This window comes from Citrus clementina, unplaced genomic scaffold (genome assembly GCF_000493195.1).
Source record: "Citrus clementina cultivar Clemenules unplaced genomic scaffold, Citrus_clementina_v1.0 scaffold_9, whole genome shotgun sequence".
Classification (NCBI taxonomy): Eukaryota; Viridiplantae; Streptophyta; class Magnoliopsida; order Sapindales; family Rutaceae; genus Citrus; species Citrus x clementina.
In genome coordinates, this window is record NW_006261964.1 from 11,198,340 (window position 1) to 11,269,396 (window position 71,057).

Genomic DNA, 71,057 nt, shown 5'->3' on the forward strand with positions numbered 1-71,057 from the left:
TACAGCTTTCGGTTTCTGCAGGGTTTGATCCACATCCATCCATCAGGACTGATGCTGCAGCCCTTGTTATGTTCGAGAAAATGATTCAGAATGACACAAATGGAGTCTTATCATCAAGTTGGCTTCCCATTAAAAACAACAATCCATGCACCTGGTATGGAGTCACATGCTCTTTAGGAAGAGTCACTCAACTTGATCTTAGTAATTGTAATCTTGTAGGTGCCATCTCTTTTCATCCTTTGGCCTCTCTAGATATGTTGTCTGTTCTTAAATTGTCTTCCAATTTATTTACTCTCAATTCAACTTCTTTGCTTCAACTTCCATTTGGTTTGAAACAGCTTGAGTTATCTTCAGCTGGTCTTGTAGGCCTGGTCCCTGACAATCTTTTCTCAAAACTTCCAAATCTTGTCTACCTAAATGCTTCTTACAACAACTTGACAGGGTTTCTACCAGAGACCCTTTTATCAAATTCTGATAAACTTGAGCTTCTTGACTTGTCTTACAACAACTTAACAGGATCCATTTCCGGTTTCAGTTTGAATGAGAATTCTTGCAATTCCTTGTTGCATCTAGACTTGTCACAAAATCATATAATGGATGTTATCCCTTCCTCTCTTTCAAATTGCACAAAACTCAAAATTTTGAATTTATCATTCAATTTGCTCGCAGGGGAGATCCCAAGAACATTTGGTCAGCTGAGTAGTTTACAAAGATTGGATCTCTCTAATAATCATATCACTGGTTGGATCCCTTCTGAGTTGGGAAATGCATGTGATTCTCTTCTTGAGCTTAAGCTCCCTCACAACAACATAACCGGCTCTTTTCCAGTCACCTTGTCTTCATGCTCCTGGTTGCAATTACTTGATTTGTCTAATAACAATATCTCAGGTCCCTTTCCAGACTCCGTCCTGGAAAATCTTGGATCATTGGAGAGCTTGATTTTGAGTAACAACATGATCTCTGGATCATTTCCTGATTCCATTTCATCATGCAAGACTCTACGGATTGTTGATTTCAGTTCCAACAGGGTTTCAGGAATCATCCCACCAGACATATGTCCAGGAGTTTCATCACTCGAGGAGCTGAGGTTACCGGATAATCTCATAACAGGAGTAATTCCAGGTCAGCTTTCAGAATGTACACAGCTAAAGGTGATTGATCTTAGCTTGAACTATCTCAATGGATCTATTCCCCAGGAGCTTGGGAAGCTCGAGCATCTTGAGCAGTTTATAGCATGGTTCAACGGCTTGGAAGGGAAAATTCCACCAGAATTGGGCAAATGCAAGAATCTGAAGGATCTTATTCTCAACAATAATAAACTTAGTGGTGAGATTCCTGCTGAGTTATTCAGCTGCAGTAATCTTGAATGGATATCTCTCACAGGCAATGAACTGACGGGTCAAATCCCCCCAGAGTTTAGCCGCTTGACAAGGCTAGCTGTTTTGCAGCTTGGAAATAATCGTTTTAAGGGTGAGATTCCAGGGGAGCTTGGAAATTGCAGCAGTTTGGTTTGGTTAGACTTGAACAGCAACAACCTCACCGGGGATATCCCACCTAGACTAGGCCGGCAGCTGGGGGCAAAACCATTGGGTGGATTCCTCTCCAGCAACACTTTGGTGTTTGTACGAAATGTGGGAAACTCTTGTAAAGGAGTGGGAGGCTTGTTGGAATTTGCAGGAATCCGCCCTGAGAGACTCTTGCAGATACCAACACTCAAGAGTTGCGATTTTGCGAGGATGTATTCTGGGCCAGTCCTGAGCCTGTTCACTCAGTACCAAACTTTGGAGTATCTTGATCTTTCTTACAACCAGTTTCGAGGAAAGATCCCCGATGAGATAGGGGATATGATTGCTTTGCAAGTTCTTGAACTGGCTCATAATCAGCTGTCTGGGGAGATTCCCTCATCACTTGGTCGGCTCAGGAATTTAGGTGTATTTGATGCATCACATAACAGGTTGCAAGGTCAAATTCCTGAGTCCTTTTCAAACTTATCTTTCCTGGTGCAGATTGATCTATCCAACAATGAGTTAACGGGGCCAATTCCACAAAGGGGACAGCTTAGTACACTTCCAGCAAGTCAATATGCAAATAATCCTGGACTCTGTGGGGTTCCACTACCTGAATGCCGAAATGGCAACAATCAACCAGCTTTAAATCCAAGTGTCGATGCAGCCAGACATGGCCATAGGGTGGCAGCTGCAGCATGGGCTAATAGCATTGTCATGGGAGTCCTCATTTCTATTGCTTCCATATGCATTTTAATTGTGTGGGCAATTGCAATGCGCGCAAGGCGTAAGGAAGCAGAGGAGGTCAAGATGCTCAACAGTTTGCAAGCATCCCATGCAGCCACAACATGGAAGATTGACAAGGAGAAAGAACCATTAAGCATCAACGTGGCAACATTCCAAAGGCAGCTACGAAAACTCAAGTTCTCTCAACTCATTGAGGCAACAAATGGTTTCTCTGCGGAAAGCCTTATTGGGTGTGGTGGATTTGGAGAAGTGTTCAAGGCCACACTGAAGGATGGATCAAGTGTTGCAATTAAAAAACTCATCCGATTGAGCTGCCAGGGAGATCGAGAATTCATGGCCGAGATGGAAACTCTAGGGAAAATAAAGCACAGGAATCTTGTGCCACTGTTGGGTTACTGCAAAATAGGTGAGGAGAGGCTCCTTGTATACGAGTTCATGAAGTTCGGAAGCCTTGAAGAGGTTCTCCACGGAAGAGCAAAAGCACGAGACCAACGGATTCTTACTTGGGATGCGAGAAAGAAGATTGCAAGAGGTGCTGCCAAAGGACTATGTTTCCTACACCACAATTGCATCCCACACATTATACACAGAGACATGAAGTCAAGCAATGTGTTACTGGACCATGAAATGGAAGCAAGAGTCTCCGATTTTGGAATGGCAAGGCTCATAAGTGCACTGGACACTCATCTCAGTGTAAGTACACTAGCAGGAACACCAGGTTATGTCCCTCCAGAGTATTACCAAAGCTTCCGGTGCACTGCAAAAGGCGACGTCTACTCCTTTGGGGTTGTCCTACTGGAACTGCTGACTGGAAAACGCCCCACGGATAAGGATGATTTTGGGGACACTAACTTGGTGGGGTGGGTGAAAATGAAGGTAAGAGAAGGGAAACAAATGGAAGTCATAGACCCTGAATTGCTTTTGGTCACTAAAGGAACTGATGAAGCTGAAGCTGAAGAAGTTAAAGAAATGGTCAGGTACTTGGAGATAACATTGCAGTGTGTTGATGATTTTCCTTCCAAAAGGCCAAATATGCTGCAGGTTGTGGCCATGTTAAGGGAGTTGATGCCTGGATCAGCCACTGGAAGCAGTAATAGTGGTTGAAATTTTAAACAATATTATTGTTTACTTATTAGTGTAAGTGAGATTATTATAAGGGTCGTTAAGATTTGTTGTTCACTTACTTGTACAAGAGTTTATTGTATCTACTTGGCAAGTTTTTTGTTTTTATTTTATTTTTCACTTCTTTTTCCTCCGATCTTTGCCCCCCTAACAGTGAAAATCTTTTATAAGCATTTTGAAGTAAATTTTTATTTAAATTCAGAAATGGGGTTTGCAAAGGACTTTGGAAGGGTGTTCATGGCGCCACTCTAATATGAATGTTGCAAGAATTCAAGGGCTTGTAATTATATACGAGAAGGCCTTTTGACACCCCCTTAAAGCTCCTTAAAAAATCTCTTTTTAATTAAAATTACTTAAATAACTTCACACGAATTAATTCATTTCATATTTTGAATGAATTAAACACTTTAATAAATTATTCTTTTAACAAATATTTTACATCCACGGTCCACCCCCCTTGATAATTTACATTTATATTTTAAAGTTTTAATTAAAAAATATCTTTTTGAGAAAATTATTAGAGTTTAGAGTTATGTAAATAAAAATTATATAATAAGGAAAAAATTAAGATAAATTTAATATTTTAGAATTTATATGTTATTTAGGAAGAAATATATACATTGTTGGAAAAAAAAATTTATGGGTAGTTGATTAATTTTAACGTGTGGATGTGTGTTTTATCAAATAAAGGTTTTTTAAGGAATAATATTTAAAAGGGGTGGTAAAAGATTTTACAGGGGTGTTAAAAGAATATCTCGTTTAATATTGGCCCATTTAAAAACATAGAGCCCATTTTAGATGTCCCCATGTGGAAGACCAAAGGAAGCAACTAAAGGGTTTTGACTTTTGACTTCCAATTCAAGGCGAATGGCCTGGCATATTTCGTCGTTTTACATTACTTAAATTTTATTTAATACTGGTATTTAGGGCAAATACAAATGTACCATATAATATTTTACACTTTATTGAAAATATACATTTTTAAAAAAAAATTTTTTGGCTATGCACTTGAAATTTATAACATGTATCATTATTCCACTTTTCTCTTTATGCCATGTGAATATTTAACTAAATATTACTAAGACAACTATTTTATCCGTGATCTTAAAACGACTATCTTACCTTAGTTAAATAACAAAAAGTTTCATATTTCATTTCATCTACTGTATCATCAATCAAAGCACAACAATTTATAGAAACTCATCTGTTGTTTACAAAATGTATCATTACTTTACTGTCGTTTTAACTCTGTTACAAATTTAATGTTGTCATAAAGATAAATTGTAACTTCATGTTTTTGTTTCCTTTCTTTTGAAACAAAATATTTTTATTGTTTTATTTTTTTTCTTTACCAAATCCTAGACTCCTCCATCCTTAATATGATCTCTTTTCTCTTTAGCAAACTCTACCCTCCTTAGTCCTTAATCTCTTTCAATTTAGCAAACCCTAGCCAACCTACCACCATATTCTTGCTTAGCCTCGCACAACCGAAGGTTGTTTCTTGCTTGGCTATGGACGGCCCATGGAGAATTTGGTTTAAGTTGTCTCACTAACAAAAGGTCAAGATTGATCTAATGGAAATGAGTGGTTGGCATTAGATAGATCTGATCTTATGCCATCAGAGAAATGCCTACTAATAGAGGCATAAGACTGATTGAAAGGGGGATTCTCTATAGCATTCTAAAGTGAGAACTCATAGTAACACATTTTTCCTGAGACCTCGAATATCTTTGAGCTACTCTTGTAAGTAGGGATGGCAAGATAACCCGAACCTGGCTCAGACCTAGATGAACCCGAATGATCTTGTCCGAGTTGAACCCGCACCAGATGTATATTCTATGCAGAATCCGGATTTGTTTTCTTAAACCCAGACTTATCAGGGTCCGATTTCAAGTTCACCTGAATCTAGATTTTCGAAACCCAGACCCGAATTATTTTGTTTTAAATATTATTTAATATCTTTTTTTAAATTGTTATTTATAAGTTAAAAGTAAAAAAAAATGATAAACAAAACAAACCCTACATTTCCTCTAGTTTATAGCCGCTGCTTCCTTACTTTTGTTCATTTCCCAAAATTCAGCAAATGAATTCAAAATCATCATCGCCTCGATTCATCATCATCCATCAATCATCAGCATCACAACAACGCCACCGTGGCCGCACTTCTAGACAAGTTTCAATTTCTAACTTATGTGTTAAAATTAGATTTATACTGAGATTTGGGCTCGTGGAATCATGTGGCTTTCTTTCTGGTTTATTTAATTTCCCAACTTCCTCATCCTCCACTATCTTCGCAAGATCGCATGACTTTGTTCTATTTGTTTCCGCAACTACCAAAGAGCCGAAAGTAGCATGCTTGAATTTTTTTTTTTAATTTCAGGCCTTCAACATGTATATTTGGGTTTAAAACTCGTAATCTGGAAACCCACATTTTTCCGGGTTTAACCCAGACCAAACCCGGAGCTAAAATATCTGGGTTTATATCTAGATCCGGTATTTAAAATTGTCATCTGAGTTCAGAACCGGAAAGACTAAACTCGGACTTGGACCCGAATTTTGCCATCTTTACTTGTAAGAGAGACAAATAAGATTAATAGATATTTATGAGTGTGTAATGAATTATTTGGTTAATGGTGCAAAAAGCTAAATGTAAGATAAATTTTTAAAGTATTTTAGCCCAAAATTTTGTTATTTGAGAAATTCAAAAAATTAATTATATCATATTCACGTTATGTAATTATGTCATGTCCCATATGACTACCTTTAAACGAAAGTACCATATAGCAAATAGGGGTGGGCAAAATATTTGACCTGATCCGATCCAAAAAATTTCGGGTTCAGATCAGGTCGGATCGAGTTGTTAATGAAACCCAATTGGATGAATTCTTCTAAACCTAATCAGGTTGTGATCTACTCGATCCGATCCAAAAACCCGATTAGGTTGCTTTAAAAAAAAAAAACTAAACCTAAACAGTAAACACAAGCACGCCACACACACAAGTACACAACATATCAAATTATATTGTACAATACACAACACAAAACGCACACAACGCTCAGTCACTCACAGTCTCAGTCACAGCCTCACACTTACAGCACACTGTTGACGGCCACAACCTTCTCCCTCCCTCAACTTCTCATCTATAGAAGACAAGAACACTCTTCACTCCCCTTACAGTCATGGTTTCACGCATATGGTACATGTTGTGCAAATTTTATTGAATTTGCAAGTGCACGAATTTATTGTAGAATAGATCAATAGTGACGAGTGTCGATCCCACGAGAAGGTGAATTTTTATTATGTGTAGAGTTAATTTTCTAAGTGGGTGATTGGATTTGTAGAATTTATTGTAGAATAGATCAATAGACGAATTTATTGTAGAATAGATCAATAGTGACGAGTGTCGATCCCACAAGGAGGTGGATTTTAATTATGTGTAGAGTTAATTTTCTAAGTGGGTGATTGGATTTGTGGTGGAAGTGATTTAGATTATCCTAAAATTTAAATTAAAATGGTGGGAATAAATTGAAGTAAAATCTATTAAAATGAAGCATTTGAGTATCTGGATCTGCATCAACATGCACCATGGGCTTAATATTCCTTATTAGTGCCAATTAAATCATGAGGATGGTTTCCACTCCTCATGAACCACACTCTAATCAATATGATGCTAAAATAGAAATTTATTAAAATACGTATAAAATACAAGATGAAAAAGGAATTACAGAAAATGGAGTTAAAAAATGAATTCAAGGATGTCAAATTAGGGGGGAAAGCCCCCATTTTTATAGATATAATGAGTAAATCATGGCTATTAGATTAAAACAATTTGGATGCTTAGGATTACGCCACGTGGCAAGTTCTGATTGGATATAACACATCATCAGGGCTGTTATTACGTGTATATGCATGTATCATAAGCATATTTTTTGATCCATTAACATATTGTCACGTCATCGGTCAACACCACATTAATATTTTAGTCCAATAGGATCGTGACACATCATCGGTCAACATTAACTCATCAATCAACGCCACATAAGCAGTCAATATTACATCATTCATCCAATTGAATGTTGCCACGTTATCGGTCAATGCCACATCATCGGACCGTATATGTGAGCAGTGTTGTTAACAGTACCATGTATAGTACTGTATATATGAACAGAATCGCACATGTGAATAGTGTCGTTTACCCTTTTATACTCTTCCTAAGGTTTTCGATTGTTCTGAATCTAAAATTACTGCCCATTTTGCTCTCTGATCTTTCGTTCATTGTGAAATGACTATGATGCCCCTAAAATATATAAAATACTTAATTAAAATAAAATACACATAATTAAATCACAATGGACTTAAATATATAAAAGTAGAGATGTTAGTGAGACTTGAAGTGTAAAATAACGATTTTCTCCTTTATAAATATACACTTTCTAACACTCAACAGTACACACACATCTCAAGAAGTCAAGAACTCTCTTCACGGATTACGGTCACGGTCACCACCATACACTATGTTGTTGTCCGGAGATTTGTAACTAGTCGATCTGCTACCATCGATCTACTGCTTCAACTCGGATAAATTGAAATTCAATTCATTTTTGGTAATCTTTGCAAACATAAACAAGTGCACACAATATATATTGAGCTTTAATTTATTAATCATCAAAGATAAAATCTTCATTGAGCTATCATTTGTATATCCACTCTAAAAAAGAGTTGTTTGTTTTAATTTTCATTTCTCATCAAATTGTGAGTGTACAAGTGTGAGAAACACTTATGGTGAAAAGATTGAGGAGATAATCTCTTGATTGTAAAGGCCCATTGACACCTTAGAATTCAATTGTAAAGATCTTGAAGTCTTGGGAGGCTTGGATAGTGAAATCCTCAAGCCGGGTGAGCTTAGAGGCGTGGACGTAGGCGGGGATTGCCGAACCACGTAAAAATCATAGTGTTTGTTTTCTCTTCCCTTACTCTCTTATTATTGCACTTTATTGAATTTATTGTTTTAGATTCCATTAAGACATTAGATTAAATTGTTATGTGGTTTGCTTAGCTTAAATTTTAAAATCTCAATTCACCCCCTTCTTGGGTTGCATAGTTAGTATTTCAAAAAACACATCATTTACTATCTAAGTATTACTTATTTAAGTCTAAAAATGTCATGATAATTTTCATTTCATAAAGTTAATAATATGTACTAAAAATTGGTTGTAATCTAAACTTTTTGCCAATCTCGTCTTCAACCGTCAAGAAAATATTAAGAAGTAAATGTCTCATATGGAGGTACAAGTAGGTAACATTTTTATCATACATAATATATTTAAAATGTATTATAATTTTATATATAACATCTACATGTACTTAAGTTTCTTACTAATTTTTTTTTATTTTAAAGAGTTTATAAGATCACAAGCTTTAACAGTGGAAACGGTGAGCACTGACATTAGTGTTATGGATATTTAAAAGGTAAATTTTAATATATATTATTATTTATAATTTGATATTATACTTTTAAGTTGTAATTTAAACTTTAATTATAGTTGTTATAGTTTTAAACTTTTAAGTCTAATTGTAACATTGTAAATTTGTAATTGTTTTAGTTAGATAAGTTGAAGTTGATAGAATAGTGTTGTCTAGGATTATTATTAACTAGACTTGGTGATGAATGCCATAAAATAAGCATGATTGACATAAATTTTATAGATATATATTTTGAAGAATTTGCTAAACATGTTATATTTATTTGTAATTATAATGATATAACATAAATTATAAAGATTGTAATAGCCTTTTATCTCAATTAAAGATATGAATTTGATTTATTTATTTGTGTTTGTGTTTGATGTGCAAAGATATGAAATTGGTTTATTTGCTCAATTAAAGATATGATGTGCAAACTGCAAAGATATCTTTATTTGTTCAATTAAATATATAAATTGAATTTATTTATTTGCAACGTGGTTTAAAGGAAGTAGTTATTATACATTATTTCTTCAATCCTTCTCTAGGAGATCGATGCTTCAATTTAGAGTACAAGAATTTGAATTTAGAACTTGTCGAAGTGCTTGCGTGGGGCGGTGGAGGAAGCTTATTTAATATTTATGTTTGAACTTTGTTGTGTTTTGAACTTTGTGATTTGTGTTTTGGAAACAATTTAATTATGTTTAAAATTTGTGATTTTATGTTTTAAAGACCAATATTTAAAGATTGTGCTTTGAATGGAGACTAATAAACTATTAAGTTTGGACTTTGTAAATTTGTATTAATTTTAATTTTTATTAAGTTTGAATTTTATGTTAATTTTAATTTTTATTCATTTAATAGCACAGGCATTATGTCTCTCTATATTGCACCCTCAAGCAGTCCCTAAATCTTAGTCCCTTTCTATATTGCATTCATAGCACTAACTCCATTTTTAGTAAGAAAAATAATAAATGCTTTGAATGGGTATACAGCGGTGGCAAAAATAACGATAAATCGATTTTTTTTTTTCAATTAATTTGTAGTTGATTTTAACGTGTTCTTTGATTTTTTTTTTCAATTAACAATAACCTAAACGGATTTAACATTGATTAGTTTGTGATTCTTGAAATATTTCTACTTAAATGTCAGTGCTCTTATGGTAATTATTTGACAAAAAGCACTTATTTAAAGCAACAAGTGGTAGTTGAATAAAAAAATTTGCAATTATTATTATTTATTTTGACGAGGATGAAAAATTTGCTATTAAATAAAATAAAGAATAAAAGGCAAAGCGTCATGGGTGGTGATCATATTTAATTGCTTCAACAACAATTGCAAATTGTGGTTAAAAAGTAAAGGCGGCCCGGCGTTGTAACGTTAAGTACAATGAATGTCCATTGACTTGTTGCCACTGCCACTTTTAACCTGCTCTAGCCGGTGCCTGCATCGAATTTTGGCCTACAAAGTCAGCATTCAATCTTCTTTACCATTCTACTAACTATTTCAGCTCTGGCTTCTTCGGCTTGGCCAACGACCATGAATCAAGTTGATTTCGTTCTCTTCTTTTACGAGTTAAAAACAGAAAAGTGTTGAAGTCAAAGCTTATAGCCACCTCCTTCTTATCGGACAGCTCTGTCTTAATTTCTCTTCTTTTCTTTACCTTTGGCTTACTTGCTGATAAGGGTTTTGTTGTTTCTTGATTCTACAATCCATGAACATACTACTGTTTATCTTTTTCTCTTAATCTTTCTCTTGGGCTGAGCTGATATGGGTGTACAAGATTTGTGCCTGTTCATAATCCTTGCTGGGTTCTGCTTCCAAGCTCAGCTGCTTCATTCACAGCGGCAGGACCTCACTTGCAACCCAAATGATTTGGCAGCATTGGAAGATTTCATGAAGAATTTTGAATCAGGGATTGATGGCTGGGGAACCAATGCATCGTCATCTGATTGCTGCAACTGGGTAGGCATCACTTGCAATTCTTCATCTTCACTTGGATTGAATGATAGCATAGGTTCTGGTAGAGTAACTGGGCTGTTTCTTTATAAAAGAAGATTAAAAGGCAAATTATCTGAATCTTTAGGCAATTTGGTTCAACTTAGATTCCTTAATCTTTCTCACAATTTGCTTAAAGGCACGGTGCCTGTGTCATTGGTCAATTTGCCTAATTTGAAGGTCCTAGACTTGAGCTCCAATGACTTATCAGGCCCTCTTCCACAAACCATCAATCTTCCTTCAATCCAAGTTCTTGACATTTCTTCCAATTCATTGAATGGTTCAGTTCCCACTAGCATTTGCAAGAATTCTTCCCGCATTCGTGTTATTAATTTGTCAGTTAATTATTTCTCTGGTACTCTTTCACCCGGATTAGGCAATTGTGCTTCATTAGAACACTTGTGTCTTGGCATGAATGACCTCACTGGTGGCATAGCTGATGACATATTTCAGCTTCAAAAGTTGAGGCTTTTAGGTTTGCAAGACAACCAACTTTCTGGCAAGCTCAGTCCTTCTATTGCTGATCTCTCTAATCTTGTTCGTTTAGATGTATCTTCCAATAATTTTTCAGGCAACATACCTGATGTTTTTGCTGGGTTAGGTGAGTTTCAATATCTTGTAGCCCATTCCAATAGATTCACTGGTAGGATACCTCGTTCACTGTCAAATTCACCCACCCTTAATTTGCTTAACTTGAGGAATAACTCTTTGGATGGTTCTTTGCTTCTCAATTGTCCTGCTTTGACTAATTTGACATCTCTTGATTTAGGCACAAATAAGTTTAATGGTCCTCTGCCCACAAATCTTCCCCGATGTAGAAAATTGAAAAACATCAATCTTGCCCGAAACAATTTCAGTGGTCAAATACCAGAAACCTACAAGAATTTTGAGAGTCTTTCTTACCTTTCCCTCTCAAATTCCAGCATCTATAATCTTTCATCTGCTCTCCAGGTCTTACAGCAGTGTAGGAACCTTACAACTCTGGTCCTTACCTTGAATTTCCGTAATGAAAAATTGCCTACTGATCCCAGATTGCATTTTGCAAATTTAAAAGTTCTTGTTATTGCAAGTTGTGGGCTTAGGGGTTCAATACCCCAGTGGTTGAGGAGTTGCTCCAAATTGCAGTTGGTTGATTTATCTTGGAATCAGTTGAGTGGAACAATTCCAGTCTGGTTTGGTGATTTTCAGGATCTCTTCTACTTGGACTTATCAAACAACACCTTTACAGGAGAGATTCCAAAAAATCTAACTGGATTACCAAGCCTCATCAGTAGGAATATCTCTTTGGAGGAGCCTTCCCCAGATTTCCCCTTTTTCATGAGAAGGAATGTTAGTGCAAGAGGGCTGCAGTATAATCAAATTTGGAGCTTTCCTCCAACTATTGACCTTAGCCTTAACCGTCTTGATGGGTCAATTTGGCCGGAGTTTGGGAATCTGAAGAAGCTCCATGTGTTTGATTTGAAGCATAATAATTTATCTGGACCAATTCCTAGTGAATTGTCTGGGATGACAAGCTTGGAGACGCTGGATTTGTCCAATAACAATCTATCAGGTGCTATACCTATTTCATTGGAAAAGCTCAGCTTTCTTTCTAAGTTTAGTGTTGCCAATAATCATCTCACTGGGAGGATCCCGTCGGGAGGCCAGTTTCAGACTTTTCCAAATTCAAGCTTTGACGGAAATAATCTTTGTGGTGAGCATCGGTACTCTTGTACAATTGATAGGGAAAGTGGCCAGGTCAAGTCAGCAAAAAAATCTAGGAGAAACAAATACACCATTGTGGGAATGGCTATTGGGATCACATTTGGGTCAGCTTTTCTTCTTATCCTGATCTTCATGATTTTGCTACGGGCACATAGCCGGGGAGAGGTTGATCCTGAAAAGGAGGAAGCTAACACAAATGATAAAGATCTAGAAGAACTTGGTTCAAAGTTAGTAGTTTTGTTTCATAATAAGGAGAAAGAGATCTCTATCGATGATATTTTGGAATCCACCAACAATTTCGACCAAGCAAATATCATAGGCTGTGGGGGTTTTGGTCTGGTTTACAAAGCCACCCTTCCCGATGGTAGGAACGTTGCTATCAAGCGGCTCTCTGGTGACTGTGGGCAGATGGAGAGAGAATTCCGTGCTGAAGTTGAAGCCCTTTCGAGAGCCCAGCATCCGAACCTTGTCCATCTTCAAGGATACTGTATGCATAAAAATGACAGACTCTTAATATATTCGTTCATGGAAAATGGTAGCTTGGATTATTGGTTACATGAGAAACTTGATGGACCATCCTCGCTTGATTGGGATTCAAGGCTTCATATTGCCCAAGGGGCAGCAAGAGGACTTGCTTATTTGCACCAATCATGTGAGCCTCATATCCTTCACCGAGACATTAAGTCGAGTAATATCCTTCTAGATGGGAATTTTGGAGCCCACTTAGCTGATTTTGGTCTTGCTAGGCTCATACTTAGTCCATATGATACACACGTGACTACTGATCTAGTTGGGACACTAGGCTACATCCCTCCTGAATATGGCCAAGCTTCTGTTGCTACTTATAAAGGGGACGTGTATAGTTTTGGGGTTGTGCTTTTGGAGCTTCTCACTGGGAAACGGCCGATGGATATGTGTAAGCCGAAGGGATCTAGGGATCTGATATCATGGGTGATACGGATGAGACAAGAAAATCGGGAAAGTGAGGTGTTAGATCCTTTCATTTATGACAAGCAGCATGATAAGGAAATGTTGCGAGTTCTTGATATTGCATGCCTGTGCTTAAGTGAATCCCCTAAAGTGCGGCCTACAACTCAGCAGTTAGTTTCTTGGCTTGACAGCATTATCTAGCTTTCTTCTGTGACTTGGGAAGCTTGAGTTGCACAGTTGGAGATGTTTCTCATTAAAGGTTGCCGTTGGCTTCTCTGTAAAGTGATGCTTTTTCTCTATAAACACTGATTCTGTTGTAAATATTCACTCACGTATCTGATTCTCAAAGTTTGCTGCTCCCACATGGAGGAGAGAGGAATCTAACTGAAGAAACAAAATGGGTTATACTGAATGTTGTAAGTCTTATAATTCAAATTTGTTTTGTCTTACATTTTAAAGAAGATATTGGCCCTCAAACTTGTATAAATTAAAAGTTCAATTTTTCTTTTCGACATTACGGCAGTTCATATTTGATAATATAAGGAGCATTTGAGATCAAATTTGAGAAAATTTTCTTATCTCTATTTTCTTGCATGTCATTTCTGTGAAATGATGCAGTTTCAGTTGTGCACGCATGTTAATTTGAAATGATTTTGTTTCAATTGATGTAGTTTGGCCATGCCTTTGCGCATTAGATATTGATGATCAGAAATGAAGCCAGAAACGTGGGGAAATATGTTGTTATCCTGGTCTCCATACTATGCTTTAGGACTATAAAGTTCTTCCTAAATAAGCACCCATCTCTTGAAAATGCTGCATAGATTTTTTTTTGTGAAAGCACTACCGAGCTGTAGAGGCTTAGAAAAATGATACTGACACTTTTGTATGCGACTTTGAATCCAATTTTGTAATGAATACACTGGATCATTCTACCAGTTTTTTTCTAAGTTATCTGAACATCTCTAGCTTTATTTTTGCACGATAAATTTCCGTAGCAATTATGCATACAAACGAAAGAAGCAGAAAACTTTGAAATTTCTGCATACAACAATAAGATGTGGTGATTCTATCCGATTCTAGCTAGATGAAGTCAAATGAGTTGGCTTTCTGGATTCAAGACTCTCAATCTCCCATTTCTAAGTCAATACTTCTATTGTATGCCAACCTTTGTCAAATGAGCAGATAAATGTTGATTAGAATTTCATAATTATGAATTGTTTTGACTTGTTTGTATTTATTTGTTCATTGTTTCATTTGATGGTACATAGAAGTGATTTGAAGGTTCTCAAATAAGCTATAAGTTTCTTCATTATGAGTCCATTGACTTATTTATTTATTTTTCCCTTTTTTAAGAAAGTTCCTTCTTACAGCTATGCAAAGAAATTTTTAAGTGTGCAACTATGAATGGATGGATGACTTGGCCGACCTAACTTTGACAAACCTCAAAGGGAATAAGTTTACAAGAGTTAGAATATTCTTGTGGTTAATGAATGTGAAATGTGAACGTGTTGTGTGTATGCAAAGCTTGAAGCACTCTATGCCAATTTAGAGTGAGGTCATGAAGCTAATTCCTGGTCAATATAGCAAAATCTTGGTAGACATTTTGGGTTTGTTTATGCAGCAATGGCTAATAGTCATCCAAGACTAAAGATTTAAGACCAACTTGTGGGTAATTTATTTTCGTTTGTAAGCAAATGTCAGCTTTTAAACTGAATTTCTTGAATAATTTTGCTGAAGTGGTGGGTCAACTCAGGCAACTGGGTATGGAAGTGGGTGCCATTCCACCCTCTTCCTCTATTCAATTTATTAAATATATATATATATATATATATATATATATATATATATATATATATATATATATGTAGGTATGTATGTATGTATATTCCATTTGTTTGCCTCTTTGCATAAATTCCAATTCTTTGTTAATTTATCTGAAAAAGACAAAATGTCAAATGAGTTGATAACCAATTTAGAATTATTGGCATGTTGTAAGTGCCATTTGTTTTTCGCAAACTGCACATCACATCACACGTGTCTTCCACCACTAATGCCTTTCATTTTAATTATTTCATTAATGACTCATTAATTTTGTGTCCTCATCTCACGGCCCAATGTCTCTCCACAAGAAACTTCCATTGTAAGTTAGATAAGCATTTTTTTCTTTTAATTCTGAATTTTTTTATATTAATATTAACTAGTGATATTTATTCTACTTATATTTTATAAAAGAAAAAAAAATTATCTCTACTCAATTAAAAAAAGAAATTAAATCCTTATATTATAATATAAGGATTCAAATATGAGAGTAACTACTTGGGCAAGGGTGAGTGGCTTTTTTAATCTTGAAAGTTAAAAGGTCGATAAGCTTAGTTTTAATTGTTTTTCTCTATTTATATTTTGCTCCACTAAGTGGTCTTGTAACTTTAGCTGCTTGAGTGGCTAACCATGTGACATTTAACATGACCAAAATCATATAATGTAGTGGTTTAAATTTAAAAAAGTAAAAATATGCAGACAAAATTAAAAGATAAGAAAATTACGCACTCTTTAATGTATTGAATTTATAATTTTAAAATGGGATATTATCATTTTTTCCACCAAAGTTATTCTGACACATCATGTCAGTACCACAGTTTGGTAAAAATATCATTTTACCACCAAATGTTTAAATTGTTAACATTTTCTCACTATTCCATTAAAACTCAGTTAATATTTAATGGAAAATGCATAAAAAGTCAAATTTACCCCTGAAGTATAAAAGACGATTTTACCCTTTAAAAATGAAGAACAACAAAAGACGATTTAATTACAAAATTACTCCCAAAAGACGACAATGCTGCGAGAGTGAGAGAGATATGGGTCAGTGATAGTGAGCGAGAGAGGGTGGAGATGGAACAAGAAACGAGAGAGGGGGGTTGATTTCGATTTCTAGTGCTTCCATGTCCAAATTGCTTTTTTTTTTTTACAATTGCAAAAACAACATTTTGGATTAGCGTGAGATGTTCAAAATGCCCTTATGATGTCAGCATAATTTTTATTTAGTTAACGGAATGATGGAAAAATGCTAACAGTTTAAACGTTTGATGGTAAAATGATATTTTTACCAAACCGTGGTACTGACATGATGTGTCAGAATAACTTTGGTGGGAAAAATGATAATATCCCTTTTAAAATTAAAATATAAAAAAATTACGCACTCTTTAATGTATTAAATTTATAATTTTAACCTTTTAACTCTGAATGAAGATTAAAATAATACGGATATCCACACAACTGCATCATTTAAATCTTGGAAAATCATTTTATGGATTTAACGAATATTTTTCTTCATCACAAGGGAAGGATGGATAACAAAATACAACACTTGAGTGGCCTGCATTAGTTTGTGGTGGAGAGAGCATCTTGAAAAAAGTTTCCCACTAAAAACTGTTCTTCAGTAGGAGCAGATAATAGTGCAAAAGCCACAACGAAAAACAGCAACCGGGTTGCTTAAATTAGGCTTCTAAATGATTGATGGCATTGGCACCATAACTTATAATATTAATCATACATCACCAAACCACTCGATGCCTCCACCCACCCACCAATTCTAAAATACATATTGCAATAATTACAACTAGATTTGTTTATGCTGTGTTAGTGTTACCCCAATTCTGTCTCTGTAGCTTTAAGCTAAAATTCTTTGGTACATCAAAATATAAAAACTGCGAAATCAACAAAAATTAGACTAAATAGCAGGATTAAATGATGAAGAAACAGTGTACATGTATATATATATATATATATATCCATGGAAGTTGCACAGGTGATTCAAGGAACAAGCGGTAATTTGTTGAAGATAGGACTAGCAAGCTAGGAACAAACATATGCCAATTCAATCAATAACCCATCTTTGACCATTCTATTCAGCATCCACAGAACCAAATCTTACAACAATGGGTATTTGACAAACTGTAATTTGATGACATCTTTGGGGGAGAAAAAAAAAAAGAAGACACATTATCTCAAGAAAAAAATCAGGCATTGGACTCCACATCATCTTCCATCTCCCGCACAGATTGAAGGGGACCGCTACCAAATGTGAAGCCACTGTCTGAGGCTGACAGCTTATTCAAAGGCTCGTTTCCAAATAAACATACCTGCGGTTCAATCTGGTTCAAGCGGTTCCACTCATCGTCTGACAGAGACCAACTGAAAATGTCTATGTTTTTCCTTATCCGATCAGGCTTCAAGCTGCAAGGTAGGACACTTGTACCCCTTTGCAGTCCCCAGCGTAGAATAACCTGTGTTTAAAAATATCAAAACACAAGGCGAACAGAAACATACACAAAAGGCTGTTCAGTTCCTATTTGTTGTCCACTAACTCAAAGCACAGAGGATTTGTTTTTGTTTCTGTTTTTAATTTTTCTCAAACCAGCTGGTAATTTCAACATAAACCATGACAAAGCAGTCACCCCTAAACCTGAAGTTGTACGTTCCCAAATATCATCCAACCTATAATCTCATGAAGGGGATTCCCCCTTTAAAAGCTAGAACCCATTAGTGATTTCATTACATGGCTTGGCCATAGCAAACACAAAATTGCAAAGCAGAAAATATGAAAACTTTGGAACTATCAAATTCCCCTTTTATTTCTATTACTAACGTACAAGAAATAAGACCAGAAATTTTGGACAGAGAAAATAGATTTTTTTCCCCCTAAAATCAATAGAAGCTAGTATATGAAGTTCATCTAATTTTGTAGTTCAGAAGACCATAAAAATAAATGAAATACATATATACTGGCCTACAGAGTAACCTTAAGACCAAACTAAAAGAAATTTGACAATAATTTATATAGCTGAACCCTGGAAGAATTAAAAGGGGCAAAGATGAGCTGCTGCATTTACAATTCAAAAAAAACATTCACACTGACCTCTGTAAAAAACTACGAAAATGTTTTAGCATCACCAGACACAACACAGAAGTGAAGAGGAACTCACTGGAAAATCATTGAATCTCACACTCCCATGGACATGCAGCCTATAAACTTATCAACAAGAAGTTCCAAAAAGGCTCCAAACCTACTAACTGGGGTCAAAAAGTTCCTTTTTTTGAACTCAGATTCAGATTGATTTGATAAAACTTAGCAAATGAGCTTTACTGCAGATAGCCAGTATTTACTTTCACATTTCCATTGGGCAATTACATAAAAACCAGCTCAAAAACAGCGAGAACCTCTTCATAAGGAGGTTTACTAATTCAATCAGCAATATTTTGTTTGAGTCAGTTTCTTATGTGTGCATGTTGGTGAAAAGGAGCCTTGGTGGTTCTAAAGAAAATGCGGAACTAGAAAACAAAAGATGTATCTCCAAACTGCAGGGACAAAGATACCGGGAATTTTTCAGACCAAAGGCAGATTAATTCTGTGCATCAGCTATAACAAATACTGATCTTTTCATCACTACAGCAATGTCCATGAAAATCCAGCTTATCAATTATGGTATCAGGCAACAGCTTCTGTTTTCTTCAATGGCTTTAATGAGGACAATAGCTTGGAAGCTATAAATGCTATTCTAACAAGGAAGCCATTTTATATCCATGGTCATTGGACATTCAGTTGGGGCCCTACTTTCACTTAACGCTTCTTCACAAATGATATCTTTAAAAAATAAAATATCTTACAAAATGGAATTCTAGAAAATGAAGAATAAGTTTATGATTGCAATTGGAAGAACACTAATTGCAAAATGTGGCACTAAGGGAGATGAGAAAGAGGCTGAAGTTGCCCAGGCACACCAATAAGGTCATAAACAAGGATGGCCAGGTCCTGGAGTGTTGTTCTTTTACCCCCGGCTAGTAAATGTATTGCAAGTTCTTGCCAATCAATTATAGGAGCTTTAGTATTTCAGTTAATCTCTGTTTTGCAGGCAACGAGCTAGTACATATTAGTACTATGATTGGTTTATTCCATTTTCCTAATAGTCAATTCTTAGAATTGAGAGCAATGGAACTGGAAACACATTGAATCATTTCTAAAAGCAACAGGGAGAATGCAATTTTTTGAAAGTGTTATCCAAGATAAAAGATGACACACTTAGCTGCAATTTTGCAAATGCTAGTATTCATGTTGATAAGTTTCAACCTAAAGCCGTACTGGCCTTACAATTTCATTATTACTTAAATGCTTTTAACTTGCATAGAAGTTTCAATTTGTGGGGTATCTTTGATCTAGTTTTAATGTAAACACTCCCCAATGAGGATATCCACAGCACTCAAAAGTTCCTCTCCCTCTTTCTCTCTGTGAATGCAGATGCCACTCATTCACTCCTAGGAGAGCACAGAGGGAAGGAATTATTTCAAGCAAGGATATTAAGATCTCAAACCTGAGAATGATTCATTTAAATACTACATGAGGTAGAAAGTTACGAAAAAAACAAGTGCAGCATGAAATTGTAAAACCCAAAGAAGATGCATGTTATACGATATAGCCCTCGTCTGTAGTCCAACTACTCATCAAACTAGCTTCAAATTTGAGGGAAGAATCGGAGAACAAGATAGCTTTCTCTCACTTATAAAACAAGGATAATGCAGCATTATGCTTGGCGAGGGGTTGTGAGATTTGAGGGGATGGGAGAAAATGATAGCTTTCTGACATTTATATGCATGAGGATAATGCTGCAATAAGCTTTTGCTATCATTGAAGGAGAATAAAACACTCACTTCATTGGGACTTGCAAATATTCACTTAAATCAAAAGATATTTAATGAACGGACAAGAATGTGCCAGTGTGTGCGCGTGTGTAGGCCACACCATATCAAATGGCAGACAATTGGAATTCATAAATGTGGTCAACATAACATATCTAGTAAGACAGATGCCACATGAGATAAAAGCTAAGATACCTGCTCAGGTGTTTTCTTGTGCTTATCTGCTATCTCTGAAACGACCGATAATTTCAGCATTGGCCCATGCACCGATCTTGACCTTCTAAATGATATGCGTGGAGTTCCAGTTTCATCTTCCCCGCCTGATCCACTGTCAGATGTTCCAGGACTTGAAGTAGGTACACCTAAAGGTGTGTGAGCAGATACATGGATACCTTTAGATTGACAGAATTTTACTAGTTCATCCTGCCTCCAAAAAGGATGCAACTCCACCTATGAAAAGCTCATCATAAATCAATTTTAAACCTCAAAATTTATGGACAAGTTCTGATGAATTAAATCGTATAGATTGATGAAAGCAAAAACTATCAACTATAGACCAATCCTTAAATAAGAGTAAAAAGAAAACTACAGATATAACAATGACAAAGTTAGAAGCAGCAAGAGGTTCAATTGTTGAAATATGAAATGATTTTATTAAAATAATTTTAAACCTATAGTTAATGATATTTAAGTTAAATTAAAAAAAAAAAGGAAATACCTATCAGAGGAAAAAATTCAGTAAATCTGGAAGCTTAAGCCTCAAAATAATCATTATTATTTCCTCTGATAGGTATTTCCTTTTTTTTTTTAATGGTATGCAACAAGTAATTTAACTATACCAACCTTTTACAATCATTATTATTTACGGTGATAGATAGGACAATATTTTATTTAGCATATGGCCAGGCAACTTCACTATCAACTGCAGAACTACTGCTTACAGATGATAGATTCAATTGTGAATACTATTATTTTTACCCGATGGCTAGGGTGAAACAGAATAGTGACAGATCATTACAGCAAACAAGTAACAACACAATTGGTTAGATCAAGGCATGGAGCCTGGCACTTGCATGTCAGCAATTTGATACTTTGGCATATTCATTTGAGGAATTCTCAGATATCACTCGTTTTTTTCAATGTGTTGAATTAGATATATCCTCTTTTAAGTATGCTTTTGTGCCATTTTACGAACCATTAAATTGATTTTAGGAATGTTGAAACACTAGATGTTTCTTCTCTGCTACTTTTCTTCTATCTCATCTTTGTTATTTTCTTGCTCCCTCTTTGCTCTCCTTTTTCTCTCTTCCATCCACTTTTGATTTGGTTCCTTCTATCTATGTGCTCTCACTTCCTTTGGTTATGGGTTTCTAATTCTATCATTCTTCGGTACCCATCTATGTATCATTCTCTTGACTCCTATAACTTATCTTTCAATTCTGCTGAAGTTCCCCTTTCCTCTTTTTCCATTCATATTTTTCTATCTATATTCTTTTACTCCTTCCAGAACCTTTTTATATCAAATCTGTGCCAAAATTTGAAATATGCACTTCATAGCTTCAATATAGAATGCCACAGAGATTGTTGCATCTAAACTTCATATGCCTGGTAAAGAGCAAAAGATCGTACAAAATCAAAAGTAAAAGGATATGTGATGATGCTTTTATTTTATAGGGAAAAGTCAAAGAATAAGACTTATTTCAATGATTAAAAACCCCGTACCTAAAAGAACCAGCTGCCCACTGGACTACGAAGACAACAATGTGAGCAGATACAACTCCTATAAAACTTTCGTTTATAAATCTGAAGATGACAAAAGGAAAAACTCTAGATTCAAGTTGATCCAAAAAAAAAAAGAGAATAGATGCAGATTCACTTCCAAGTGATTGAGCTTTCGACGCTATCACACTCTAACGACTTTGAAATTGCTTTATCAGTCCAGAAAAGGATAGATCTCATGCACTGAAGCAGAAAGAAGATTGTATTCACGAAATTTTCATGTTAAATATTCCTATATTAAGCAGCCAAAAGGTTTTCAATATCTAGCCTGAAGATGACCAATATACAAAATAAATCCATCTAATAATGTAAAACTAGATTAGATCCCTACGCCATGATTAAGAATTGAAAAACTAGGAAACTGAATGAGAATGAGTAATATAGAAGCTAACCTGATTCACCGCAGGCATAATTTTGGCAAATTTAAGCAACTCTTTGATCTGTGAAACCCCAAAATTACTGACACCAATAGCTCTGACCAATCCCGAGTCCACGAGACCTTCCATGGCTTTCCATGCTTTCTTCAAGCGATTTAAAAACTGCCTACGCTCACTCCCGGACTTAGAAGGAGGATCAGTAGCATCCCCAAAACCAGAAGCAGAGCACTCAGGCCAATGCATTAAATAGAGATCCAAATATGAAACTCCAAGATTCTTAAGAGACACTCTGACGTAATTTTCAATCTTATTGATTGAATTCATACTACAATAGAGAGTTGAGGTCAGGAACACATCCTCTCTCTTGAGAGATCCTTTGAAAGCTTCATCAAGTGCTTCCCCAACTTCAATCTCATTCCCATAAAGATGAGCACAATCTATATTACGGTAACCCACTGACAATGCTGTTTTCACAGCCTCAACACAAAGCTCTCCCCCAGTTTGCCATGTTCCCAATCCAATGGCTGGAATTTTAGCTCCTGTGTTCAACACAAAGTAACTACTCCCTGGACTAGCAAATCTCCCTTTCATTTCCCAAATGAACAAAAAGAAAAAAAGATCAAAAACACAGATACCAAATCAAACCAAAAATCACAAAACCCAGACGAGAGTTTGCATTTTTTTTTTCACTTCAAAGCTTTTGACAGTATTAAAAAGTGCAGGCCAAGTGTTTGTCAACTTGACTCAATGAACTCCAGCAGACAAATGAAGATTCAATCATCTTCCCGACTTAAAACCCACAGACGCATTAGTCCCACACGAAACTGAAAAACAACAAAAATAGAATTAAAAAAATATTTTTTTGACTAAACCCAACCAACCAATCAAAGAATTACTTTTCACGTTTTGTATGTAATTTGTATGCAAAGAGAGAAAATGCAGGGGTCGCAGTCAACAGAGGCAACTCTCTCGTCAGCAGACAAAACTAAAGCTTTTACGCTGAGCTGTACCATCAAAATTTCAATCTTGTTTCATTCCCAAATTGCCAAATTCGTCAATTTAATTAATTAATTAATTATACACAATCAATCTTTTTGTTTATTATTTGTTTAATGATATCCTTTATTTATTTATTTATTTATTTATTTATTTGTTCCTCTTCGCCAGCCAGCGACATTGTAACGGTCGTTCAACTTTATAACGCGTTAATTTAAATGGTTTAGTTTTAACAAATAAGGTGGCGTTTATTTTGATTTAAAAACCAAAAAAAAAAAAAAACAAAAAGACTTATTCATTTTGTAAGGGTAATTCTGTCTTTTTAATGAATTATTAATGTAAATTACGTACGTTGATTGTAAAATTGAACAAATTTAAGATTGTGTAACAGTTTTTATGACTGGGTAACTTTTTTGGTGGATGGTTGATCATTTCTTTAAAAAAATTAATAACAATAATGACAATAAGATGACATTTGAGATATAACAAATATAACTATTTTTGTCGTATTTGAATTCGACTCAATTTGTAAAAAAAGGCGGTTGAGAAAAGAATTTTTTCAGTTAGAAAAAAAGACGTACAAATATATTTTATCAATAACTATGCTTAAGGGGGCTGATCATCACTTTCTTGGTTGAGTTATAAATAATTTTTCGTGTGATTTAGGGATCACGATTTTTCTTCTGATCTGATAATGTACTCAACAAATAATTTAATGGATGATTAATAATTAATAAATAAAAAATAAGAAGAAGATAAATCTTATTCATACACTATTATTAAAATACACATGATAAATATTTTTAAAAGTCAAATCATAAAAGAATCTTATTCCCTCATTCATGAGGTTTTGGATTACACTTTGAAAATTCAAAATAAGAGATTTGGATAGACTTCGGAGCATAAATATCAACGTATTGTGTAGAGTTAGATTATTGATAGTTAAATTTGTTTTGTGTCTAAAAGATTGTCAAACTATTAAGCAAACATTTATTTCGATTTCGTTGAAGTTTCAAGCGTGGAATTTGCAACAAACACATAATTCTGAATATTAAAAAAAAAAATTGTATTATTTTAGATGTCTTTATGCTTTTCCTTTAAGACAACAACCACCAAAGAAAAAATATTAATAATACATAATTGATTCTACAATAAAGCAATAAAAGAAAATTATTAAAGCATCATTTGATTACAAAAATGAACCATACCCCATCCTTTAACTCCAAAAATTAGACAGAAAAATATTTATCATCTTACAAATATATTTATAACAATTCTATTAAATTCAGCTAACAATATATACTAAATAATTACTAATCACATAAAAACTTGATATTTGACAATGCTTGCACAACAAAACTAATTTTAGTGAAAATTAGTTGGAAAGTGTTGTTGAAAATTTGTCATTGTAATCTACAATTTATTACAATTTAAGGTACTTGAAATCAATATGCTTGTATTATAGCGTAGAAGTTAACTATGTAGCTCAAGAATTTAACTCTCTTTAACGTCATGAAGATATTTTAAGAAGATATTTTAAGGATGGTAGAAATTTCCACGAGAACGAGTCCTGAGGATTTTATCTATTCAAGGAGAGTTTAAGGATAAATTTATAACTAATTTTTTATTCGATGAAGGAATTTTTTTATCTAATTTTTTGTTTGGCGAAGAGACGGGGGTGAGGTGGAATTCCTATCCCTTCCCCATATTTGCATTCTAGAATTATTAGTAAATACATAATAAAATTTAAATTGTAAAATATTAAATATTGATGCAAATAACAATTATCAAAATATTTATACAAATAATATAAATATTAGTTAATATAGAGACTTTGATTAATTTAGACTTAGCCATAGCCTCAGTCCCACAACCTCACAAGCGCGCAATTCACAAATTAGACCCTAAATTACTCTCTCACAATCTCATTTGTCTTTTCCTCATCTCGCCATAACCTAGTACCATCTCGTGTCCTCATCTCATTTATTTATCTATATCAATTTCATTTTATTTCATTATTGATATAAAAGTATTTTTTTTCTTTTTGTTATAGGATAATTATTCTAATGATTTGTATTTTGTAGTGTGACTTTTGTAATATATTAATGTTAATATAAGATATATTGCTAAATTTTATTTATTTTTTCTTTCATATGATTAAATCAAGTGTGGAAACTAAAAACGTATCAATTATTTGAGGATTAGGGACCTTGAGGAATCCTCTATCATTATTTGGAAATCTTCATCTCCTCCTCTCAAGTAATTTTGATAGGGACAAAGAAAAAATGTGGACATATGTAAAATATCAGAGATAGATATGAGGATGTCAATCCTCTCCCTTCTCTGTTGCTATCCCTAAGATATATGTCTTCATTTAATATAGTTTTATTAGTTTTTTTGTCCAATTTGGTCCCCAATTATTTTTCATTTAATACTTTTAAAAAACAATTAAAAAAATCTCAATAGAGGTTACAACCAATGCCCCCAATAATTTAGGGGCAATGGCCCACAATATGCCGGGGTCGTGAGTTTTGATCTCTAAATCTGTTGCATGTTCTTTGTATATTTAATTGAGTGCAAATCTCTATCATGCCAGAACAGCACATCAGTCCAGTAAGTACAACAATTTTTCATTTTTCAAGTTGATCCAATTTTGTTTCAAAGTCAGTAATTTTATCATTTTAAGCATTTACTTAAAATTTGATGCTTTTATGTCAACCACTCGGAGATAAAATTCTCCAAACTCCAAAGTAACTACTAGAGATTCTCTGATGAAGATCCATCCGGGCCAATAACATGCTTGTGGGGACAGAGGCAGGATCCACCCATGCAACTCTCAAAATTCGTTGGCTTTAAGCATCATTGTTTGTATTCTGTACGAGTATAAAATTGTCTAAACAAAACATGGACCACTAAAGTAGTAAAGTAACTGGACTTCTGAAATCTCTATTTCAAGTGAAGTCACATTCCATCCAAGTGTCTGATAAATTTTTGAATACATCATAGTTAATTATACAGTAACTAAATGATAACACAATATTTTTAAATAAATAAAAATTAGATTAAATTTATTTACACGTTATATATTCATTAATTGATTGTATTATCTCTAATGTATTATATAATTTCTCATGACATTACATCCATTTCAAAATTTTGAAAATTCTATTCAAAGTGATGTGACGCTCCCTCCACTGACATGCTGTCAAATTGACATAAATGAGATACTCATCTTTTTTATGTATCAAGTTCAATGGAGCTAAGTGTTGAAAAAATAGCATATTAGTATGTTATTTTAAGGACACATTTTGAGGGGGATCTGTTAACCTATATGGGTATAAATATTGATTTTGATGATAACAAACCACATGTATTTTAAAAGCTTTGATAATGTTTTTAAAGTTTCGGATTTGGACTTATTTGAAATTATTTAAATGGTTTTGGGGTCATTATATAATTTCACAAAGTTTGGGCAAAGTCATAATTTCAGAAAGTTTGGGGTTAACGAAGAATTATTTAGAAATTCTGAAATTGGACTTATTTACAAAGTTTCATAACGTTTTGGGCTATACTACAGTTTTATAAAGTTTTGGGGTCAAATTATAAATTTTAGGAAATGTTTTACTGTAGCAGTTACTGTAGCAAGCGGCTTACCGGATACTGATAAACGGCAACCCGGATACGGGGCAGTAAGCACCAGAACGAAAGCGGCTTACCGGATATGGTTAAACGGCAAGCCAATTACGACAAAAAATGTGCATAACGGCTAGTAACGGCTAGTTTTTGAGTTCAAACTATATAAACTCAAAACCAATTCATTTTTGGTAACTCAAGCAAGCATAAACAAGTGCACACAACTTATATTGAGCTTCAAATTCGAAAATCTCCATAGATTAAATCTTCATTGAGTTATCATTTGTAAATCCACTCTTAAAGAAAGTTTTTGTTGTAATTTTCATTTCTCATCAAATTGTGAGAGTACAAGTGTGAGAAACACTTGGAGTGAAGAGATTGGAGAGATAATCTCTTGTTGTAAAGGTTCATTGACACCTTGAAGTCAATTGTAAACGTTTGAAGCCTTGGAAAGGCTTGGATAGTGAAATCCTCAAGCCCGGTGTGCTTGGAGGCGTGGACGTAGGCGGGGATTGCCGAACCACGTAAAAATCCTTGAGTTTGCTTTCTCTTCCCTTGCTATTTAATTATTGTGCTTTGATTGAACTTATTGCTTTCAATTTTTATTAAGACATTAGATTGCTTGTTGTGTGGATTTGTTAGTATAATTTTTAAAATTCCAATTCACCCCCCCTCTTGGGTTGCACACTCATATTTCAGGATCCACTTAGAGAAAGTGAAAATTTTTTAGAGGTTTGAATTCTACTCCGTGAATACTTCGAAATAGTATATTTGTATACTCAAAATAACATAAATGAGATACTCATCTTTTTTTATTTATCAAGTTCAATAGAACTAAGTGTTGAAAAAATAACATATTAGTATGCTATTTTAAGGACACTTTTTGAGTGGGACCCACTTAACGAAAGTAAAAAATCTTGAGAGGTTCGAATTTTACTCCGTAAATACTTCGAAATTATATATTTTTATGCTCAAAATGATGCTTGGGTGAATGAGAAATTAACTCTCAAAGTGCACCCTTGAAGTTCGAAATTTAAAAGGAAATGGAACTTATCCCACAAGGGAAAAATAAGCAAAATGATTTGTGTTTATGCATAGATACTCATTCACACATGAGCAAGAATTTTAAAGATAGAGGCTCTCTTTATACGCGCGTGCGCATGGGGGTGCAAATCCAAGCCTGCTTTGTTTGAACTCGTGTACGTCATACGTACAAGTCACCCAGGCCCGCATGGCCACGTTTTTTACTTCTTTTCCTTTTAAATTTTGTAACAGTTTTCACAATTAAAAGCAATTTTAATTTGTGAATAAATTTTAAGCTATTACAAAATTGAATATTTTGAATTAAATGGGCTGTTATAGAAGCAAATTAAATCAAATATTCAATTTTTATTCAGCAGTTACATATCCTCATGTATATCAAAGGCAATCTTCCTCTTTTATTTTAGATACAACAAACACATAGAGCACTTAAAAACATTTTCCTCCTCTGCCGTTCTGTTTTGATCGAGATTCTACGCTGTTGTTATTTGTCGAAATTATTTATCTGTGCTTGACAAATAATTCGTTCCCGTTGTATCCTGAGAAATAGATACCAACGAACCTAAAATATTGTAGTGTATGGTAAATCTACTTTAAGGAGATTGTTGTTTAACTGGCCTTGGGTTTTTTCTTTTTCTTTTCTTTTTGTTTTTCATTTTCTTTTCCGTTGCTTATTTTGTTACTACTCCAACGATTTACTGCAACCTTGTTTACTAACTTTCACTTGTTGTTTATTTATATGAATTTACGTTTTGTTGCAATTTGATCAATATACTTTCAATTGTTGACTCACTATAATTTTTCAATAATCTTTAAACAAATTTAAAGTTGAGATGGCAATTGAAAGCACTGATGCAATATCAGTTGTGACTGAGACTACCCTTATTTTAACATCTGTTGATGGGCCCTCTATTGTGAAAGAACCAGCCTCTGTGGCTATTCTTTTAAATCATGCAGAAAGGCTAGAGAAATTCACTGGACAAAATTTTAAACATTGGCAGCAAAAAATGTTCTTTTATCTGACCACGTTAAATCTTGTGAGGTTCTTGACGGAGAATGCTCCTAAACCCAAAGAGGGTGAAACTAGAGATGGCAGAAAAGCCCGCCCGGACCGGACCTGGTACATTCGGTCCGAGTTTGCATGAAAAAAGCGGAGCCGGGCATTGATTTTCAATGCCCGGCTGTTTCCGGGCACGGGTCCGGTCACAACACCAAGAACCCGGAACTCGGACCCGTGCCCGCTTTTTTATTAAGTAAAAAAAAAAGAAAATATAAAAACGAAAATTCCATTTTCCTTTGCCCAAATTCCCCCAAACCCAACCAGCCAACCCTAAATCGCGAATTCGCGACAAGTCTCAGAATCGGCACCTCCTCCCTCCGTCTCTCCACCAACAGCCACCACCCATCCTTCACCGATGGCGATGCAGTATTGACAGTTGACCGCGCCTCTCCCTCTACGAACCGCAAAGCACAGTCGTCACTCGTCAGTCCGTCAAAGAGCTCTTCACTGTTTGGTCAGCTTCTCAGCAGCAGCCACCGTGTGACGGCGTCCGCCACCATAGCTGGTCTCACACTCTCACTCCATTGTTTTGTCACCATATCAGCTGCAAGTGATTTGCGTTTTAATTTTTGTGTGTTGTGAGAAAGGACGGTTTTTGCAAGTTGGGTTTGCAAGTGGGATTTTGATTTTGAGAGCTTGGAGGAGATTGATTTGGTTAAGCACAGACTCAGAGCAAGTGCCGTGTTTCTCCCATTCATGGGACCAAAATGTTATGCCATTCCCGCTTGGGCAAGCCAGTGTTGGCCAGTTCTTTTGCATGCTGCTTCGCAGGTCTGATATCTATATACCATAATTGAAATATATATATATATATATAACAAATAAAAAAACATATAACAAATATAAATTAGTTAACGGAATCTACTTTTACACAAGTAACAGGGAGGTAGCTAGTGTGATGATAACAATAAAAAGGGGAGGTTAGAGAGTGAAGGGACCTGGGATTGATTGAAAGGGGCATTGGGGTCACAGTTGAAACAATTTTTCTGATTCTGTCATCATCACTCAAATCCGGGTAGAGAAAACCCGAAAAAAAACCCGTGCCCGGATAGTGCTGGGCATGTGCCCGGCCCGCATAGAAAAATTCCGGGCACGGTGCGGGTCCGGGTAGCTACGTTTGACATCCGGGTCGGTCCCGGGCATCCCCAAACCCGGACCCGACCCAGACTTTTGCCATCTCTAGGTGAAACCGATGTTCAAGTTTTCAGTACAATTGATACATGCCATCATTCAGATTTCTTATGTCAGAATTGTGTCATGAATGGGCTCAGTGATACCTTGTATAATGTATACATTGGAAAAAGAACAGCCAAAGAACTATAAGAGTCTTTAGACTGAAAATATAATATTGAGGATGCTGGTACCAAAAAGTTTGTTGTTGGCTGCTTCATAGACTATAAAATGGTGGACTTTAAAACTGTGATGAGTCAAGTATAAGAGCTTTAGATCATACTTTCAGAAATCCTTACTGAAAGGATAATGCTAAGTAAAACTTTTCAAGTGGCTGCTATTATTTAAAAATTGCCTCTTGCTTGGAAAGATTTCAAGAGTTATTTGAAGCACAAACGCAAGGAGATGAACATTGAAGGGTTGGTTGTGAAGCATCGAATTAAGGAAGACAATAGAATTGCATTAAAAAAAAGGGTTGTTTCTGTGGTTAAGGAAAATGTTATTGAACATGAACATAAAAGTAAGAAAAATAAAAAGCTGAGTCCGAAGGAGGAGTCTTCAAGAAGCAAGCAAAATTTCAAGGAAAGTGCTTCAACTATGACAAGATGGGTCATAAGGCTTTGGATTGCAGATTGCCTAAGAAGAACCGAGAGACAAATGTCGTGGAAAACATCACTCAAAATGTTTCAAACATTAACCTCTCAATAGTGGTTTTTGAAGTGAATCTGGTCGGTTTTAATCCGAAAGAATGGTGGATTGACACAGGAGCAATTAGACATGTATGCTCACAGAGAGTTGTTCATTTCATTTGAAGCTGTTAGCAATGGAGAGAAGTTGTTTATGGGGGATTCAACTATGTCTGAGATCCAGGGTCAAGGGAAGGTGATTCTGAAGATGACTTCTAGGAAAGAGCTAACTCTGAACAATGTGTTTTATATGCTAGAGATTTGGAAGAACTTAGTGTCTAGATCGCTGTTGAAGAAACATGGCTTCTAGATGGTGTTTGAGTCAGATAAGGTAGTTTTGTTTAAGAATGGAATGTATGTGGGAAAGGGTTATATCAATGATGGGCAGTTTAAGCTTAATGTAATGACTGTGAAACAAAAATTTAATAATAAAGTTAGTTCTTCTGCTTATTTACTTAAGTCTTCTAATCTTTTGGCATGGTAGATTAGGACATGTTAATTTTAATTCTTTTTGTAAATTAATTAACATGAAGCATATTCCCAATTTCCAAATTGATTTAAAACATAAGTGTGAAACTTGTGTCGAGATAAAATTAACAAGGTCATCTTTTCAAACAATTAAAAGAAATATTGAACCACTTGATTTAATACATACTGATATATGTGATTTTAAATTCATTCAAACAAGAGGTAGTAATAAATATTTTATTATCTTTATTGCCGACTACACAAAATATTGCTATATATACTTGTTGAAAAGTAAAAATGAAGCTTTAAAAAATTTTGTTCTCTAGAAAAATGAAGTTGAGAATCAACTTAATAGGAAAATCAAAGAATAAAGGAGTGACCGTGGTGGTGAGTATGTTGTTCCGTTTGGGATATTATGTGAATAAAGTGGAATCATACATTAAGTCACAACTCCTTATTCACCTCAATCTAATGGGATTGCAGAATGAAAAAAATCGAACCTTAAAGGAAATGATGAATGCAACGTTGATAAGTTCTGTGTTATCTTAGAATATGTGGGGAAAAGTTGTCTTATCAACTAATTAAATAAGAAGATAAAACCTGAAAGTTGTTAAATAAGATACCCTAAAAGTAAGAAGATAAAACCTCGTATTAGTTGTGGAAAGGTAGAGCACATTCTTACAAGTTCTTACGAGTATGGGGGTGTCTTGCTAAAGTAGTGGTTCCTTCACGTAAGAAAGTAAAAATAGGACAAAAAACTATTGATTACATTTTCATCAGTTAGGCACATAACAATAATGCTTATCAATTTCTTGTGCATGAATATAAAGTTCCAGATGTCTATAAAAATACAATAATAGAATCAAGAAATGCATCATTTTTCGAACATGTGTTTCCTTGTAATTCTGGAGAGGAATCGAGAGAACTACAACAATTTCATGAAACTACCATTAAAGGCAGTCAAAATGAAGGAAATTGTGAAGCTCAAGAAGAAGAAGTTCAAAAAGAAGAACAAGAAGTTGAGGTCAGATGTAGCAAAAAAGTTAGAATAGAAAAGTCTTTTGGTCTAGACTTTCTGACGTTTTTGTTAAAAAGTGAACCTCAAAGCTTTAAGGAAGCTGTAACTTCACTTGAAAGCGCTTTGTGGAAAGAAGCCATTAGTAATGAGGTTGAATCCATTTTACAAAAATATACTTAGGAGCTAGTAGATCTTCCTCCAGGATGTAAACTGTTAAGGTATAAATGGATTTTCAAAATGAAAATGAAAGCCGATGGATCAATCAATAAGTGCAAGGCTAGGCTTGTAGTTAAAGGTTATAAGCAATGAGAAGACCTTGATTACTTTGATACTTATTCTCTTGTTATGAGAATAAATTCCATTCGGGTGATAATAGCGACTACAGCTTTGCTCAATCTCGAAATACATCAAATGGATGTAAAGAAAACTTTTATAAATGGAGATTTAGATGGAGAAATCTACATGGAGTAGCCTGAAGGTCTTATAGCTTCGAGACAAGAAAAGAAAGTCTGTAAATTGGTGAAGTCATTATATGGCTTGAAACAAGCACCAAAACAATGGCATATATGAAAAATTTGATCATACAATGATCACAAATGGCTTTAAGATCAACGAATGTGACAAATGTGTTTATGTCAAAAAAATAAAAAATGACTGTCATTTTATGTTTATATATTAATGACATGCTCATTGTTGGGAGTGATGATGACATGATTAAATCTATTAAGAGTATGTTGAAGTCTAAGTTTGACATGAAAGACATGGGTCTTGCAGATGTCATTATGGGGATTAAAATCTCAAGGGCTTCTAATGGACTTATTCTAAATCAAACTTATTGCATACAAGTCACTCAGCTCCGCATGGCCACCTTTTTTTTTCCTTTCCTTTTAAATTTCGTAACAGTTTTCACAATTAAAAGTAGTTTTGATTTGTGAATAAATTTTGAACTGTTACATAATTGAATATTTTGAATTCATTGGGCTGTTACATTGGTTATAAATTTTGAGTTGTTACAGAATTGACTATTTTGAATTCAATGGGTTGTTCCATAAGTAAATTAAATCAAAAATTGAATTCAAATATTCAATTTTTGTTCAACAGTTACATACCCTCATGTATATAAAAGGCAGTCTTCGTCTTTTGTTTTAAACATAACAAACACTATTTCTGTTCGTCAGAATTATTTGTCTGTACTTGATGAATAATTCGTTCCCGTTGTATCCTGGGAAATAGATACCAACAAACCTAAAGCATCGTAGTGGGTGATAAATCTGTTTTAAAGAGACTGTTGTTTAACAGGCCTCAGATTTTTTCTTTTTTCTTTTCTTTATGTTTTTCATTTTCTTTTCTGTTGCTTATTTTATTACTACTCTAACGATTTACTGCAACCTTGTTTACTAACTTTGACTTGTTATTTACTTATATGAATTTACGTTTTGTTGCAATTTGATCAGTATACTTTCAATTATTGACTCACTACAATTTTTCAATACTAAGTAGAGGTGTTAATAGGATTTGGGAGTTGGATGCAGTATTTTCCATTATTGATTCGAGTGTTTGGTAACTGAGAAAATTCGAAAGATTGTCTCTAGAGAAAAAGAAAGATTCCGTTTGAAAAGAAATCACTTGATAGATTACATTACAAACTTATTGAAGTAGAAACGAAGTTATTAAGTAACCCAGTCAGCATGTCTAATCCAACCCTGCCCCAAAATAGAGATAGTCATCTATGCAATATTGCTTGCTGCATTCTGTTGAACATCAAGCTGTTTTCGAGCCCCAAATTTCACCATCTCAGCTTTTCCGGAAAGTACTGCAACGGAGTAGTTTAAATTTTCTCATAAGAAATTGGAAAAGTAACAATGGAAGATACATTTTTGGTTGTAATATTTGTGTTCAGCTAAGGCTGCTGTTTTAACTGAGTACCTTTTCAATGAGACTGAGATAATATGGCTTGACTTTCTCGACATCAACTCGAACTTTGCTCTTGCTGTAGAGGTCATACTTGCTGCAAAATTAAGAGCATAGCATGAGAAAAATCATGATATGTAACGACAGTCTTCCCTCGTTACAAAGTTATTAACAGGTTAATTAATGGGTGTTCTTACTTGAATATTTTAAGCCACTTCAGATTCTCAATATCTTCCTCATTCATCAAGTGCTTATATGCATCTGCCCGGTGTAAGGCTGCAAGATCAACAAACAGTTCAATAAAAACATTAAGTTTGTAACTACAACATTAATAAATTCCTTTATTTATTTTTTTTCCAGTTTCTCACCATAGAAAGAATGGTATCTGATTATGAAAAGGCCGGCTGACGGCAGAGTGGTCTTATTCTCCTTAGCTACCTGAATATAAGGAACCCCGATAATGATGTCATTGAAATAAGTAGAAGAAACAGAGCTTGATTTTCCAATAGAAGGTTTTGCAAAATTTTACCAAGTACATGTAGTCATCATGGCCCCATGACATCAACACATTGTCTAATCCACGGCCTTCTGAATAAGCTCCATATTTGGTGTTAAAAGCAGGATTGTTGTAGTCTGGATTCTCCTTAAAATACTGTACCACCATGAAAAAATTATAAATGCAAGCTTTCAGAAACCAAAATGGAAAAAAAAAATTATAAAATAAAAAGATTCGGCAATGAAATTTGTCGAAAGTAAGACCTTGTGGTGAACAATTGATTCATCAAAGGCACAACCAACGGGGAATGTGTCACCTGTAATTATGTTCCTGATCAGTAGATAAAGCAAAATATAGAACAATCATCAAAATAGAAGACATTTTACTCACCAACAACAGCCCACTGAGGAAGTTCCCCAAAATCAGGATGAAGAAGAACCTTTCCAAGATCTGAGATCCATCAAGAAACAAAATTAATTCATTTCTTCTGAAGCAAAACATTTAAAATTACTCCTTTTTTTTTCCTGGTTAAGATCATGACAATCATATATATTTTCAGTTAAATTTTCAGATACTAAGAGCCAGATGATTGATTTACCATGGATGAGACCGGTCAAATGTAGCCAATCCTCATTAGGATAGTCCTTCCTAATGGCCTCGGCTGTCTGCAGCAAGTGCTCAATTTGAGGCTCATCAAGGTCGGGATCACTCTCATCAACAAATTCATTTAGTAGCTCACAGCATTCCCATATACTCATTTCCACCCTATTCAGTTTTCCATACTCTTCTCTCATCCTTTTCACCTATATATATGGAAACATTCAGGTTAACTTGATTTAAACAAGAAAAATACTACGAACTGAAAACAAGACGATCATTTTATTCGTAAATGAACTATGTCGAGTATCTCCATGACAGATAATTTCCGAAATAGAATTATATGATTAGTGTTGGAAAGAAATGATGATGACCCGAAGGCAGCTTGCTTACAAAGTCACAGGTCTGATTAATATGTTGAGTTCTATAGAATTCCTCCACGCCCTTTTGCCGCTCACTTTCAACACCATAATCCCTATTTTACATGGCAGGTTAACTTAATTGTTAGCGGAAAATAGATTAAAGGCAAGTAAGAGAATAAACACAAGGACAGAAATCTAGAAATTATTACGGATTCTAAGTTTGACAATGTAGGTAGCATTATAAAGCCTATACCCTATCCATTTCTAAGAACAAAGTAATCAATCTTTACGTTTTGTGTTAGGCCTTAAGCTTACATCTGACTTGCAACAATATGTTATATGTAAAAGTTACAATTATTATTATTATTCAACAACAAAACAGAGCAAAGAACTAAGAAGGCTTTGGGGGTAACAACAATCATGATTAATCAAATATTATTGAGTTACTGTACAAACATTATATGTTGATGGGGGAGAAAATTTTAATCTCCCACTAATTCTTTCATCATTATGCCTTAAAATCAATCCATCATTGCCATTATAAACTAATATAATCCACCGTTGCCACTATAAATTTTATTTTTGTTCCTACTGCTCTTAGTTAAATTAAAAAAAAAGGGGGGTATCAGCAAGCAAACCTGAAAGTTTGACCAAACGAATTAGTCTCAGGCACCGTGAATCCTTCTCCTCCATCCTGCAGCTGCTCCAATTCGTTGTCATTTGAATCAGCGAGAACAGCCATCCTGTGCCAATTGCAGAGCCTGGTGATTCTCCTTCTCCTTCTTGTTGTTGCATTTTCTTGGCGTTGAGTGATTTATCTATTTATAGGCAGCCGGAAAAGTCCTTCCCTGAGAATTCTGAGGATTCAAGCCCTCAGCACGTAAATTTTTCTTGCCAAGGACTCGAAGAAAAACAGAAGCCCTTCTCCTCAAATTCAGAAACTTTTCCATGCAAAATCTCTTTGCGTGTTCGTGTATTAACTCTTGGGCCCCGCGAAGCTGTCGGCTGCCTAGAGTCTTGACGGTTTCGATAAGCCCCACATGACGTGGCATCCAGTCAAGGACAGCTACTTTCCTCCTAATATGAATCTTTTAATCCGATAAATTTCAAACTATACTACCTTTAAATCATTCATCTTATTTTTTTAAAAAAATTCAATTATCTTTATATTTAATCAAAAAAATAAAAATAAGGACGGATTAATTTTTTTTAGCTTTTTCAAAAAATAAAAGATAAAATTAAGATTTTTAAAAATAAAAGAGACCATTTAAAAATATTTAATTTACGAGGAGTAATCCGAAATTAATCCATATCAGTTTCCATTTTTGAGTTGTTTTGTTTTCGTGGGATTCTTTTGTTGTTAGGACTCAATTTGGTAATGCCACGCCACGATCTTGTGTCTATCCTGTCCTTTGCTCCACCAAATATTACAAAATTTATGATAATTTTCTATTTGTTCTGTCCGTTATTATTTTCGTTAATAGTCGTGCAACTCCATTTTTGACATAATAATTAGTTTATTATTCTAAATCGTTCGAAGTTTAATTGCCAGATATTTTCCCTTTTACAGATTTTCGTTTTTTCCAAAATAAAATACAAAATCATTTTTTTCTTCTTATTCATGAGTCACAATTACTACTACTTCCTATTATGCTTGTACATTCACGATTTGAATGCTGATTCAGCTACTGCATTGACCAAACTTAAACCTTACATTAAATATTAGTTCCATCTTCAAAAAAATCATAATAAATAATAAACCAAATGAGTTGTTGGGTTGGACCGGTCTATTTTCATATGGAAGGCCCCTGGCCTACAGCCCACAGCCTAAAACATACGTCAAGTAAATGAGAAAGCCTTTTGACACTCCTCAAAATTCCTCGTAAAGCTACTTCTTTATCGAAATTACCTAAATAACTAAAAGTAAACTAATTCATTTCTTATTTTGAATGGGAGTTCAATTAAATGCTTAAACAAATTATCTTTTTAACAAACTTTTTACACTCTCCTTTCATAATTTATATTCACATTTTAAATTTTAATTAAAAATAATTTTTGCTTAGAGTTGTGGAGAGAGAAATTATTTAAGATTTTAAGATTTTTTTGTATCTTATACATAAGAACTTAAAATAATTACTTTTTTTCTTAATAATAAAAATTTATAGGAAGATGATTAATTTTAATATATCAATTTATTTTTCGCAAATTAAACTGGGGGCATTTTAGGAATAAAATTGAAAAGAGGTGTTATAAGGGTTTTAAAGGGGTGTTAAAAACTCTATTCAAATTTGTGGGCTTAAAAAATAATATTAAGCCAATGGGACGATAGCTAATAAGTAACTAATTTGAGGCAGAGCATGGGTTTAGATCTTAGCATATATTGAGGCTCTGTTCCTTTCTAAATTTTAATAATTGGGTAGAGATAGATTTCTCCCTACCTAATGTAGGTGGGTGGAGTAGATTCTTTAAATTGTGCTTTAATAGATTTGATTTATGTTGTCCTGATAAATTTTTTAAAATTACTTGTTGATAGTTGTTTGGTTGAGAAAATGAGATTTCTCCCTTGGTTTAATTTAATTTTTTGGTTCCTTAATAAAAGATAAATATGGGATCCAGCTATGTTTGAAAGACAAATGTTCGAGAGATTAGAATACTCTCATGCTCTTAACTTCTTTAAAATAAATTTACCACACCTACTACTATCAAGTGCTTTAGGTTTGAAAGGCAAATGTTTCCCTAGAGGGAACGAAACAATTTTATTACACTTCTAAATTGTTTTTCATTGAACTTCTAGTGTGCTTGAACTCTTTGACACGAATAAATGTCAAAAGAGCGAGGAAAACTCAATACAATTGTGTTTTGTGCAACATATGTGTTTTAAAATAACATTGATAGGGATATCTTGTTCCTAACAAACTGTATTAAGAAGCTATAATGGCTGCCTTAAATGTTATAATTAAAAGTTTGTAACTATTGTAATTAATTCTAAAATTAAACGAGTCAAGCTGATCGTACTAGGATTTGCACCACTTCCACGGGTGTGCGCAAGAGAGAACCTCTATACTTATATTTTGACTCATATACAAATGAGTAATTACATTTATACATGTCATGTCTTAGCTTTCTTTTCTACGTGAGATAAATGCATTTTTTTTTAATTTTTTCAACTGCATGGGTGTATCTTAAATACCAATTTCTCATTTACCCAAGTATCATTTTAAATATATAAATATATTATTTTGAAGTATTTGTGAAGAAGTATTCGAATTACGCAAGACCTTTCACTTACACTAAATAGATCCCACTCAAAATTTAATAAACCAAAAATTAATCAAAGTTCTGAATATGTATTAATTAAATAGCGTACAACGGTCGATTAAGTGAGGTGACATGACCTGGCTGATAGTACCTTGTACTGCAGACGTATGTTTGCCTATGGGACACTCGTTTTGCAAGCCCACCATAATTTGTAAGTTTCCCCATCCTATTCGGCATTGCATTTCCACTCCCACTTTAATCAAAGTCTCCTAAATCAGTTTTATCATGACGTATTCTGAATTTTTAAGTTCATAACTACTATTAAATATTTGGGGGGGGGAAAAAATCCAACATGTGTTAGTGAGAGTCTGATAAAAAAATTGTTCTAAGAATAAAATAAAAAATTATTTTAGGTTTTCAAGTAGTTCTTGTTAAATTTATTAAAATACCCTCATAAATGTATAAACACATAAAATTTAAACTTTAACTTCTAATAATTATAGAAACCTATACTTTAATTAACAATAACAATAGTCCACGAAAGCACCAATTGTTGTTGCAAATAAATAAGCTCTGTTTTTTTGCTGCTATTATTACTCTCTCTTTCAGCTTTTCATTGGTTCATAATCTTCGGTTTCTTTTTTGTTTCTTGGCTGCTTCACCTCTTTGTGCCTTCATGATTGTTTGACTTCTTTATGGCTTCTTGGGTGCTCGACTTTCCAGCTTCTCTATGATCTGCCTACTTTTTGCCTTTCTTTCTTCTTGGTTGCTTCTTTATATTCTGCCTCCTTTTTTTCCTTTCTCTTCCCTCTTGTCCATCCTCCCCTTTCATTATGCAACTTTGGTTTTTATAGACTACTTTTTTCTTTTTCTTTTTTTTTTAACAGGTGTCAATACAAGTTACGCATGTCCAAGACCCTCACTCTTCAGCACACTAGCCTTACATTTCATTTATTCACTAACAGTAAGCCCCCCATTGTATTATATTTTATTTTAAAATGTAATGCAATGTTTCGACACTTGTTATTGCACGTATCATTATCTTTAAATCATTTGTATTTGCCAAGGTTCTAAACATTTAAATAACCCCACTTTGCCTTAATCTAAATTGTCTTCCCGACGCTCCAAAGATTAATCAAATATGAGCAGTCATAAATATTATCGAGGAAGAGAGGTTAGTCATGGTAATTATCCTAAAAGATTTAGTGATTTCGAGGGATGATGAAAATAAAAAAAGAAGCTGACTCAAAATGTATGAAAGTGATTGTCACAGCACATGTAATGAAGAGCTTATTTGCCCAAATATTTTATAATTTCTAAAAATAAAAATAATTCTTCTAATTTCCATAGTAACTGTGGAGAGAACGTTTTTAACAATGAAATTTGTGAAGAATTATCTTTGAAGTTAGATGGAATAGACCATAATTTGCTTGTTTATGTAGATTAGGATACATTTAATAGAATTGATAATTAGTCTATTGCATAAAGCTTTCAAAATATAAAAAGCATTGAGAACAATTATAAATATATTAGAAAATATTTTATATATTCAAAGTTTAAGTTTTACCTTTTGTTCTTATCTAATTTAGCCTCTGATAAATTATTTTTCTCGACCCACTACACAAATATACATATATGAGAAACTTCATAATTTCAAATTCTCAACTTCAAGAATGAAATGAAGAGGTTTTCACACCAATCAACTACAATTGTACATAAATTAATAGATTGGTAGTTATTGATTAATTAATATTTCTTTTAATTAATAGATTTCATACAATCTCAGTATAGAAGTATACTACATATATGCTCGAACACATTAAATATTGATAATAAAAATATCATGAATTAAATATATAATAATAGTCCTAGTTTAATGCTATGATAATTTTTTAACAAAGGATGCCTCATTTTAATGAAGTAAATATAGTCAAAATAATTAAAATACAGACTCAATGTAGTGTTTTTTTTACTTAATATAGTATTTGTTTTAAGATTTTTATATTTATAATATAACAGAAAATAGCATCCTTAATTTATATCTTATAATTCAACTCAACAACGTTTAAACTCATTCAAATTAATATGTTCTTTTCCACAAAAAAATGCACAATGAATGATTAGTTTTTGTAATTTGTATTTTTCACAAATAATTATTGTGTGACTATGTGATTTAAAGTTGATAAATAGTTTTTTTTTTGTTTTAAAGATTTTGACAAAAGAATTAATTGACAAAGATTTGAAATGAGTACTCTCAAAACAATTAAGAGTCTTTTGAACAACTACAAAACTGTTTCAATATTTCATCCTGACAAAAAGTTCCTTGGTGTGGCGTTGGCCAATCTCATATCAGAACCTTTTGCATTTTCAGTGTTGGAGTAATAATTTTTCTTTTTTCTAATTAATAAACATTAACATAATTAAGAGGCAAAATATATATTAGTATTCTAAGATTATTGTTGTTAGTATTATTATTATTATTTTATTGCAGAGTTATAACACCAACACAAAATAAGAGGGACATAGCAAAAGTAGAGAAATATGTAAGTTGATCTTAATGATATGTTAAATTTATACTAGTTTATTAAATTAATTGATACAACCTTATTTATAATTAATGATTGTTGAATTTAATTAGTTAGTATATATTTATTTTTATGATATCTATTTAAAATTATAAATCTGATGAGAATTATTTTAATAATGTTTTTACAAAAATCAAAATAACTTTTGTGATAATATATACAATAACTCTATCTCATTCATCATTTTATTCAAGAAATAATACGCCCATGTCGTATTGCATGAATCATTCATCATATGACATGAATGGCTATATATGTGTAAGTGTGTGTTTTTTACAAAGAATATTAAGACACTCACTAATCTGTGCATAAAGTTATAAATGACGTATACCATTATTAGACGTACACATTTAGTGGACGTATACCGATAATCTTAAAAATTTTCTTAGTACTCTAATAATATATATATGTGTAAGTGTGGGTTTTAATTTTTTTTTTAATTTCTCATTTTGGTCAATAGAGTAAAATAGCTAAGAAATTTATCAAAAAAATTTGAGAGTACAAGTACGAAAGAAATACCATTTGCCATTTAAAATGAGAATTCGACATCGAAAAAAGTTGAGGAAATGATGAAGGATTTATAAACACCCCATGTCGACCCAGCTCTTGATAGTTATGCTACTTTGAATATAGGAATGGATGCATTGGATGAGAATAATATGTTTGGTCCAGAGTTCATAATTATGGGAGAAACTGCTATCCCGAATAAACTAGTTTGAATGCTTTGTTGTGTGTAACATACTTCAAAAGCTATATATTGTATAATCCTTACATTAGTAAAATATAATAAATTTTTAAATATTTAAAAGTACGTTCATTGAATTGTACATAAATTAATGGGATGATTTATACGTAATGAAAAATGATGATTGAATTTCATTAATATATATGGTGCCAAAATTTAAATATAGGATTAACCTATCAATTTCCTTTTATATTATGAGGTTGCGTAGGTTAATGAGCATGATGTCTGTTGTGCAAATTTTATTGAACTCGCAAGTGCACGAATCTATTGTAGAATAGATTAATGGAGACGAGTGTCGATCCCACGAGGAAGTGGATTTTAATTATATGTAGAATTAATTTTGTATGAGGGTGGTTGCATTTGTGGTGAAAGTGACTTAGATTATCTTAAAATTAGAATTGAAATGACGAGAATAAATTGAAGAGAAATCTATTGAGATGACGTACTTGGGTATCTGGATCCGTATCAACATGCATCATGGGCTAAATAATCCTTATTAATGCCAATTAAATCATGAGGGGGGAATCCACACCTCATGAACCACGCTCTAATCAATATGGTGCTAAGGACTTATCGTGTCAAATAATAATAACATTGTACTAGGGGGCCGGTCAAACCAAGGCGGTACTAAACAAGATTAGTATTATTTGTCGACGAGAAGTCAAAACATCCACAAACAATAGAGGGGAAGAGAAAGTAAATTTACCAAATAAAGCCCATGACACATGTTGAGACTTCACCTTCAACCCAAACTTGAAAGAAAATTAGCTACTCATAATTGAACTAGGGGTAAAATGAAAATTTATTAAAATACATAGAAAATACAAGATGGAGAAGGAATTACAGAAAATGGATTCCAAAAATGGATTCAGATATATCAAATTAGGGGGGGAGGCCCCTTTTTTATAGATACATTGAGTAAATCGTGGCCATCGGATTAAAAACAGTTTGGACGCTCGGGATTGCGCCACGTCATCAGTCAACAGTACGCGGTTTGACCACGTGGGTGAATAGTAACACGGTTTGACCAGGGTTGAACAGTGACATGGTTTGGTTGAAAATAATCCTGTGTGATGCATGTACCGTACGCGAGATTTTTGGTCCACTAATATGCTGCCACGTCACCATCAACAATACATAAGAATTTTAGTCCAACATGATTGTGACACCTCATCAGTCAATGCCACATCATTGGTCAATGCCACGTCATATATCCGTCTATGCGAACAGTGCCTTGAACAGTAACGTAGACAGTACCGCACACATGAATAGTACCATACATGTGAACAGTGCCATTTTTCCTTTTATGCTTTTCCTAAGGTTTTCGATCGTCCTGAGTTCAAAAGTGATGTCCGTTTTGCCGTCTGATCTCTCATTTATTGTGAAATGACTATGATGCCCCTAAAATACATAAAATACTTAATTATAATACAACACACATAATTAAATGACAAGAAATTTAAATACATAAAAGTAGGAATGTTAGTAGAACTTGAAGTGTAAAATGACAATTTTCTCCTTTATAAATATACATTTTCTAACACTCAACAATGTTGATGCTCTGTTTATTGGAGACTCGGTCGTTAAGAACTATAACGACATTCGGGAACTACAAAAAATGGCAAGTTTTCTTTTCAATTTTATTTAATTTAGTTTATATATAAATAAACTTTTCACTTAATATATGTGCGAGTTTTTTTAATTTCTCATTTTGATCATTAGAGTGATATGAGTAAGAAATTTATCAAAAATTTAAAGGCACAAGTCTGAAAGAAATACCATTTGTCATTCAAAATGGGAATTCAACATCGAAACAAGCCGATGAAATGATGAAGGATTTACAAATATCTCATGTCAAGCCAACTCTTGATAGTTGTGCTGCTTTGAGTATAGAAATGGCCACACTGGATGAGAATGATATGTTTGGTCCAGAGTTCACAATCATGGGAGAAATAGTTATCCCCTAATATGTTGCAATAATAAAATTATATGTTTATTTAATTATTTGATTCTTTATCTGTGGTATTCCTGTGAAACGTTTGACTAGATTTTTAATTTTATTAGCAAATAAGGTAAAGAGTAAAGTTAATCTTGAATATTGTGATCCTTAATACACAAAAACTAAGGAGCCAAAATGTATCACATTAACCTAAAAATAATTACGCTTTGTCTTAAGACAACAATGAAAATACAGAAAGGGAAGCCGAGTGTGAACAATTGACCACAACATCAAACTAATATCAATTATAGACATGTACTATACAGAAAATCATTAGCTTATAATTGAATTCAAATATAAACTCCTCTAGGAAGATGATAAATTGAATAAGAAATTGAATTCCAAGCATTACTTTGTCAATTTCCTTCAAGCCAAGCAAGCCCACCCTCCCCATGCAAGATCAGCAAAGAATTCAGAGAGAGCAGCCCGATGGCACCATTAGAAATAGAAAAGTAATATTGAGTAGTTTCATCGTCAACCTGCATGTTTCTCCTCAACAAGTTGATTATCTTTCTCCTTCCATGATCAGAGGTCACCATGTTCAACAAATAACTAGGCTTTTACCCAGGTGCACCTTCTAGAAACAGCACTGTTACTTCCATTTTCACATAAGTGACTAATTCTATGTAACATGTTCCATATATAAGATGTTCTGGATTGCTTATAGGGATCAATAACCTCTCCCTTGAATATATGCCATGATCACTCGTCAAATTATTTAACTATTTAATGTCCATAACTTGCAGACAGAAGTAATGTAGATGAAATGTGAATTCCCTTGCTTTTGAGTCCATCACACGAAGAAAAGAAAAAAACACTTCACTAGCACCATAACAATGAAACAAAAGATATCTTTGTAGAAAGTTTCAAGCAATTGGAAAGACGCATTGAAATTTCTATAAGAATCTAAATGAGTTATGAACCACTACTAAGCAGTAAATATTCTAACTTTCCTCACTAATGTAATGGAGTAAAATCCCTCAAGAAGAAATTTTGCATCTAAAGCTGAATCATTAAAAGATAAATGTCTCTAGCTTTTGTTTTCATTTATATTTTTCCTTTCACATTGAAAAAGGGACAACATCAACCGCCTTCTACTTAGAAAGAACTCGCTTGTGAAACCAAAATAGCGAACAAACAAGGACAACTAATTGTTAGACCCATGAAAACTTATGTTAGGCGCAAAATATAAAGGGGCAGGGGCTGTTTAGTAATTTTAGGGGCAGGGGCAATTTAATAACTTTGTTATTAATTAGGGTTTAGCTATAAATAAGAGATTATGGAGTCATTTAGGGTCTATGTTGAGTTTTGTCTGGTATTGGGAACCATTAGGAGTTTTGGGAGAGATTGATCTACCTCTCGAATTGTAGTTCAGGATTGATTGTTTGTTTTCTTTTGATTTAATCAATAAAAGTCAGCCCTAATTTAGCCCTAAGTCCTATCACTAATTTGCGTAATTCTACAATATAATTAGTACTGCTGGGTTCCACAACACTTCTTTTGAGCTAGTTTTTCAATTTCAATCACACTTCATAATTGAATCATCTAATTCTATTATAATCTTCAATCGTTGTAACATTCATCACACAAGCAGTAAAAAAAAGATGAAAATTTTATCAAAGAACTCTTCTATAGCAGAAATTCAGCCAAACTCCAAGACTATTTTCAAACAAATTTCACGATTCAACACACATTTCCAATAAAATTTCAACCTTTTTATTGCATCCCCATATTTCAGTAACCAAAATATACGCCGAAAAAATTTGAAAAAAGTAAATTAAAAAAAGTGTTAATTTCGTCCTGTACTCAAATGTTTCAATATTTTCCACCGCGACCCCAAATGCTTCACCAATTTCCACTCCACACCCAAATTCGTTAATTTGACCGTTTATTCTAACGGTCAAAGGGCAAATTTAGAAGTTCATGCCCTAAATATTATTTGATGATGATAAATTAAATTTATTTGATAAGTTAATTGATGAGATTATTATTAATTACCTTTAATTAAGAATTTTTAATGTAAATATTAATTATTGGATTAGCATTTTATCTCATTTTATTCTTTTTTAATTCAAGATAAGGGGTATTTCAGATATTTAATTAAATTTTAAATAACTCCGTTAAAAATAACGGTCAAATTAACAGAATTAGGTGTATGGTGAAAATTGTTCAAACATTTGAGTACACGGTGAAAAATATCAAAACATTTAGGGGCTGAGTGGAAATAACCTGAAACAAAAAAACAATTCAGCTACCTTGAACGAAGTACTTAACGGCGAGGCCAGCGACGGAATCTCCTAGCATAATTACAAAAAATTAGTCATAGAAATTTTTACAGGTGGCAATGTGGTCAAGTCACATTCAATCTTAAGAACCCAACTCCATTTGAAATGGCCATGAGAACTTCAGTGTCCCGGTGCATGAAATTAACCCTTTGCATCTGCAGCTGCAAGCCTGCAATCACAACTGACGACTTGGTTTCCAGAACCTACACACTGCTACACCAATCGTGCTGCCAAGCCTGAGTAAAAGAAGCTACACCATCAGAATTGGATAAAATTGTACTTCACCAGTAGTATTCCAAACCTTAAAATTAAAATTTCAAGGTGGGGATGGCGGGACTGGGTGGTAACTAGTAAGTAATTATACAAATCATAAAATTGATCGAGCAACAAATGAGTGGCACATCAGCACACAGGGTGGAAAATTTAGAGGTGGGCGTTCCGATCAAGTTGACTCGAACTGAAAATTTATTTCAGGTTCAGTTCAATTCGGATTGTATCTTATAACCTGTTTGGGTTCAGTTTAGTTTGGTTTAGATTGATAATTTAAATACGATTAGATTGAATTCTCTAAACCAAATGGGTTGAAATCCAAATCGAAACTCGAACAATCCAAACCAAAATTCGATTTGCCCATGAGGGTATACCCGAACAACCCGAACCGAAATTCGATTTGCTCATTGAGGGTATTAATTGCTTGGGAAGTCTATTATTATTTTAAATTAAATATTTTTCCAAAATAACCTGATCGTTGATCATCTACAAGTTCAGATCGGTGAAAAAATTTCAATATCTAGGCTGGCAGCCCACTAGGATTAAGGCCCTGATCGTGACTTGGCCCAAATGGATCGTGCCAGTAGCCAGTGTCCGAGAATTTCCCTTTCAAGCCCCAACGCATGTCATAGTATACTAATATTTATTGCAATTTAAATGCGCCCGTTTTTAATTTGCTCGCTCCTCATACTGCATATCGTCTATACGTATATATATATATTGGAAAATCGTATGGTCCATTAAATTCTTATGGTCCGAACTTAATACAATATAATCTCTTTAAATTAATATTCAATAAATTAATAATCCTTATTATAATATAACGTTTTTACCCTCCAACTAATAAGCTAAATTAATAATTTTATTAAATTAATATTATAATACTTTTTTTCAAAAAATCCTTATATAATTCCGTACTCCTATTCATATCATAAATTAACAATTTGCTAAAATTTAAATTTAATTGACTCTAATATTTTATTTATAAATATTTAAATAAAATTTATTCAATATTATACCAAATTCAATTATTTACATTCTTATACTTACAATATTTTTAAAAACAAATTTTATTAAATATTTATCTGATTATTTTTAAATTTAATTATTTTTACAATACAATTCATAACAATTATTTTAAAAATTATTGTGTTACCAAACCTTCCTTTACTCTTATATGATCAACGGCTTGATTCGGGAGTGATACACGAATACAAAGGCATACTGTACTTTATCGCTTTTCTGACCGTAGTCAAAGAGAAAATAGTTTGACTGGAATTAATAAAGTGATAAAATGACAGGTGGTTTTGTCTTATTTACAATGGACGCCCTTTTCTTCAACTTTTTCTCCAGTTACGGTAGTTCTCTTTCAATAATTTTGCATTTTAATACCAAATAAATAAATATAATCCACGAGATTCCTTCAACAAGAAACAATTGTCCTACTTTTCTAGATCTGAATATTTTTTACTTCTTCCTATCAAATTATTATTCATAATAAAAAAGTATCTATCTTTATAAAAAAAATTAATTTAATTTAATTTAATAAAAATTTGATAATCTTGGTACCTCCGAGATTCACCTAAAAAAATTGATAATTATTTGTAAGCAACAATACAATTTCCGATAACCAATGTTGTTACAACAACCCTATTCATTATACGAAAGCATAAAAATAATATGAATAAAATACGATTAGGTAATGTGATGTTTATTTAGCTAACAATATTATGTCATAATTGTTTGGATAAAAAAAAAATTATGAAGGGTTGGAATTTTATTATTATTCTTTTGGAGAATAAATATTTTTTCATAGTTTGATGAAATTATGACTCATTATTTTCAAAAAGAGATATTATTGTTTGATTACCTCAAGAATTACAATATATTAAATATCTATAAGAAGTATTATAAAATATTATTTTACTACTATATCTTTACAAAAACTTATCATTTTTACTCTATTTTTGTTAGTATCACTAGTTGACTAGTTAATTGACTAATAAACTACTAATTTTACCTTTTAAAAAAACACAAAAAAAAGTATCGAATATTATATTCATAGGCTTATAGGGATTATTTTTACGTGCTTTGTCTTTTGAGTTTATAATATTGCAATACTTTGTTTGTTATTAGTATTTTTTTTCTTTTTTTAAAAATTATATAAAGAGTAAAATTAATATTTTATTAATTAACTAAATGGTCACTAACGGTATTAATAAGAGTGTAGTAAAATGATATTTTTTTATAAATATATATAGTAAAAAAATATACCGTCATATTTCTTGTAGATATAGGGTAACTTTTAAAGTAGTCAATTAATTGTTATAAATATATATAGTAAAATGATTGACTGAATATAATAATTTACAGAAAGAAAGAGTTCTATTTGACTGCTTCTGGAAGAGTGATAAGGTTTCTGTAATCATTTCACCAAATAACAGAAGTGTTACTACAACCATGTGGGCCATGATGCAATAACCTAAAACTGTGAGGTAGTTGTTTGTAATTAACTTACAAAAGGAAATATCAGATGCGAAGTACTATTACTAATTATTAAAGCAACTTTGATATTGAAGAAGCTTGATTAAAAAGCTCAGTGATTTTGAGTGCGAGTGAAAGCAACACTGTGGCAGGTGGCAAAGCATAGCAAGCAAAGCAAAGCAAAGCAAAGCAAAGCAAAGCTACATTGCGTGATGTGATTTGACGGATTCTTATTGTTATGTCATTTAATTTACACTGTTTGCTTTCAATCACAATCAGTTAACAATCTTCAGAGTCAAAAAAAAAAAAAAAATCGAAAAATCGAAAAATCAAAATCAAAATCAAACCAAAATGGATTACGAAAGAATCCAAAAGCCTCAGGTACTTGCTTACTCGTTCACGCATTTTTGAATCCATTGAATCTGTTGTCCTTTTTACCTAAAACGCTGCCGTTTAGGGTGTGCACGGCGGCGGATTTTCCCCCGGAAAGTTAAGGAGTATGCTTTTGGGAGTCGAAAAGAAGAGAAAAGAAGATGATGATTTTGAATCCAGATCTCAACTTACTCATGTTCATGAATCATCATCAGGTACATTTTCCTCTTTTTTTTTTTTTGAATTTTTTGGGACTATATATATATATATATATATATATATAGATATATAAAGCATTGTGTTATTGAAAGTAAGTAGAGTTTGCAAAATTTTTGGGTACAGGTGGTAATAATTTCGATAGTTGCAAAGATGTAGATGTTGTGAGTGTTCTTCCTGAATGCTCAACTTCATCATCATCTACAACAACAACAGCTGACTCATTAGCTGCGCAGATGCGAATGAATTCGGGAATCAGGTCTCAACAAGACCTCATCCTCCCTTTAGACTATGACAGTAGTAGTAGTGGTGGTGGTGGTGGTGGTGGTGCCCACCATGATAATCTCAATACCCCTTTGTCTGTGTTTGAGTTTCATCAGAAGGCGGAGCAGCGGGCACCTCAGGCTCAACGAGTGCCCCTTGCTCCATTTTCGAAACCTGCGCCTTCCAAATGGGATGATGCCCAGAAGTGGATAGCGAGTCCTACTTCCAACAGGCTGGCTAGGACCGGAAGCCACCCTCAAGGAGGTGGAGCTCGTAAAGTTGGTATTATGGGCCGCCAGTTGTCCACCAAGGTCGTTCATGAAGTTCCCCCTGATCAAAATTTTGTTGTTTGTGAAGAACCTGATACCAAGCGGATTGATATGAGTCTAGCTAACAAGTTTCTTAATTGGGAGGCTGATTCTTACCCTGTTGCAGATTCGTATGCCAAGCCTGTGCTTATGATTGAGAATTCCGTTGCAGAGTCAGCTAGTAAGAAAATCAACCTTTGTTCAGCAGTTTTGTTTGTATCTGAAGTTCTCCATTGTTCATAATAACATGTTTGCATTTGACCCAATTTTTTGGTTTACAAAATTTTGATATATTCTTGGATTACTATAGACTTATGCTACTTGAATTGTGTTTATCTTTCTATGTTATTTGGCAATTTAACTTAAAAAAAAATAAAAAATAAAAAATAAAAAACCAGGAGTCTTTACCCATATCTAATTGCAAATGACTAGATGCGCATTATGTCGTACATGAAAGTTTGATAAGGAAAAATGAAATTCAAGGACAACATGACTAGATGGCATTATTTTTATAATTTTTCTGCAAGTTCTTAACCTAATGACATTGTCTATCTTTTAATTACCTGAGAGGCTAAAAATCTTGAAAGAAGGGTTGAGATTCTAGCTGAGATTGTTGATGCTCTCCAAACTGGTTACAGCATCATTCATCTTTTGGATCTTTTATGAACATCGGTTTCCATTCCGTGTCTAGGAGCAGATCCTTGATTTGAAACCTATTGGAGAACTTGCTTTCACAGCAGCAGATATAATATACTTGTAGGTCCAGTGTGTATATAAAATACATAATTCTTCAGTCTGTACTGTTTAGATGAATTGAGTTCACATTGGTGCTTACTAGGTAGAGCTCTCTTTAGCTTATGTTACTCAAACAAATGTTTGTACTTTGTTATCATATTAAAACTGCTAGACCAGCAGTCATCAGTTTTTTTTTTTTTTTTTGTTAAGAGCAGTCATCAGTTATAACAACCTAGAACTGGGTTAAAAATTTTACCATCATATTTCTCAAAATAAAGCAGATTTTATAATATGAAATATTTCTGCAATTCTTGTAGTTAGTCTTAGCCGGCATGATTCCTCAATAGCTATACAGAGTGCAACTACTTTCATACCGCCTCCTTCAACAGCTAGATCTGTATCAATGAGAGATATGGGCACAGAAATGACTCCAATTGCTAGTCAAGAACCTTCTAGAACTGGAACTCCTATCACAGCTACAACACCAATTCGCAGCCCATCCTCGTCTAGGCCATCGACTCCTGGTAGAACTGCACCAGCTCCTTCTCCAACAATTCCACATAATAATCATGTGGATGTGAACCAAGAGTTATCTGAAAAGGAGCTGCAAATGAAAACTAGGAGGGAAATTATTGCTCTTGGTACCCAGCTTGGTAAAATGAACATTGCTGCCTGGGCTAGCAAAGAGGAGGAGGATAAGGATGCATCCACATCATTCAAAACTGTAGCAGCAGAACAACCAACCAAAAATGTCATTGAAACACGTGCAGCTTCGTGGGAGGAGGCCGAGAAAGCCAAGTATATGGCCAGGTGTGTTCTCAAATCCATTTCCTGAGGCATTTGTTTACTGTTTAATGAACTTAGTATTGATCCTTAAGGTGTAATCTCAAGTTGTCTTGTTCTTCATCTCATGTGCAAAAAGTCTGGGACGGGTATGGACTATAGCTATAAATATAATCAAGATGTAAATACATTTTCCAAGGAGAAAATTGCAATATGATATCCTTACATTTGGAACTTGAAAAATAAAATATTGTCATCTGTTATCTCTTGAGCATACACATAAATGGGGAACAGATCCATCGAGTCAAAAGTATCTAATTTCTTCCTTGCATTAAAATTAATATGCTCAAGAATACTAATTAGTTGTCTGATTTAAATAACGTATATGGAGATATTGTCTCCTTTTGCTATGTAGTTTGTTATCATTAATTTCAAACATATGGATAGATGGCCTGAAGTGTGGTGGCATAACTGCAATTATTTAGGTTCAAACGTGAGGAGATGAAAATTCAGGCTTGGGAGAACCATCAAAAAGCAAAAGCAGAAGCTGAGATGAGAAAAATTGAGGTAAGTACGGTCTCTTGCTATTGGAAACGTTGCTTCATGCTGTTCTCTCTCTCTCTTTCTCCGTATGTGTTTTGTTATCGTCACATGAAAATACAAATCCAAAATTAGGAAATTGAGAAAGTATGTATAAATTTTATTTTTATACATTTTATTTTTCACAAAGAAAAAAAATACAAATCCAAAATCACAAAGAAAAAAGGGAAAAAATTGTATACATTTTATTTTTCTGCGATGCGGGGTCCAAAGATAATATGCTCAAATTCTAATGGTGATAAGTATCTGAAATAATAATATATGCAAGAAGCGTTAACTGATTCCGCTGGTTGTGCTTTGTGGATATTGCATGAGAATCCAATTTGACATGAACATTTCACTGATTAAGATTTCATATTCAAATATTTTTTTTCAAACTTTGCAAGTCCATGCAGGGAGGTTTCTTAATTATTTTTACTATTTCTGGTTACTTCTCAAAAGATAAAAAACATTACAAGTATATAATTTGTTGTATTGCATTATATGCTTTTTAACTATAGGAGCCACGGCCTTCTGACAGTATTGGCAGGTTAGTGAAAGCACTGAACTCTCTCTGAGGTGTTAGGGCCATCAAAACAGAACAAAACTTATGTAGACCAATTGGTCCAATTTAGAAGAATAAAGCATGGTTTTCAATGTTTGTAGGTGATTACTACAATGAATGATTTATTTCGCTGAGTACTTTCTAGCTTAGGATATTATCATTATCTCAGGTAACTGAGTAATAAGAGACTCTGGCTCTCGTTGAAGGTAAAATTGAAGTATTAGTTGTCAAATCCATGAAGTTCAATTGGCTGTACAAGAAAGCTTCACCGTCTGAAAAATCTTTCTTTGTTTGATGATGTATTACCAGTTGACTTGTGGAAGCTATGAGACATGAGTTGTGAAAACTTTATAGCCCCTTATATTGAGTTCTACATGTTGAACTCATTTGACAAAGAAAGTCGAGTACTAAAAAATATAATAGGATTTGGAGCTGGCTTTTTATGTCTTTGTGGGAGGCTTCACTTTTATTACCTAGTCCTAAATACTTACAATTCTCCTTCTGCTTGTGGAATGTACTTCAAGTTAAAACCAATACTTTAATAGTTACTAGCTTATTCTGTTTTTGTTTTATCCTCATATCAAGCATCTCACTGTTAGTAGATGTGGACTACGTCATTTAGGTACTTCAGTTTATGTTATATGCCGGGATAATAATGCATCTTTAGAGATTAGTTCCATACTTGATAGCTCCGGAGTGCCTGTGTAGCATTCGTTTTCCCTAACCATTTTCTGGAGTGCCTGCATAGCACTTGTTTTTCCTAGCCATTTTCTGTTGCTTGTCATTGCATTATGTCAATAAATTTGATTTTCTTCTAACATATGAATCTTGTGTCTTCCAGGTAGAGGTTGAAAGGATCAGGGGAAGAGCCCATGATAGACTTATGAACAAATTGGCAGCTACAAGGCACAAGGCAGAAGAGAAGCGAGCTGAGGCTGATGCTAAGAGAAACCAGCAAGCTGCAAAAACTGAGCAGCAAGCGGAGTGTATTCGAAGAACTGGCCACATCCCTTCCTCGTTTAACTGTTGGGGGTGGTGCTTTTGAGATATTAATCGCTTGATTGCCAATTAGTTCCTTCTGTCAAATCGCTTTGTTACGGATCTTATATTTATTCTTGTGTATTATTTGCTTCATCTCAGTTCCTGCGCTTTGAATGCATGTCTTGTATGTAAAACCTAAGATGTTTAATTTACATGTAAGAATTTTCCATGTCAAATATTCCCAATTTCCTGCTCTTGATATCTCTGTGTGTATGCGCGCGTGTGGTGAGAGTGTTCTGTATTTTTACTTTCTAAAATAAAGATGTTCTTACTAGAGAAGAATTATATATATATATATATAATCTGTTGATTTTAGATATTTATTGGAACCACTTTTGAATACGAGAATAGGAGAATAGACATCAGTTGACTGGAGGCTTATTTCAATAACAATTTATTAAAAAAGGTCTGGGGGAATAACTTATACCATAAGGCGTATTGAATGAAATGATGAGGGGCCATCTGAAATTTGGAGGAAGGAGTTCAGTCACTTTGCTTGTGAGATTAGTAAAGGTTGAAGATAATAATAAAAAATAGGTTTGTTTAATATATCTAGCAAAGGTTTATTATGGCCTTGATTATTATTAAAGTGTTGAGTTTTTAAATCACAGTTATTGTAAAAAAAATAATTATGAAGTAAAAATAAATAGTGTGTTATAAATATAATTTGTAAACAATAATTTTGACAAAAATATTAAATATATTATAAATTTTTCATTATAAAAATGTGGCATCAAATTAAGTTAACTTATAAACCATAGCAATTATAAAAGCTGCCATAATTATCGCATCCTATCAACTCAACTTTCCGGTACTGAAACCATAATTCATTTCGTCTGTTGAATACTACAAGGGAAGTGACATTAACATTCATTTCTGGTGTGTACTGACCAGAGGAGATGGAAAAAGTGTAAACTTGGATTTGGTTTTGATGTGGCATGAAAGTAACAATTTTATATTATTCATTCTTGTTTTAATTTGTGGGTGGAGTTTCAGTACCGGAAAGTTGAGTTGATAGGATGCGGTAAATATGGTAGCTTTTATAAGTGTGAGGAGGATGTTGCTGAAAATGCTTATCAGACTGTACTTCTCAAGGCAGATATTATTCCGGACGGCGTCCCAATCTCAATACTAACTAAAATCTCCCTTCTGAAAGAGATGGACTATCCCCTCATTTTCAGGTATGTATGTCACTGGAAGTAAAAAGGAAGGTTTCAGTTGCGGAGCTTATTCGGTCTCTTTTGATATTTCTTTTTGATTGTCAGGATTAAAGTTATTGCAATTTGAATGATTAACAACTGTTAATTGTTGTTATTGCATCTCCATGATTAATGGGATGGAACCTTGGACTGACGACAGATTGCTGAATGTTTGTGAGGAAAGAGAACGACAAGCTAGTGTATCAAATTTTCGAGTATACAGGCCTCCTGAATCTTAGAAAAGTCATAAAGAACTTTCTGGACATCATCAACAATCTGAAGGCAGCAAAAAGTGATCAGCAATATGTTATTAGCAACCCGCTTTTTTTTTTTTTTCTTTCATTTATATGATAGTTAGTTTCAAGTTATTTTTTTCTCAACTTTGTTTTATAATTTGTCCTGGCAGGTGATTAATGATTTCGAACCAGATTCTCCGTGTTCTCTCTTATTACCATTCGAACAGATGTCTCCATGGACGCTTGAACCCTTATCAAGCGCTGATAAATCTGAGCGATTACACAGTGAAAATAGCACGTCTCATCGTCCTGCAAGGCATCTGAAATTCTCCTCGGATTCCCTGCATGCTCCTTTTCCAGCTGATGTGTAGTCCGTAGGATGTATATTTGCTGAGATGGTGATTCAGGAGCCCCTATCTGAGGATGCGTCTGAATCTCGTGAAAGGATCAGTATTTTCAGGTGCCCTAATGGCTCGAGCAAATTTTTTACTCACACATTAGACTCTTCTTTTTCAACTCTCTTACATTTCCCATTTCTCATGTAAAGGCTAATGGGTGAACCAAGTGAAGAAACCCTGCCTGGGGTCACCACATTTTTCCCATTTATCTACTGTTATGAAGAGAGTGAGCCTAAGGTAACGCCTTTTCTAAGCATATTTGTCCCCCTCTATACATCTTCCTTTTAATGCTGAGAAGAATCAAATTTTACCATGTAATAGCTCTGATCTAACAATATGCAGGATCTGGCAATCCTACTACCAGATCTTGAGCCAGCTGGTGTCGATCTTCTTCAGGTATAGATACATTTTATTATGCTTGAATGATAATCAATATGTCTTCGCATTTCTTCGAGTAACTAGAAATACACTACTTGGTAGTGTGTGTTGCTAGTTAGTGAATGATAATCAATTTCAATTCTTGTTTCTTAGTGCTTATACTTGTGCCTTCACATTCCCAGAAAATGCTACGCGTGAATCCAAAAGAGAGAATCACAGTTAATGATGCACTAAACCATCACTACTTCAGGGATGTGGTATCTGTTCCATAAGTTTTACTAGCTGCACGGGAGGGAGCTTTTGTGTATTCATTTGAGACACATCTGCAGTTGTTATATCATTGCTGCTTCTTTGTAGCCACTAACTAGTTAATGCCGGATTTGTTTTTCAGCCATGTTGCTATATTGACCATTTTTATTGAAAAACAAATAACCCCTCTGGTGCTTGAAGAAGTACTTCATATATGTGTAGATCCTCTGATGCTTGAACAAATACTTTTATAATGTTCGATAATAGATCCTTTGTACAAGTCTGGTACTATCTTGCAAGTAGATCAAATTTTGCATTTTTCATCTCAGTTGTATTTCATTAGGAGAATTACAGGACTAAGCTTATAGTATCAACTGAATCAAAGGAGCTTCTTACTGAGATTGTTAACAAGGAGCTAGCTCATTTAAAAGGGCTTAGGAACAAACTTAAATCTCTCTTTAATTGAGAAACTAGCCAAAGAAATATCCTTGGCTTAACAGTCATATACAAAAGGGTGAGCTGAAATTAACAAGTGATTATGCATGATATTTTTAATACTTATATTAACATAGAGGCCAAGACTCGAACCCATACCCTCATCGTTCACTACTACAGGGCCAAGGGTCAGCGGCTAGTGATTATGCACATCAAAAGAAGAAGAAGATGCATGTGGTATCACATGCCAATTATTTTCTGGATTTCATTAAGTAATTATGAAAACTGACTGATAAAATTTTGATCAGATCATCAAGGCTTGAGCTCTGATCCCAATTTGAGGGATCAAATTTTTTCTAAAACCAAAAAGGTTCCTGTATTGAACAGACTGACACCTGTAAAAGATACCACAGGCGTGGTAATAAGTTTTGGCGGGAAGAAAATATAACCGTTTTTAGTTAGTTTTGTTATATAAAGGAATCCGACTCTCATCCCCTCTTTCTTTCTCAAGTAGCCACTGTTAATAATAAATATCTTTGGATTTTTATTATCATTTTTTTTGCTGCAATCAAGATTCAGAGCTTTCGTTAGACCCGCAATTAAGTAAATCCCTCTCTCTTATTTTCTCTCTAAAAAACATTTGGTTGCTGAGAAAACGCAAGAAATTGCAATCTTTATCTTTAGATATCACTTTCTCTGCAGCCAAACAGAGGATAAATTTTAGCAAAATGGGTTGTGTTGTTCATTTCTATCTTCAATTTAGGGCTAGGGTTCAGCATAATTCATTGATTTTCAGTTCCTATGCTTTGCGGCTAATTCCACTTTTCAACTTTTAGTTTACTGTGAATTTCTTTGGTCACTTTCTTCTCAATTATAAGCTCTGTTCTGTTTGGTTCCCAAGAAAATGCACATCTCAAATTAACTTTCTAAATTCCTTTTAGGTTTTTGTGATTTAGTGAATAATATGGTTCTTGATTTTCTTTGATGATAAAGATTGATTGATAGACTGAGGATGGCAAGATAGGAATTTAGTTTATTATCATGGTTCTTAGTATTGATGATTCTTGGATAGTATTTACTTAGAAACCCATAATCACATGAAGGAGAAAGGACAAGAAAAGTTTCATTCTTTCTATAATGCACTTCATTGTTGGATTCTACTTAAGTGGCTTCTGTCTTATAATCTTGGATTTAACTTATATTTTCATTTTTGGTGTGTACCAGGGCCCAGGGCCTTTTTTTTTTTTTTTTTTGGCAGGAGGAGATGGTAAAGGTATAATATTTATTTGGTTTTTGGTTTCAGTTTGATGTGGTCTGACTCTGTCATATACAATGTTCCATTGGGAGTAATTCTTCTTTTAATTTGTGGGCGTGAGAATTTTCAGTACAGTGCACTTGAGGTGAAAGGTGAGGATGAATTTGGCGGTGTCTATAGGTGTAAGGACACCGACACCGATGAGACTGTACTCCTCAAGACAGTTTTTATTCGAGATAGCAGTGAATGTGTTCCGAGCTCAATACTAACTAAAATTTCCCTTCTGAAAGTGATGGAGCATCCCCATATTCTCAGGTTTCTGTTGAATTTGAACCTTCTAATTACAAACATTTGCTGCTTTTACTTGCCATGTATAAGTGACTAGTTATTGGGAAGTAAAAGTTACAGTTATGAAGAGTCAAATCTCTTTTGAGATTTGTACAATAGGCAGGATTAAGGGTGATTGGATTTGGATGGTACTTTGAATGACAGATTGCTGGACGTTGTGAATGAAGAGAATAGAAAGCATGTGTATCAAGTCTTTGAGTGTGCAGGCCCGGATCTTAAAACCGTCATAAAGAAGTTTCCGGGGAAAATAAAAAATCCGAAGATAGTAAAAGTGAGTCAGCAATATGTCATTAGCAATCAGCATTTCTTTCATATAAACTTGTTTCTTTATTACTTTTCTGTTGATTATCTTATTGAAGCTGAACTGGGATTTCCTCTATTTCTTAATCTGATGAATGCATAGGGCAGTGAGTTAATGTTGTTATGCAAGCAAGCAATGCCGGATGCATATTTTGTCATTTATGTAAAACTTTCATTGCAAGCATTTTGTACTATCATGAGATTTGGAACAAAACTAGTTAATTTTGTTTAAACAGATGCTAGTTCTGCCAAATATGCTTATTAGCATATGCATAGATTCTGATGTTAGCTTCAGAATTATTTTTTTTCTCAGCTTCGGTTTTCAATCAATCCTGGCAGGTCCTTCTGAATCAGATTCTCCGTGGTATCTCGTTATACCATTCGATCAAATGTATACATGGACGCTTGAATCCCCATCAAGTGCTGATAAATATGAGCAATTACACAGTGAAACTAGCAGATGTTGGAATGGTAAGGACAAAAATTTCTTGTTCAAAAAACACACACGCTGAAATTCCCTGTTAGCCATTGGGATTTTCTTGCCTATGATTCAAATGTTATTAGAGCGCCAAACATTAGGATACGCTGGATTCATGTTCTCTAGCTTGTAAGTCGATGTTAGTAGATTTATCTTCATAAAATTTATTATGGATCAATGATAACTTCCTATTCCTTTCATGGTGACTCTTTGGTTGAATACTAAACTGTCAGAAACCTAAACGGTACTATGCTTCATTCAACTACTGGAGTCTATCAGCGGAAATGCTTCTGTTTTACAAAAATGTTTAATGTAGACCTCAAAGTTGCTACACCGATTTCATTTGGTTTGGTAAGACCAAGCTTTCTCATTTCTTTTACTTTCTATTTTCCAGAAAGTAGCACCATCCTACAAGGCACCTGAAATTCTCCTTGGCTTCCCTACATACTCCTTTTCAGCTGATGTGTGGTCTGTTGGGTGTATATTTGCTGAGATGGTGATTCAGAAGCCTCTAATTGACGGTACAACTGAGTTTCATGAAAGGAGCAGTATTTTCAGGTACTGTAAATGTTTCAACACAAAAACATACCAACCAATTCTTCTTCTTCCTTTTTTTTTTCCCTTTTCCCCAAACTCTATTACATCTGTTTTCTTATGCAAAGGCTGATGGGTACACCAAGTGAAGAAACCCTGCCTGGGGTGACCACATTTTTCAAATTTCTCGACTGCTATGCAAAGAGTGAGCCCAAGGTAACGCCGATTCTAAAGCATATATATTTTTCTTCCCCCTCAAAACGGTCTTCCTTCTTGTGTTGAGAAGAATTACATCCCATACGCAGGATCTGGCAACACAACTACCAGGTCTTGAGCCAGCTGGTATCGATCTTCTTCAGGTATATATACATTTTATTATGCTTGAATGACAAGCAACCTGTCTCTTTTTTTTCTTTTTTTCAATAAATTGCAATACACTACTTGCACCAGTAGTGTACTGCAAGTTAGTCTTGTTTCTTAGTGCTTATGCTTGCGTTTTCACTTCCCAGAAAATGCTACGCATGGATCCGAAAGAGAGAATCACAGTTAATGACGCACTAGAGCATTATTACTTCGGGGATTTGGTATCTGTTCCATAAGCTGCACAGAGGGATTACTTAATTTACTTCAGAAGCTTTTGCATTATCATTTGAGAAACATTTTGCAGTTGCTATCATTGTATCTTAGTAGCCGTACGCTGGTTTCTATGATCCTCTGATGCTTGAAAAAGTTCTATATCCTTGGCTTTCACAAAGAAGTCACTTTTGAGCAATTGACACCTTTAAAGGGTATGTTTTAGCCTTGAACCTAGTCTACGGCCCAATGGATTTGAAAGGTATTTGTGTGTTCATAAGTGGACTCCAGATTTTGACACCCCTAAGAATTCCTTCGAAAACCACTCTCTTAAAGATAACCCAATGACACCCCAATGATTCCCAAACTGCCCTCCAAGTTCTTCCTCTTTCAATTTTCAATGTATAGTATCACTCTCTTCTAAAAACACACAGAATATGTGCATTTTTTTGTCTTTTGGTTTTTAAGGCAATGCTATATGAAGAAAAAAATAAACATGGCTTAAGAAGAATATGCAAAAATTTTGAAAAAGAAAAAAATTTAATAAATCAAATCCCAAGTGCAAAAAATAAAGATCAAATTAATTTAAGGATACACAAGAATTTTTCATATTTCATATGGAAGTGATTTGCAAACTTCAATAAATAAAAAACTTAAAAAAATGCGCCAAGCAATTAAAGAGAAGAACTTAATTATGAGAGAGAGATTCAGTATAATAATAATTTTATTTTTGTCTTTTAGGGTAGTTTTAATAAAGATTAAAAATGTTAAAACATTAAAAGGGTTTTATAAGAATTTTACTTTTAAGGTTAATTTGTTAATAAAATTTTTTTTATAGATAAACTAATTAATATACCTAAAACTATTGTTGTAAGGATATTACAGTAAGAGCAAAAAAAAGAATAAGAATATTGAGTGTAGTATATTTAATAACATGTGTCTTTAAGGTATTTTTTAATATATAGAGACTGTACATATATTTAAACTAAAATATAACCCTGAATTAATTAGGAATACAAACAAAAAATTTCATCATTCACATGCAAGTTATTTGCAAACTTCAAAAAAAAAAAGAAAGAAAATTCGCCAAGCAGCGAAAGAGAAAGAACTTAATTATGAGAGAGAGAGAGATTGTGCATAATGATAATTTCCTTTTTGTCTTTGAAGGTAATCTTAACAAAGGTTAAAAATGTAAAAACATTAAAGGGGTTTTATAAGAATTTGAGAGGGGTGAAAAGTTCTTCAGCTGCGCACAACCTAGGGGCCCTAGTTCCACCCCGATTGATGAGCTCTGCCTTAAAATAATCAGGGCCCAATAAAATAGACACAATCCTTGCTGTGATTAAAATGACTAAGACTAATTTTATCATTTTGATATTTATTGAAAAAGAATTATCATTATTTTTGTTTAAAATTTATAAAAATTTAACATATTTATTTATGTAAGAGATAGAATAATACTTTTCTTTTAGCAAACACGATAATAATATTTTATATTTGTTGTTGAAGCATATTTTTAATCAACTAGAGAATTAATTTAGATGAGGGCGATATAACAAAAAGACACAAAGAATTAACGTGGTTTGGCCTTTGGCCTATGTCTGCAGGCAGAGAAAATAAATCTTTTATTAAGATCACGATTACAATTCAACTGTCCCTCTCCTTGCTACCTTTTTTTTTGCGCCTCATACTATAAGAGACCTCTACTTTTATAGCCTTTTATCTATAAAAAGTCTTTTTCTAACTTAAAACTCTTTTTAACTCTACTCTATCTTCTAAGATTTTGATTATAAAATATTTCCATCTTTTTATAGGTTATATCTGTGTCAAACTTTATATGAAATAAAAGAAACTCAGATCTATAAATAAAAATCAAAAAGACCGAAAGAGGGTTTTTTTTTTTTTTGGCTAATTTTCAAAAGAAACCCATATTTAACTAACTCTCAATCACTAAACACTATCTTGAATACTAGAGTGCATTTTACAAGTACACACCTGTAGGGATGGAAAATTTAAGCTCAGATCAATCAAATTGAGCTTTGAGTTAATTGTTTTGGGGAAAAAAAATCATTCGAACTTGTAATCTGACCCAATCCGATTCGAAAATAATCAGATCGAATTAGATCAGACCAAAAGTTTGATAGGCTGCAATGTATGCGTATGTATAGATTATGATGGGTAAACCAAATGCACTAGATAAGTAAAGCAAATTATCTAAATTATAATACTTTTTAATTGACATTGCAAATAACAGTTTTATTATCACATCAAAATCATACATTACACAATTTATATAATACAATTATAAATAAATACAATGAAAATTTGAAATTAATATTTAATATAATATATATTTACTATGAATAAAGTCATTGGATTGGATCTTAAAAGGTGGTTGTCGAGGTGAAGCAAGCTACAATAGTGGCTGTGGTAGTTGGTGGAGCAAGCTACAACAATTGACGAAGTGCAGCAAACTGGCCAAGTTGGTGTGTTGCAGTCTGTATGTGCTTGTGGTTGTGCCGGTGAATGGCCACCTTGGTGATTCGATGGCCCAATACTGTCAGCTGTGTGTGGCACCATGTCCCGTGTAGTGTGGGTGGTGTGAGGAAATTTAATTTTTTTAATTGTGTCACTGTCTAATCCGATCGAATCATGATTCGATTAGGTTAGATAGAACCCCACTCAATCGAGTTGAGATCTTTATTTGCATTTGATCCGAACTCAAAATTTTCTGTTTTGGATTGGGTCAGGTTAAATGCCCACCCCTACGCACTTAAACTCAATCCACCGAATCTATAAGGATCACAAGATATTTCTAGAATTATATAGGAATAAATCACATATAATTAATTCTTCGTCTGTTTAATATTAAATGATCATGAATCAGATTAATGAAGGTTTAAGAACCTTTAGGGCCTGAATTAATTGAAAAAACCATGGAGAAAATGACGTTACGTTAGTTCATTTTTCAAAATTAACCCTTTTCAACTCCATCTCCGTCGTATGGGACTCTTATTGAGAAACTTCAGTGGTTGTCGCTGTGGAAGCTTTCTTCACATCAAAGAACGTGACTCATTCACTCCAAGGGAGTGAGTTCTCTCTTTCTCTTCTCATAAACCTTCTATTACAACCCATTCTCTACCATATCGTCAGGAAGTATCATTATTTTCCTCCAAAATCCCATGGGTACATAGGAGATTACTAACCTTTGTTGATCTTTAACTCTCACTGATGAAGATGGGGCAATCAGCACACTATCAAGCCACTTACGGGCTACATGAGAGAATAAGCTAAAATTGACCCTTGTGGGGAAGATTTTATCCAACAAACTGGCTAATAAAGAAGGGGTACGGGCAGCAGTTCAGTAAATGTGGAAGCCCCTCCATGGAGTGAGAACCGAGAGCCTTGGTGGTAATAAATTCCTCTTCCAATTCAATTTACACATATATCGCATCCGTGTGCTCAAAGGGGGGGCATAGTGTTTTCAGAATGCACTTATTATTCTTATTGAGCCAACAGGTATGGGGGATATATCCAAGCTAGATTTCTCTCGTGCCTCTTTTTAGATCCAGGTTCACAATTTGCCGATTGTCTGCATGACGAAAGAAATGGGGCATTTTTTAGGTAGCCAGATAGGCATTGTAGAGGAAGTAGACATGGGTCCTTCAGGGAATTATTCAGGATAGTTTCTTCGCATCAGAGTGAACATTAACCTTACCCAACCCCTTAAATGAGGCATTCGACTACAATTGGAAGAAGGAGAAGATGTCACTACTTTGCCACTTAAGTATGAAAGGTTACTAGATTTTTACTATTGTTGTGGTCACTTGGGCCATCTCTATCATGAATGTGTTGTCTTCTTTATCACAAAAAATGTAAAAACCTCTATGGATTTTAAATTTAAACTATCTTTGAAAGTTAAACCACCTGTGGAGAAGAGATAGAATCAAAACCTGGATATTGATGAGGGTGCCCATGTGAACAGTTCCCCCAACATTGGCAATCACCCATCTCATTCTAATCCCCCTGACCAAAGCCATAGGTTCACTGTTCCTACCGCCTCCTAGCTCCAGAATATTTCTTTCCAGGACAACAAGCCCAACATTAATGAAAAGGTGGTGTCAAACAACAATTAGCCCAACATTAATGAAATGGTGGCGTCAACCAATAATGACAACCTATATAGGTTCATCGAGCTCCCTCCTAGTGCGGCGCTAGTCAAAACTTCCAAAGGCAAATATATACTATCTACGGAGGTTGTCGGGCCACGAACTGAAAAGCAACGAAATATCTCTAGAGTAGCAGGACCTATGGATTCCCATATTACAGATAATAACTTATCTAGGCTTTCATCATGTTCATTACACCAAAGCTCATAACTAAACAAAGATAACAACCCATCAAAGAAGAAGTGGAAGTTGATGGCCAGAAGGAAACCATTACCAAATGCGGAGCATACCAAGCCTGACATGACAGGTAATAGAAATAAACAGTCCATGGACAAGGGAATTACGTTGCAAGAAGAACATAACTCCCAGAATCAAGCCTCTGAGCCCTTCTATTGTGCAATCCGGTTGAGGGATCAGGAGAATTGGCTTCTCTTACGGCTAAAAGAAGCAGACGTGAATATATTACTTCAACTCCTTCACTGTAGGAAACCATCTCTTATGTGGTACCCCCCAATGATGTGTCAACGATGGAGGCTGGTTGCTAGCCCCGCCGAATGCCATGATAATTCTATGTTGGAACGTCCGGGGATTGGGGAATACCTGGACGTTCAAAGCACTTGCTAAAGTTCTCTGCTTGTACAAACCAAATATTTTGTTTCTTTGTGAAACTAAACGTAATGCATTACAAATGGAGAAAATCAAAATAAAGTTGACTTTTGACAATTGATTTGTTGTCAATAGCTGTGGATCTATTGGTGGTCTTGCCTTACTCTGGAATTCAAATCTTGATTTGAGAATTTCCTCTTATAGCATGCACCATATTGACTCATTAATTCAGTCTGAAGGGGACATTCACTGGAGATTTACGGGGCTATACGGGCATTCATATTTTACGCAAAGACATCATACTTAGAGCCTCCTAAAGCGTTTATCATCCAACTTCAATCTTTCATAGCTTTGCGGGGGCGATTTAAACGAAATTTTGAAGCCATAAGAGAAAAAAGGCGGGATCCTTAGAAATGTGGAAGTTATCCACGCTTTTCGGGAGGCTATTGAATATTGTGAGCTAACAAATGCCGGTTAGAAGGGCTTCATGTTCATGTGGCCAAATAGAAGATATAGGCCAAACTTTGTTTAAGAAAGACTAGATAAGTTCCTTTACAATCCACGATGGAAGAATATCTTTGGGAATTTTTGTGTTTATCATGAGGAGGCTATTGGTTCAGATCATTGTCCTATTAGACTTGAATTTGCCAAGCATAGCAATAGTCAGAGCAAAGTGAGCTATCAACGTTAGTTACGCTTCCAATACGAAGCTGTATGGAGCCACAATGAGGAGTGCCAAAAGATATACCAAGCAATTTGGTCGAGAGATCACAACTCAGTCACAAATAGCCAACTTGCAGATTTCCAGTCGAAGATTTCTTCAACACAAGAAAAACTTTGCTTGTGGAGCTCCACCACTTTTAATAACAAGAATAAAAACTATAAGCTCCTGGTGAATCATTTACGTGAACTTAAAACTACCCCCTTACAATCAATGGATCTCGGTGCAATTCGAAAGACAGAGGACCAAATAGAACAACTTTTGTTAGAGGAAGAATTATATTAGAAATAGAGATCCAAAGTCACATGGCTATAACTTGGGGATAAAAATACCAGGTTCTTTTATGCGCGTGCAACTGCCAGAAAACGAAAGAACTTTATGAGGGGCATTTTAGACGAGAACAATATTTGGGTTGAGGACCAGGACAACATTCTTATTTCATGCAGCTATATAAGACTTCTAATCCATCACCTGAGACTCTACGTGTTTCTTTAGAACTCTTTGATCCTCGTGTGACTGAGGAGCTAAATTTAAAACTTGAGGAGCCTTTTTCTCAAGAGGAGATCATTGCAGCTCTGACACAGATGCATCCTCTAAAGGCCCCAGGTCCTGATGGGTTCCCGACTGAGTTTTATAAAAAACATTGGCCCTTAGTTTAAGATACAATTGTGAAAACATGCTTACATGTCCTCAATGATGGAGGTGACATTGCAGAGCCCAATCGAACTTTAATTGTGTTGATCCCAAAAGCTGAGAATCCTAGGAAGGTAACTGAATTTCGAATCATTAGCCTATGTAATGTCATCTATAAAATCATAACCAAATCAATTACGAACCGCATAAAGACAATCCTCGACCAAATCATCTCCCTGTTTCAGAGTGCTTTTATTCCCCAAAGACAGATTACAGACAACATTGTGGTCAGTTATGAATGTCTCCACCAAATTACAAATAAGCAAAGAGGACGCAAAGGCTTGGTGGTTTTGAAGCTAGATGTGAGCAAAGCATATGACAAGTTAGAATGGTCATTCTTGAAGCAAACAATGATAAAATTTGGTTTTTCAAGGAGGTTGGTGAATCTCATCATGTGTTGTGTCTCTACTGCTACCTTCAACATTTGACTTATTGGAGAGGTTACAGACGCCATCCATCCCCAATGAGGTCTTCACCAGGGATGCCCTTTATCTCCTTATTTATTTATTCTATGTACTGACGTTTTTTCTAATCTCATTCGCCAGGCAGTCGAACAAAAACAGATTCGTGGAGTTGGGTTCAATCAGAATACTTTTGTATTGGGTTCAATCGGAATACTTTTGTAATCTCTCACTTTCTTTTTGCAGACGACAGCCTCATTTCCTCCCAAGCCACAACCGAAGACTGCTCTTACTTAAAATCCATATTTGATCTGTACATTGCAACTTCGGGCCAATGATTTAATATAGACAAATCTTCAATATTTTTCAGTCTGAATGTGCCTCAACACACTATTAATGAAATCAAATATCTTTTCAACCTTCAGGTTGTCTCTCTCCATGAAAGGTATCTGGGACTTCCTTCCATGGTTGGACGAAATAAAATGACTTTTTTCAATCTCATCAAACACAGAGTTATAGGGAAATTAAATAGTTGGCAGTCCAAATTGTTCTCTAGTGGTGGCAAGGAAGTTTTAATCAAGGCAGTGATTCAAGCGATTTCTACTTACGCAATGAGCGTCTTCCGGGTACCCCAAAAGCTGTGCAACAAGATCCAAAGGCTTATCAAAAGATTTTGGTAAGGCTCTAAAGGAAAATCAAAGGGCATGTATTAGCTCTCTTGGAGAGATTTATGTGCGCCAAAAAAGGAAGGCAGATTGAGGTTTTGAGATCTCATCTCTTTCAATCAAGCTCTGCTCGGAAAACTTAGTTGGCACATCTTACAAGATCCGAAATTGCTAATGGTCAAAACTAGGGATGGCAATTTTCGGGTTCGAGTTTGGGTTTGACTGTTCCGGATCCGGACCCGGATACAAAATACTCATAACCGGACCCGCATTAAACCTGATTTTTTTAATCCGGATGCGGTCCGAGTTTAACCCAAAAAAATCCGGATTTCTGAATTCCGGGTTTTGAACCCGAATTGCTTTATTTATTTTTTTTAAAAGACCCGATTGCTTAATTTAACAGGGGAAGTTTTAATGTTTTAATGTATTACATGAAAAAACACATTACGGTAAAATACATTACAATATTCTTCCTAGAATTGGTTCAACAAAATTTGCTGGATAAAGAGCAAAAAAACAGAACATATAATACATCCAGAACCAAACTACCAGAACCAAGTTACTTCACTTTGGTTCAACAAAATTTGCTGGACAAAGGGCAAAAAAACAAAACATATAACACATCCAAGTTCTAAAACAAATACAACACAATATAAAATCTAAAATTCAAAGTTTTAAAGTAATAAACATCCACAACTACAAATCCATAACATAATTCTACAATTTAAAGCTCAAATTTCCAGCCACTAGTGCTAAAGACTAAACTCTGAATCATCCACTTCATTTGATTGTTGCTCAATCATCCAACTTTCATCAATCAAATGCTCTGCAGAAAGTATTGCTTCCTCTGGAATTCCATCTACAAAAAATGTGTAAATTATAAACATAATGAACAACACAACCAATTAGTGATAAATTGATAATACAGGACATTATTAATCAAGAATTCATAAGATTAAGATTTTGAAGAGACATTATTAATCAAGAAAATTACAGAACATTAACTTTGAATTCTTAACAAGAACATTATTAATCATGAATTGGAGGGTACCGGATTTTATCTGGCCCTCCAATTAATTGGAAGAAGCATGCGAGAGGCTGGCAAAGAACAAAAGAGGATTTGAATAAGGAACAAACTGCTATTGAAAATGTAGCTAAGAGCCTTTGCTGGGAAAATATAAAAGAGAAAGGTGATATTGCTATCTGGCAAAAGCCTATTAATCATTTGAACTGTAAAACAAATCAAAAACTCTCTCAGAGTCTACCTTTCTGCCCAGTTCAAGATCCAGATAAAGCTTGGTTCGTGTTACTTTTAGTTTAAACCAAATTTAACATTATGTATTTTCATTTTGTCCATGCTCTGTCAGAAAATAACCCAGTCGAAGCTCAACTCAGCAAAACAAAACAAAATATCCTCAGCCCTCGAATGTCCAAAAGATAAGATGAATAATGAATCAAAAGGGATGAGGCCAAAGCAAAAAAGATGCAGTTTTTTTTCCCTCTAGTACCAACTTTTTATTAACACAACCCCACAACCACGAACTAAAACATAATTAATTAATACAAATCAAGTCCAATACCACTTTTTTATTAACACAACCCCACAACCACAAACTAAAACATAATTAATTAATACAAATCAAGTCAAAAAAGTACCTAAGTGCATCAATAACAAAAAAAGTTGCAAACTTTTGATGAATTAAATAAATAACAAAGAACTAACTTTTTGCTTACCAGAAGAAATGGATCCAAGAAACCACAAACGAACCCAGCCGCGACTGAGGTGGATTTCAACCCTTTTGCTGGCCGCGATAGAGTGAGAGATGAGACGTGTGATGCTGAATTGCTGATGAGTGATGAACCGAACAAAGCCTCACCGTGAAGGAGAGTTGAAGAGAGAGTGAGAGAGATTAAGTGAGGACTGAGGACTGAGGAACGAGTCACGGCTCACGGGTGAGAGAGATTGAGAGAGGAACGGATTATGGATGAGACTTGAGAGATTGAGAGGAGAAATTACAAATTTACAATAGAGTTCAATACTTCAGTTGAAGGAGAAATTTCGAGAGAGGAACGAGAGAGATTGAGAGATCTAGGGTTCACTTTTGCTTTTTTTTTTCTATTTATATTTACGGATTTGTGGATAAAAATTAATATTAAAATAAATAATATTCGGGTTCGGGTTCCGGATTTGCGGGTTCACTTGAAACCGGATCCGGACCCAGAAATATGCGGGTTGTCAAAAACTGATTTGGATTTCGGATAAAAATTACTCTGGTGCGAGTTGAACCCGAACCGGATTTTTTGGATTCAATTCGGGTCCGATCCGGGTCTGAGTTTGGTTGCCATCCCTAGTCAAAACATTAAAAGCCAGGTATTTCCCCAACTTTGATTTTCTTAGCAGCAAAATGGGTTGCAACTTCTCTTTCTTATGGAAGAGCCTTTTATGAGGAAAAGAACTTGTGCAAGCGGGTTTATGTTGGCACATCGGAGCTGGCAAGAATATATTTGTGTATAAAGATAACCGGATTCCCAGACCGGTGTCCTTTAAACCTGTCTCCCCAAAAACCTTACCTATTGAAACCACAGTAACAGAGCTCATAAATAGTAATGGGAGCTGGAATATTCCTCTTATCTAGACTCACTTCTTGCCATTAGATGCTGAAACGATTTCTCATATTCCTCTCCCTCATCGTCCACATCCCGACCAAGTTTATTGGTTCTATGACAAAAAGGGAGTATATACTGTCAAAAGCGGGTACCAGGTAGCTTTGCGCTTGAACCATCACCCCGGTCCCTCCAGTTCATCGTCACTCCAAGCATGGTGGAAATTTCTGTCGTCTCTTTCTCTCCCACCCAAAATAAAGGGTTTTTATGTGGCGCGCTTTACTGGATACCCTTCCAACTCTATGTAATTTATTTAAAAGGAAGGTGCTCCTACCTATCCAAGATGTAACAGAGTGCCGGAGGATAACTTCCATACTTTGGTGGGATGTAAATCAATTAAAAAGGTATGGCGCTTATCAATTTTTGCACACTTTGTCCCTACCTCTCAAAGCATCAACTTCTTTGGAGGAAACTTTGTTCAATCCTTGGCCACTTCCATGTCCAAAGAGACCTTCGAGTCCTTTGTGGTTTTGGCGTGGAAACTTTGGAGGAACATAAACTTATTCCTA

The 71,057-nt window shown here is 34.3% G+C and overlaps 7 protein-coding genes across 8 annotated transcripts in view; 5 read left to right on the plus strand and 2 right to left on the minus strand.

The window, feature by feature from the left end:
- The window catches only part of LOC18033003 (serine/threonine-protein kinase BRI1-like 2), a 3,543-nt gene extending 87 nt beyond the window's left edge, over nucleotides 1-3,456 (plus strand). Inside the window, exon 1 of the mRNA XM_006420600.2 lies at nucleotides 1-3,456. This exon is cut by the window's left edge and continues 87 nt beyond it. Within this exon, the coding sequence (XP_006420663.1) occupies nucleotides 1-3,356 (3,356 nt within the window). The 3' untranslated portion in view covers nucleotides 3,357-3,456.
- Nucleotides 3,457-10,292: 6,836 nt separating this feature from the next.
- LOC18033515 (phytosulfokine receptor 1) lies at nucleotides 10,293-14,374 on the plus strand. Of its 2 annotated transcripts, XR_002904346.1 has the most exons (2): nucleotides 10,293-13,886; nucleotides 14,142-14,374. XR_002904346.1 is itself a non-coding variant. In XM_024179553.1 (1 exon), exon 1 carries the CDS (start codon nucleotides 10,609-10,611, stop codon nucleotides 13,669-13,671), a length of 3,063 nt encoding a protein of 1,020 aa, XP_024035321.1. In that variant the 5' UTR covers nucleotides 10,293-10,608; the 3' UTR covers nucleotides 13,672-14,030. The 2 variants fall into 2 exon arrangements, 1 of the variants encoding a protein (XP_024035321.1); XM_024179553.1 differs by lacking the exon at nucleotides 14,142-14,374 and having other exon boundaries at nucleotides 10,293-14,030.
- A 2,908-nt stretch (nucleotides 14,375-17,282) lies between these two features.
- On the minus strand, nucleotides 17,283-23,283 carry LOC18032680 (aldo-keto reductase family 4 member C10). Its single transcript, XM_006420602.2, has 3 exons — nucleotides 22,335-23,283; nucleotides 20,359-20,613; nucleotides 17,283-17,756 (listed from the first exon to the last, which is right to left on the minus strand). The coding sequence occupies exons 1-3, from the start codon at nucleotides 22,908-22,910 to the stop codon at nucleotides 17,490-17,492; spliced, it is 1,098 nt and encodes a 365-aa protein (XP_006420665.1). The 5' UTR covers nucleotides 22,911-23,283; the 3' UTR covers nucleotides 17,283-17,489.
- A 10,662-nt stretch (nucleotides 23,284-33,945) lies between these two features.
- LOC18032986 (inositol oxygenase 1) lies at nucleotides 33,946-36,703 on the minus strand. Its single transcript, XM_006420603.2, has 10 exons — nucleotides 36,396-36,703; nucleotides 35,789-35,870; nucleotides 35,397-35,601; nucleotides 35,189-35,248; nucleotides 35,062-35,114; nucleotides 34,832-34,954; nucleotides 34,671-34,740; nucleotides 34,500-34,578; nucleotides 34,318-34,399; nucleotides 33,946-34,204 (listed from the first exon to the last, which is right to left on the minus strand). The coding sequence occupies exons 1-10, from the start codon at nucleotides 36,497-36,499 to the stop codon at nucleotides 34,178-34,180; spliced, it is 885 nt and encodes a 294-aa protein (XP_006420666.1). The 5' UTR covers nucleotides 36,500-36,703; the 3' UTR covers nucleotides 33,946-34,177.
- Nucleotides 36,704-49,478: 12,775 nt separating this feature from the next.
- On the plus strand, nucleotides 49,479-54,422 carry LOC18033523. Its single transcript, XM_006420607.2, has 6 exons — nucleotides 49,479-49,764; nucleotides 49,841-49,970; nucleotides 50,098-50,724; nucleotides 51,596-52,088; nucleotides 52,547-52,628; nucleotides 54,047-54,422. The coding sequence occupies exons 1-6, from the start codon at nucleotides 49,735-49,737 to the stop codon at nucleotides 54,248-54,250; spliced, it is 1,566 nt and encodes a 521-aa protein (XP_006420670.1). The 5' UTR covers nucleotides 49,479-49,734; the 3' UTR covers nucleotides 54,251-54,422.
- A 1,654-nt stretch (nucleotides 54,423-56,076) lies between these two features.
- LOC18033314 (cell division control protein 2 homolog A) lies at nucleotides 56,077-57,172 on the plus strand. The gene is made up of 5 exons (XM_024186230.1): nucleotides 56,077-56,141; nucleotides 56,229-56,316; nucleotides 56,422-56,475; nucleotides 56,640-56,714; nucleotides 57,050-57,172. Exons 1-5 carry the CDS (start codon nucleotides 56,077-56,079, stop codon nucleotides 57,170-57,172), a joined length of 405 nt encoding a protein of 134 aa, XP_024041998.1.
- Nucleotides 57,173-58,394: 1,222 nt separating this feature from the next.
- LOC18032876 (cell division control protein 2 homolog) lies at nucleotides 58,395-60,922 on the plus strand. The gene is made up of 8 exons (XM_006420610.2): nucleotides 58,395-58,414; nucleotides 58,527-58,711; nucleotides 58,889-59,015; nucleotides 59,384-59,515; nucleotides 59,917-60,080; nucleotides 60,185-60,272; nucleotides 60,362-60,415; nucleotides 60,566-60,922. The coding sequence occupies exons 1-8, from the start codon at nucleotides 58,406-58,408 to the stop codon at nucleotides 60,653-60,655; spliced, it is 849 nt and encodes a 282-aa protein (XP_006420673.2). The 5' UTR covers nucleotides 58,395-58,405; the 3' UTR covers nucleotides 60,656-60,922.
- Nucleotides 60,923-71,057: the final 10,135 nt, after the last annotated feature.

What these genes read in the sequence shown, in the direction of transcription:
- LOC18033523 (XM_006420607.2), top strand. Translation starts at nt 49,735, where the DNA reads ATGGATTACGAAAGAATCCAAAAGCCTCAG. An exon ending in TGTTCATGAATCATCATCAG is followed by an intron (nt 49,971 to 50,097) that starts GTACATTTTCCT and finishes TTTTGGGTACAG; the next exon opens with GTGGTAATAATTTCGATAGT. An exon ending in AAAGCCAAGTATATGGCCAG is followed by an intron (nt 52,089 to 52,546) that starts GTGTGTTCTCAA and finishes GCAATTATTTAG; the next exon opens with GTTCAAACGTGAGGAGATGA.
- LOC18032876 (XM_006420610.2), top strand. An exon ending in GAGCATCCCCATATTCTCAG is followed by an intron (nt 58,712 to 58,888) that starts GTTTCTGTTGAA and finishes TTTGAATGACAG; the next exon opens with ATTGCTGGACGTTGTGAATG. An exon ending in CTGGTATCGATCTTCTTCAG is followed by an intron (nt 60,416 to 60,565) that starts GTATATATACAT and finishes TTCACTTCCCAG; the next exon opens with AAAATGCTACGCATGGATCC.
- LOC18032986 (XM_006420603.2), bottom strand. Translation starts at nt 36,499, where the DNA reads ATGGCTGTTCTCGCTGATTCAAATGACAACGAATTGGAGCAGCTGCAG. An exon ending in CAGATACCATTCTTTCTATG is followed by an intron (nt 34,579 to 34,670) that starts GTGAGAAACTGG and finishes TTGATCTTGCAG; the next exon opens with CCTTACACCGGGCAGATGCA. An exon ending in AAGTGGCTTAAAATATTCAA is followed by an intron (nt 34,400 to 34,499) that starts GTAAGAACACCC and finishes TTAATTTTGCAG; the next exon opens with CAAGTATGACCTCTACAGCA.
- LOC18032680 (XM_006420602.2), bottom strand. Translation starts at nt 22,910, where the DNA reads ATGAAAGGGAGATTTGCTAGTCCAGGGAGTAGTTACTTTGTGTTGAAC. An exon ending in TTATGCCTGCGGTGAATCAG is followed by an intron (nt 20,614 to 22,334) that starts GTTAGCTTCTAT and finishes AGCTTTTCATAG; the next exon opens with GTGGAGTTGCATCCTTTTTG. An exon ending in ACAAGAAAACACCTGAGCAG is followed by an intron (nt 17,757 to 20,358) that starts GTATCTTAGCTT and finishes TTTTAAACACAG; the next exon opens with GTTATTCTACGCTGGGGACT.
- LOC18033314 (XM_024186230.1), top strand. Translation starts at nt 56,077, where the DNA reads ATGGTGATTCAGGAGCCCCTATCTGAGGATGCGTCTGAATCTCGTGAA. An exon ending in GAAAGGATCAGTATTTTCAG is followed by an intron (nt 56,142 to 56,228) that starts GTGCCCTAATGG and finishes TCTCATGTAAAG; the next exon opens with GCTAATGGGTGAACCAAGTG. An exon ending in ATGAAGAGAGTGAGCCTAAG is followed by an intron (nt 56,317 to 56,421) that starts GTAACGCCTTTT and finishes AACAATATGCAG; the next exon opens with GATCTGGCAATCCTACTACC.
- LOC18033515 (XM_024179553.1), top strand. Translation starts at nt 10,609, where the DNA reads ATGGGTGTACAAGATTTGTGCCTGTTCATAATCCTTGCTGGGTTCTGC.